The sequence below is a fragment of the Phalacrocorax carbo genome, chromosome 22, assembly GCF_963921805.1.
Source record: "Phalacrocorax carbo chromosome 22, bPhaCar2.1, whole genome shotgun sequence".
Classification (NCBI taxonomy): Eukaryota; Metazoa; Chordata; class Aves; order Suliformes; family Phalacrocoracidae; genus Phalacrocorax; species Phalacrocorax carbo.
Genome location: NC_087534.1, coordinates 7,229,933 through 7,302,021, shown reverse-complemented (window position 1 = coordinate 7,302,021; position 72,089 = coordinate 7,229,933).

The window sequence follows — 72,089 nt, the reverse complement described above, 5'->3', positions numbered from 1 at the left end:
AAGTGCCCCTTTGTGAAAGGGAGCAGCAAGGATTACTTGGAACATTTGCATCCTCCTGCATTAGGTTTACCCTGCGGACCCCAGGATAAGCTGAATTGTGCTCTTTCAAAGCCTATTTCTGCTCACTGACTTGAAGGGTAGCCTTGCTCCATGGCCAGTGCTTCCTCTGCCCTTGGCTTTTCAGCCCTGGTTCTCTCGTCGATGGGTGCCTCCCACAGAGGCCACAGGGCCCTGAGGACCAGGCCCCATGTCCACCCCAGCCAGGTGGTGAGGAAGTCCACTGAGAAGGAGGACAAGCAACGGACAGTCCCCAAGGCAGGCCTGTGCCTGTAGGAACCTGCCACTTGTATCACCTGGAAGCCTGAAAGCCAGCTAGATAGTAATTCACCTGTATGCTTACTTCTGGTAGGACATAAATATCTCAAAACTGGATAGAGTCTGACAAAATTTACATAAAACACTCCAAGTTAGGAATATGTGGAGCCCTCAGGAACAATTTAGGGTTCACCTTGCCTTGACCATAGCGGACAACATGCAGACACTCCCAGCAACTTGAAGAATTTCGCCCAATCTCTAATTTTCAACCCTTCATCCTCCTGTCCCCTTCTCCCTACAGCTCTCTCCACTCACTGCGTTTGACTGATTCACTAGCTCCCAGCAGGGATTTTGCAGCTTCACTGTAAAGCATCATACAAAGTTGTGGTGCTATGTATAGATCAGCTGAAACAAGACCAGTTGGAGTCCTCATTTAGGTTTTAATTAAGGCAAAAGTACCATTAGCTTTAGTAGAAGCTACTTGATCAAATACTGCATACAAATGAAGAGGAGCTGAATGAGGATTTGGCCAGTAATTAAGAAAACCTACTGTAAGTACCGTGCCAGGGGGCTTTGGATGATATTTCTTTATTGGGAAATATCCTAAATGTAATTTCCCATAGCTATCGGTGACAAGGACAGCTCTGCAAAGGTCCCCGTGGCGTATGATGGGCTTTTTGCCAGTTGTTACACACCTTGCAGAGGTGTCGTCTTCCTAAAGCAAGGAAACCTGCATCAAGGATGGATGGTTTTCCAGTCCCCAGACAGGCCTGATAAGGAACCAGGGCTCCCCAACTCTCAGTGCACGCGCAGAAAAATGTCTCCCAGTATCTGCAAACACAGATGATAGAAGTGTCCGCCTTGGGTATTTTTCAGCTTTGGATGGAGCTGAAAAAACACTTCAGACCATGGTGAACATGAACATTCCCAGCCTGAGGATGTGTGCAGAGGTTCTGGCTCTCTGGGAAGAAGTAAAACCTTCCCAAAGGAGGACAAAAGCACAAAATAGTATGGCTAGGCCAGCAGTCCAACCCATGCAGAAAGCAAACACAAGAGCAGTCTAAGTCCATCGCCCAGGGAAACCCAAGACTCGTCTGTCAGGATGGGAGGTGTCTCGCTGAACATCTCGTTTCCAGATGATGAGCCTGACCAGTAGCACCTTCCAACTTTCTCCAAGGAAACCCCCAAGGAAACATAGGAGATGTGTTGTTTCTCCTGTATAGTTATTTTCGCAGGTTTCCATTTGTGTTCCTGGTGTGTGTCAAGGCATTGCAAGCATTACTTCTGCACCTCAGTCTTAGCAGGGAAACCAGTGGCCAAATAGCTCTGTGCTGTCAAAGCTGCCTCTGCTCTGTCCTTCTAGAGCAGACTGGAGGTGCAGCAACAAAGCATCATTTTTTTAATCTCTCCATTTCCTGGAAAGCAAAAGGTCAAGTATAAAACATCTCACACGCCTCACCCTGCAGAAAGCTTGGGAGCCACGTAGAAGTTGCGTATCTGGTGTGTCTGCAGAGCTTGGCCTTCTGGAGGGCACAGCTCTTCCACTGCTCCTCGCTGCCCTTATCTGGGCACAGTGGGGAACCAGCTTGGGTGGAGCTGAACATCTGCAACATCCCTGCGCTGCACTGCAGCTGCGACGGCATTTCAGATAGGTGCTGCGCATAATCGTTTATGGAGTAAATTGCAAAAATGTTACAGTAAGGAAATTGCTGCTGAGCTAGAGAAAAGGCTCAAGCAAATGCCCACTGTGCAGAAATTTGTTCTAGGTTAGGAAGAACTGGTGCCCAGCCAGGCTGAGATGCTGCCTGACAACCCTTGCTGGCAGGGACCCCAGGGACCATAGCAAGATACAGGACAAGAGCAAGACGTCTGGGCGATGGTACAGAAGAGCTGCAAACATGTTCTGCCAAGGGCCTTGAAGTCCCAGCTTAGATCTCTCACTTTTATTGTTATTAACAGAATGATGTTGTGCCCAGGCCATTTACACCCTTAATGTAAAATAACACCGTGCCTCCTGCTTGCTTTCTGTGTCTCTTCCAGAGGGACCTGAAAGAACCAGAGTGGGTTCCACGTCGGGGAGCACCATCAGCCCTTCCCTCCAAGCCGATGGGACTCCCAAATATTTTTGGATTTGCAGGTCCCAAATGTCAATAAATTAGTATCACAAGTCTCTTGGGCACATTCTGCAAGGCAAGGGCTGTTATGATCACCATATCAGGATAACACTTGCTTAGTGGAATAAATATAGGGCTAGTTAGGCACGGCCCGAAAGGACCATACGAAGCATCTGCAGAAACAAGGGGAGGCTGCAGGGCTCTCTCTTGCCTTCCAAGGCTGTCTACAGAGAAAAAAGTCCTTGTGTCCCTGAAGGTTGCTCTCATGTTGCTGCCTTAAATCAAGTTGCTACTGTGCTTGTTGACACTTTGAGAAATCTCTAGAATAACCCTCCCACGTATTTACTAAATTTGTACTCTGGTGCGCTGGGGAAAGACAGGAAAGGTGAAGGGCAAAAGAGAGGGGGAGAGTGAAAGGGTTGGGGATGTCACATGCCTTTTGCTGAGCAAATGTACTTCCCTCTACCCAAATACAGTGAATCCACTGTACCAGTTTGGAGCTTAACAGGATGAGCAAGGGGTATTGCCAGGAAAACCTCACGCCCCCATAACAGAGCTGGCTGAAGTGCCTGGCTGAAATATTTTCAAAATAACAAATAAAAAAAGCCCTCTGTTTCAGATATTTTTATTTCTTTTCATACTTCTGCGATAGAGATAAGAGACAATAACCGGAAAATATCCAATTCAGGGCACTGAATGAAGAAATTCCATGACAAATTTCCAACCAAACACAAAAATCATTCATTCAAAATAAGCGGTGGAAAATTCCTCGTTCTGGCCAGCTCTGCTTTGGGAATCATTTCTCCCCTGCACTGAGGTAACATACAATTGAGAAATCCCAGAGCTTGCTCAGCTCATCTTTTCCCTCCGTGAAAACCTTCCTGGGTGGTGGGTGGGAGGTCAGCTACCGAAAATGGGAGGAAAATGGGCTGGAGCCGCGTGTTGCCAGGGCCTGTCCCTTACTGCAGCCCTCTTTTCTGAAAAGGCATTCTAAATTTTCATCAAAGGCACCTAATATCCTGTGGGATTTTTTAGTCGGTGAACTGACGAACACAAGAAAACATCAGGTAGTAAAAGATTGTTCCACATTGTCTCTGGTCACACCTGCAGCTGCGTTTTGGAGGGACAGACTTAGAAATGCTTGCTTTAAACATTTTTTAATAGAGTTTGGACGGCTCTTTTTTTTCAAAATCAGATATTTCACATCCAAAAATCATAATCTTGATTTTTCTGGCTTTTCAACTAAATGAACAACTGAGTTAATCAAACAGTTACAATGCTTGGTTTTTTCTTTTTCCATTCACACTTTTTGCTAAGTAGTTTGCTTGTTTTATTATTACTTATTTTTAGCTTGATCTTCTGTTGCAGAAGTTGATTAACATTGGTTAGCCAAGCGGTGGGATTCTAAGAGAGAAAAATTCCTACTGAGAATGAGGACAATGTAAAACAACCTAAAAAATCTGAAGAGAAAAAGAAGAAGATGGATCAATGACCCCCAGAGAAATACTTGGCGTATAAACTTACTCAAATGTCACTGAAAAAAATCTATACAATGAAAGATCATTCTATAATGATACTGAGTTTTGACTGCCATGTGAGCACTGAAGAGAAGTTTGGCACTGCATCATTTGCAGCCTTGGTAGCTTAGAAGACAGTGGAAACAAAGCACGGTGACTACTAATGACAGCTAGAAGTTTTGAGGATTTTATTTAGAATATAAGGGGGTTTATTCTTCTTTTTTTTTTTTTAATAAATCAGAAAACCCCAAGCAAGGGGAAGAAACACAGACAAGCACACAATGCACAGAGTAAAGCCAGGACTGAAAACCTGGAGATCTTGCTTCTGCCAATGACTTTCATCAATCCCTTTCTGGCTCCTACACTCTATTATTTCTGTTGTGGCCAAGTCTGGAGTTCCCAGCCCAGACCACAGCCTTGTTGTGCTGGACACAGTGTTCAGTCCTGGTGGGAGGCACTACCTCCCTTCTCCCTCCTAAAGATACAGAAGCTAAACAGAGGTGGAGGCTTACCTCATGTCCCTGACCACTCTCCTGTCTCCCGAGTGCCTAGCTGATGCTCGCCTGCCATGGGCTAGGTGGTTCGTAAACTCCTTGGAGCACATCTCTTCTCACAACAAGTCTGGGAGGCATCTCGCTGGCATATTGATTCAATAAGGAACTCTGTGCCTGATACATTGCCCCATGAGAAATATCCTGCTGTCTCCTGCAGCTCCAGCTCCTCCTTTATGACTAAGGGAACCACCACAGGTTGTCACAACACATGGCTTTTTCTACAGAAGAGGTGGTGTCATATCACCTGGCTCGGTGAGAGCTGAGCTAACACAATTTTCTTCTGAAGGTCATCTCTAAAAAGGCATCATGAGCAATTGTGTGCCACTCTGTGTGGTTCCAGATCAGAGTATGACTTAGGAAAATATTCCCATCAAGTCCTTTGTCAAAGTCATAATGACTAAAGCATGTACATACATGCTTTCCTGAACCAGCACCTAGATAAGGTGCTGCTGGTATTTATTTGTAGTAAAGTATATTTTATAGTTTCCCTTGCGTAAAAAAGAAAAGTCCTTAAGTCTTCCTAGTTCAGGCCGCTAAATTTAGATAATGTGTTTCTATCTATTAAATTGTATTTAATATTGTCAGAGTACAGATGGGCTCTAGCATGAACAAGGACCTCCATGTACTAGGTGTTGTTCAGATACAGACCACCAGGCTGGTCCTTGCCTCAAATTATTTAAAACCGACATATGAAGGAAAGACATCAGATGAATCTGGGCCGGCAAAGAGCACAGGGAAGCCAGAAGACAGTTCAGTTCATTCCAGTGTTTCTTGATTTCTTAGTACACTAACAACAAATCTGTGCCGGATCATTTATCAGCATTGCAGGTAAGGAAGTTTTGGGAGGGCAATGGTTTGGTGGCACTTACAAGGGTCTCTCTCTTGGAGACTCTAACAAACAGGCAGGAAGAAGATGAACCAAAGGTGCTAAGTGAGGTGAAGTATGAAGTCATGATTGGTTTTTAGAGCTTATAAAATATGGAAGAAGGATTCCAGCTGAAGGACTTATAAAAATGACTCTGCAGGAGCTGTGATATTTTCCATAAATTCAGCTGTGTGCATGGAGGTGGAGGCAGGTAACTCCCCGTTAATGAGGGGTAGGCAATGTTGAGGTGATTCCCTCAATGGCTCCCTTCAACAGGCCTCTTAAAGAAATTTTGGGTTCTCAAAGATACAGCTGATAGGAGTGCACTCAGGCAGCTTCAGAGGGCAGACTGGAAATGGTTTGGATTTGGCCTGAAGTCAAGGAAGATGATACGTATATTATTTTTCTTAAATACACTAAGCATTAACTCTGCATTCCTCTTAGTCACACTTCAGGTATCCTTTTATTTTCCAGAGCATATCCAGCTAGTGACCTGCTCTTTAATTACATAGCAGATGTCATGCAAATACTGCCCATGCAGTAACTAGGGCAGGTTGTTGCAGGTTACCTGGTAATTATCTTTCAAGTTACTGAGTAATTCAAATACGAATTACTGTGCAATTTGCCACTGTAGATAGCACGACCAGCACTCAAGGTGGAAGACACGGTCTATTCTTCTCTCACAGATGGACCCAGGCACCTCTCAGCAAATGCACACATCTGAAGGAAAACAGAGCCGGCAAACTCAGCCTTACCCCAAGAACAAGAGGCACACTCCAGACTGGGAGCTTCCAGCTCATGACTTCCTTGAGGATTCCTGAGAGTGATTATAATAGTATAATAATAATAATGTGGTAGCAACGACTCATGCCCTGCAGGAGCCTTACTAAGGGCCCACTTATGCTAAAGAAATCCTCTGACTCTTTCCAAACCTCCTGTCAGCCATTTGTCTCAATGGGAGTGGGATTTAGCTGGATCCCAGACATGTGGGATGGAAATGTTATTTCTTTCATAGAAAAGAAGTGCTTTGATTTACTTGGAGTCACACGTTCATTAGGACTTTCAAGCTAGGTCATAAACAACCATGGCTCCTTGGCTGCTCCATCCCCCAAACAGCCCAAGAGGAATCACAGCTAATCACAGGCACGCACTAGCTCTGACTCTTCTCACTTAATTACATGGTAGGAGGCATCTCGTAATCTCTACCTTCTGGCCTCTCTCTTGGGTAGTCGCTTTAACTGTAACATTTAACATGCCTCATGTAAATACAAGAGGGATTTCATTTTATTGCACGAGAGGGAGGGAAATATTAAGTTCATCCTAATGACAGCATCATCATGCATTGAACAGATGGGAAGAGGTTGGCTTGGTCCAGAGTGACATCACCCACCTGAGATGAGATCAGTGCAGTGGCAGGGGCAAAGCATCTCTCCTGTGCTGCTCCAGGCTGCTTGTGTTGTTCATGCCAGGCTGGGTGTCTGCTCCCACCTGAAGGTGCTAGAGATATGACGACCTGGGATCCCAGCTGATGCTCACCTTGGCATTGATTAGGCAGAAAGACGGGATCGTGCTGCACTTGACAGGAACTTGAAATCCAGCGTACATCTTCCTACCGTGGCCCTGGGTGAGGGATCCTTTCTTCTGCTACGTCAGGACAGACCAAAGCTGTTCATGCTGTCTGGACGGATGAAATATAATTCAGCAGCCTGCCTTGAGCAGCATCCAGGGCTCTGGGGAAAAGGGCAAAACCACAGACAAATGTGACTGATTAGCAATCATCTTCCAGTCTCACTCCTCAGGACTGATCAAACATTCCACATCCCCACGTAGCTCCAGAGACAGTTCACAACCAGACAGAAGCTGAACATTCAGCCTGGAGCAGAGGGGGCCGAGGGCAGCCTCATGGGCTCTGCAGCCCCCTCCCAAGGGGAGGAGGAGGGGCAGGGCTGGTCTCTGCTCTCTGGTGCCCAACGCCAGGCCCCGAGGGGATGGCAGGGGGATGTGCCAGGGGAGGGTGAGGCTGGGCATTAGGGAAAGGCTCTTCCCCCAGAGGGTGGTGGAGCCCTGGCACAGGCTCCCCAGGGAGGCATCACGGCACCAGCCTGGCGATGTTCCAGAAGCACTTGGCCAAGGCCCTCAGAGACACGGTGTGAATTTGGGGTGTCCTGTGCAGGGACGGGAGCTGGGCTCGATGGTCCTTGTGGGTCCCTCCCAGCTCAGGGCATTCTGTGATTCTGTGATCTTTAGCAAAATGTTAGCTGCCTGTTGCACGCCACACTTCAAACTTTCAGATGTGCTGTTCAACTAAATCTCCACAAAAAACGTTGTCCTTTTATACCATTTGCACAGTTTGCTTTCTGTCAGAACTGTTGTCCTGCTGCTTTTGTTCTGCCAGGCAAGTAGGGAGCAGCCAGTTGTTTATTTCTGTAGCATTTGCTATTTCATGGATAACTACCAATACACTTGGGTTATATTCTCCCCGTTCAGTGGTCCCAGGCTTTGAAGGCATTCCTCGCACAGCTGTTGTTCCTCCAGCTGCAGTGCCTCTGCCAATCTCACCCCTCGCTGGACATTTTCTACATCTGCTTCATTGGTTTAGAGCTGAGATGATCAGTGCTGAATGGAAGAACGAGGACACACCAGATAACAGCAGCACAGTATTTTCTGGCTCATGGTCCAGCAGTTTTTAATTCACTGTCACCCTTGACAACTTTTCCTCACTGCTTTATGCTAAGCTGTCGAACTACCTTCACCAATACTCCCGTCTGTCTCCATGTATTCTACTAAAGCATCACCAGAGTTTTTCTCGGTGATTTATTTTGACTCTAGCTGAGTGAAGCTGAGTTACTGGGCTTGATTGCCTTGGTTACTTACTTTGGCTTCCTCTCGGAGAAGAGCCAAACCAGATACTCATATAGGCCTATTTTTTTTAAAAAAAAGATACTATGGCATGGTTATGGGAAGTGGATCTGACCTGCTGAAGCAGTTCTTGTCCAAGTAATTGTCTGGATTTACTACCAGATCGGCCATGCAAATGGTAAAGAAAATTTGCAGACAGAAAAGTTGTTTCTGATGAGGCTCTTCTCTCCCTTGGGGGATCGCATTCTGGAGCAAAGGAATTCTGGGGTAGAGATGTCCATGCAAACCATGAACTTCTAACAACCTTGCAATAAGTAGGGAAAGAGAATTCAGAGCTGTGAGCTGGAGCTGGATCAGGTCATGCCTGGAAAGCGTGGTCTACCTTTGGGTGTACCTTCTTGGGGTGAGCTGCCATTCTGCTCTGTGGGTCTGCTCTGTCCCAAGTGGACCAGACAAAATTATGTGCTTACTCAAGCTGTGTTTCATGACAGATCTCTCTCCTATATTTCTGGCAGACAGCCAGAGTGTGGGTGCACACTATGCAGTATTAATACAAGTAAAGAAAGCCAGATCCCAAATTTTAGCCATACAACACATATTGCAGTCATGGCAGAGGGCTTATGATAGTATATAAAGCTTGTGGACTGCTTTGCCTTTTCAAATGAATGCACAGAAAATTGCTAACTGTTCTCAAAAAAAAAAAAAAAAAAATCACCAAGAGAAATATATCGCATCGCTACCAGCTTCCGCGGAAGCCAGAGCAGCCTGTTGCACGTTACTGTATAAACACGCAGGAAGAGGAGGCATTTTGTTCCAAAAGGTTTCCAGTCCAGGGCTCAGCTTCGCGAAGGTTAACAATAACGTTTGACTTGGGTTGTTGATCAAATCCTACAGGCCAAAAGAAGTAGGGAGCACTACTGGAACTGGCCAAAGAGTGGTGCATGCCATAGCAGAAAGCACTTCTTTACCTGGTGGGGATCAAACTGCTGGCGCTTGTTGTCACTTGAGGCTGTGCAGGCAGACAACATCAGCAGGTTCAGAAAAGAATTAGACATATTCATGGGCAGCAAGTCCATAAACACATATTTAAAGGGACAAGGCAGGGATGCCCTGTCAGGTATTTCTAATCCAGCAGTTACAGATACTGGGTGAATACAAGGGGAACAGACAGCAGAAAGCAGCCACGCTCATGTACTCTCCTTAAATAGCAACGCTACTGCTGCTGCCAGGGCCCTGGGCAAGACGGACCGTCAGCCTAACCCGCTTCTTATCTTCTCATGATTTCATGCATATAAATAATTCTACTGAAGTAAAACATAGAGATATTTGCAAAATCAAGACTCAAGTGAAGGTCATTAAACTTCTTATTCTCCAAGACCTCCTTTGGCCCTGCTTCTATGAATTCTGGGAAGGAAGGGAGCAGACATGACCAGATATACAAGGACTTCAACCAGAACCAGAACTCAAAATAGAAGCAGAAGTCAACACAGCAATGAGTCTTTTCTAAGACAGTTTGAGTGTCTGACAGAGCCAACTACTGAACTCCGAGGTCCCTCAGGACCTTTGGGGCACGTAATGGAAGCAGGGGTTTTTTTCCTCCCCTTTGCCTCATAACAATTTACATCCATGGCGGGGCTTCCTCCTTCAACCTGTGCCTATCCAGCACTTCTGACCACCTCGCCAGGCACCTACTGAAGACCTTTAGGAAATCTAAATATATTGCACTCCCTCCACCTCTCTAAGCCATGCTGCAGTTTGTTAGTGCTGTACGAATGCAGACAGGTTAAATAAGTAACATTTGCCTAGAGATGCGTTCGATTTTCCCTGCCATAGGGCTCAGGTCTGTCATTGCCTCAGCTGTTTTTAGAGATCCCAAACTAAGGTTAGCACATCTCTAATTCCTGGGATTGTTCTCAACACCTTCCAAAGGAGCTATTCATTGCTGACTATGGTTTAGCCCTGGGGGCAACACAATGTTGTTTATAATGCTACTGTCTATACAACAGAAGCTTTAGAAATCAGGAGTCAGTTCAGGGGAAGTATTTCTTTATCAGACTGTGGTAAAGGCACACACAAAAATGTTTAGCATCTTTGAAATGCATTTTTTAAGACTAGACTCCCTTGTCTGGCAGCAGGAACTGAGGCTACTTATTGGACGTGTATAGATTTATACATGTTCCTTTTCTAGGTTAAGTATAGGTGGCCTGTCCACCTTGGTAAAGACCGGTGATAATTGTCTTTTTGGCAGGAATGGTGAGAGGTCCTGATAGTGAGCCCCAGTTAGTCCCTACTTACTATTGCCCTCATTATCTAAGCTTTTGTTGGCCTCAGCTTCTCCAGGGGGATCCAGTTCCCACCTTAGATAGATTGAGAGGAAAGGTCAGTTTATTTACAAATCATCAAATTACATATTTACAATACATCAAAACATTAGGATCTTACAGTAGTTCTTACTTTGCTAAAAAACATTTGCATAATGTCCACTGAAGAAAATAATGCTCAATTCGATAACTGGCAAGTTAACATTTTCTGCCGGGAACTGGAGAGTCCGAGTTCTTTTGACAAGTGCTACCTATAGTAGGGTCTCAGTAAGATCTTGAGGTCATATCCGGCCCTTTGGTATCAACAGTCCCCTTGACTGTGCACTGCAAATGCCATCTCCACTTTTCTGACCACCCCAATGATCTCTTGTGTCTGCATCGCTGCTGAGCAGTTTGTTTTAATCAGCCACAGCCCCTGGGTTCATTAACCTCACTCCATGGGTGAAAGTCTTGAAAGAAGTGGTTTTAAATTTCCCAAAGTTTCCATGACTTATCAGAGTCTCCTTCCTCATCCCCTTCTCCCTGCCAATTTCTCACCTCAATCCCCACAGCCTTTTCTATTTGGCTTTGGAGTTTTCCTTTCTTCCTCTGCTAGGAGATCCTCTTCCTTTCTTCCTTCCTTTCCTCCTTTCTGGCCATTTATCTTCAGACTGACTCTAGAGCTCCCTGAGGACTGGGAGGAGGCAGTCCATGCACTTTTAAAAAGCAGGGCATAGGCAAAGGGGCTAAAATCATCCTCTTCTGCCTGTCAAACTGCTGGATGCCCAATGTTACCACCATTGCTATTCATGGTGTGCCTGCTCTGTGCTTCTTGGGACAGACCCCACGGAGCTCCCACACAAGCATAGAAAAGGCCACAGGAGTCCTGTCCAGTTATCTTTACCCAGGACAGCAGAGCAGACATGGACCCGCAGGCCCTTCTGGAACCAGCAGAGCCTAGGATGAGAGCTAGAACTGCAGTGGCAGCCCAGGGAGTAACTGCTGACTAGCGTGCAGAGAGTGGGAGCAATGAAGCTGCCAGGAAGCAAGCTGGCATCATATAATTTAAAGCTCTGAAAGGATGAAATTGGAACAATTCAGTTCTGGTTGTCATTTTTTTTGTGGAGGGAAAAGCATCTCCCTTCCCCAAATGAAACCTGTGCCTACTGCCCACTTTTCAAGGGACAGAATAACTGTTCTGCATCGATGCAAATTTCACCTGGTTTGCCTTCTGCACCCTGTGATTTCTGGGAGCGTAAATCCCATGCCGACCTCTCCATAACTCCTGTCATGTTGAAATTCTTCCCTGTGGCATGTAAAAAACAGAGCTCTGGTGAAGCTCTGTCATCCTCTGCTATGTATGAAGTTGCCAAATAGGGACCTCCCTTTCTGCTGTGTGCTTTTCTCTGTCTTATGTAAGTTTTGTCTTGAATATGAAACAGCATTATATCGAAGGACAGATAAGGATGTATCGCTGTCCAGAAGCAGATGATTGGTCAGGTATAGAGTCCTCGTTGGTTTGTGTCACCCATTTAAGCGGGATTATATTATTAAAAGAGTTAAATTACTTTCTGCTGGAATGTGCAAATATTTTCAATCATTCATGGATTGCCAAGAGCTAAGTGGAGAGAGATTTTCTACTGAAGATCTGTGCATCACAGGAAGTCCCTCATACACCTGTAAAACAAAGACCCTGAAGGGTTTCAGAACCCCCCAGGCTCTGGAGCAGAACCTGAGGCAGAGCCCTTTGCTCCAACCTAGTTCTCTGTCTGGCTGCAATGGAGAATAAAGATGTCATCAGCAGTCAATGTGCAGAAATGGAGCATTTCTCTGTCCCAGCTGAGGAGGAACACTCCTGTGACAGTGAAATAAATCAGCACTTTCCAGTGGAATAATCTGCTGCCCACTGCCCCACTGGGTTTTCAAGAAGAAACCTCCCCTGCTTCCATGGAGTGCTCCACTGTTAGTGGACCTCAGAAAACATTATTGGAGGAGTCTTTTTTTTTTCCTTTTTTTGGGTGAAGTTAAAAAACTAATGTTGAAATGCCAACCCAAAGATATTTTTACAGGAAAGAGAAACGGATCCTGTTCATTTTCCCTTAGACTTTTTTTTTTCTTTCAGGTTTGTGCATTTTTTATTTGCTTCTCTACAAGAAAACTGTAGCAGAACAAACCCCTTGGTGTTACATGACCGGCCTCCACATCACATACTGTACCTTTGACAGTATGAGTAATAGGTTACTCCCTAGTGCAATGCTGCTCTTGCATAGCAAGCTCCTGTTACTTCTCTCTATTTATTTTGTCTTATCTTTCTCACATTTCATCACTTTCTTGTTACGTTTGCTCAGTTAAGTCATTAAAACCACTTCATTTTTTCTCTTTCTATGTTTAGCCCTAGGAAATCAGCTAAGCCTATGTAATCGATTTAGCATTTAATTTCCCTAAAACACCCTCTTTCCTACTATGTCTGTGGCCCTGAGACATTTCCATTTCTGTGTGGATTGACTGGTGTGAGAAGGAAATCTCTGAGCCAGCTCACAGCTTTGAAAGACAATGGGAGTGTCTTCTCCACCTATAGTGCGGGTACCGTGCCACTTGCAGATGCGCTGATGTGTTAAACGCCTGTTTCAGTCCTGCATTGGGCAAAACGGGCAGCAAAAGAGATAAATATCTTGTAAACAACTTCTGGTCTTCTGCATTTCAGTTGTCACCTACTGTAGTGCTAAGAGCTGAGTTGTTTCCGTGTTATAAAGCCACTTGATAGGGGATTGAAAAAAAAATAGAAAAGAGAAAGATGATCCGAGTCATTTGGCTCACAACCCCGATCTCCACAGAGATATTAGCACAGCTTCAACGTGAAGGCAGAAATCAGCACGCCAACATGAGATCTCCAGGCTCCAAACACCTTCCCAACTCCTCTTGGGTCCTTTCCCTCCAGGATGTCATACTGCAGGATCCTTTTCAGGAACCACTCCAGCTCTGGCTTTAGAATGAGGTGGGTCCCGCAGCTCCTGCCCCACCTCCCCCCTGCCCCAAGTCCTAGAAACCTCCTTGTACTTTCGTGACACATTTGCACTCATCTCCTTGCATCACCGTGGTTCTTAAATTTAAATGCCTTGCAAACCTTCCTGCTCTTTTACGCTCTGGTGTATTTACAGAATATTTTAGTCTTTGTTCTGCTGGATGAGGGGAGACAAGCTTTTGGACTCCTCTTCTGGAGACAGCTGTGAGGGCGCAGCTTTGAGAGCTGCCTTGCCAAATCCAAGTCCAGTTTTCAGGCTGACAGAGCTTCATTTGTCTCACCCAGACAAAGCAGACTAAACCAAAAGCAAGTACCCCTTCCCGTGACACATCCCCTCTGCAGAGCACCTCCACGCTGCCATTACATGAATCGGGCATGGTCTCAAACCAAACCTGCCCCTGCCTGGAGATCCTTCTCACCTTTGTGAGCTCTGAGACTTCCCATGGCTTCAGCAGGTGAACAGATCCGTTTCCTTTTCCCCAGCATCTTCTATGTCTCCTCTGACAGAACGTCTTTGTTGAAAATGGATTTAAATGGATTATGAAGAGGATGATATTTAAAAAAAGCCCCAGACAAACAAAAGAAATCCCAGCTGAGCCATTACATGTTATTGAGTTAAATAAGAGGGATTTTACACAGCCTGTAATTGGGTTTTAAATCATGGTTCTAAACAGCTGCTGATCTCTAGAAAGCTTCAGAAAGAGTGTGCTTAGGCACAGTCCTGCTAGCATGCCGCAAGCAGAGCTCCCACATGCCATGAACGGGCACATTTACAATCCAGATTTTATATCTGAAGAAAGAATTTGCTGACTGCTAATCTCTGTTGATTAATAATGTTTTCACAAAGCCACCGCAGAAGGTTTGCTAGTCTTGTCTAGAGAGTACCAGACTTTGGCCAAGCAAAGTCCTTTATCCAAAAATGTATTTGTCTAGAAAGTGCAATTAATGCCAGGTATAGATGCCCATATTTCTTGCTCTTGTTAAGTGCAAGTTGTTCTACAGATAACAAGGCTAAAGGGTACAAGATAAGCAAGGTTTGTCAGGACAGATAATATCTTCAATTAGACCAAAACCAGCATTAGAAAATTCAGACAAACTCTCAGACACGGAAGCAGACACAAAGGAAGCCCATGTGTCCAACAGCTGACAAGGGTTTTTCTGTCCATTTATCACAGGAAAGATATCACACCTCCCTAAAAACATAACTTTGTTTAATTTAATTCCTATTAAAAGTGGATTAAGCTAGAGAGAAACAAGGCAGGCTTGTTTTACAATGAATATGTCCACAGTGGGAATTGCTTGCTGTTTTCCAAGTCAGCTAGCACTCCTTAACAGCTACCTTTGCTTTTATCAATACCAAAGCCAAATCACCTGTGCTAAAACTATTTCAACTTTCATCTTTGTGTTTGGCTGTACCAGAGCGGTATTACTGAATGATCCAGTTACAGGGATAAGGGTCCCTCTGAACATGTGGGTAAGATCTGCCTTTAATATATTGGAGTGAAATGGGATTTCTGGCAGTTTTAAGTCCAAATCCTAACAGGGAAGGTAACATTTCTGGCAGTGTTGAAAACTGGCACCTTTCTCCACAGAACATAATTTCACTCCCAATAATCATCAAGTTATTATGAGTAACAAATTATTTCCTAGAAATCAGGCTTGAATAGTGAATGTCAGTCAATATTCCAATAGGCTGAATTATTTGGCTACAGAGCTCATCAGAAACAATCAGGCCAGATCCAGTTTCTAATAATTACAAAGGATGATCAAACCTCTCCATTACAGCAGATGCAGATGGAACAGATTGTTCCTTCAAACTTCTGCTCTGCCAGCAGAACCGGCATTTCACTCAGCTCTGCAAGACTTGTACTCTCATGCAATCGTATACTTCATTTTTAGAGTACCACAGGCAGGTGGGATTTTCTGAAGAGTGCTGAGTGGTGGCAGGTAGCAAGAAAAATACCGTGGTGAGCAAAATAAAAGAACAAAATGTCTGTATGAGTGGGTGCTGCTCTGTGCTGCATTTATAAGTATGTAAGCGGTTCATTACAATAAGGCCGGCTGCCAGGGCTGACATCAGACGTGTTAATTTACACAGTGGAGTTGTCCTCCACATCTTATACCCTTCATCATTTACCACAACAGGGCCACAGCAGAGCTCATGACTGGGATTTTCAAAACCAGAAACCTACCAGTGGAGCTGGTAAGAAGCCGCTTAGTCACTAGGAAATGCAGAAGACTGGCTGCGTTCGATTAAATCTATCAATTCAACATGTGCCATATTCAACTTTTCAGCATCCCACCATCCAGCTGAGTCAGGTGCCCTGTCAGTGGGTGACAGGTGGACACTCACCTTAGAGTGAGGTTCACAAACACCGCCGCACTGAGCTTGCCCAAGCCTGATGGTAGGAATTTGTGAGAATAATATCACAGTCCCAAAGGGATTTCAGTGCCTGTCACCACACAAAGTCTGCACCATCCTACCTGGACAACTCGGTGGGGTTGGTTCCAGTGAGGAGTTGAACCCTAGTCAAGGGTTCATCTTGACTAACAGTGGATTCAGCCCTGTCCTCTGCTGAATGGGGCATGGACCATGTGTCTCACCTCCCAGCTGGGGCCTGAACTCAGGAGAGTGTCTTTCAATCTGTCCTGCAGAGGCAGCTCCTCAGCAAAATACTCAGATGCTCATTGATGCACAGGTTGATACCCAGTTCCCTCTCTAGCTATGCAAGTGTCCACGCTCCGAGCTATAAAGTCACATCCCCAAACTCAGTAAGCATCAGTATTTCCACACCAGTGGACCACAGCTAACCTGAAGGTCTCTGACACTGTCTCTCTGGCGTACAAGCGAGCAGCATTCACTTAGCAGATGACTGATAGCTTTCCCACACCTCCGCTGCACCCACAGTGCTGGTGAAGTGCAGCACAGGGAAGACGTGTGAAATCATGCTTCCAACACATTGCAGGGTGGCCACCTCAAGCCACAGCAGCACAGATTCCCATCGCACGTGGGACAGGCAGCGATGGAACAGGGAGCGGAGAAGGGCTGCCAAGTTGGACACCATACAAAATGAGCATCAGGGATGTGGCACGGCCTTTCCCACTTGAAAAGCAAACAAGGAAGATCTCATGTTTTCGTATCTGTGTCAGCATGACGGGACTGCTCCCGGCTGAACAAGTTGCCAGCCCCTGACAATTATAGTCCTGGTAATCCGCATCCTCCAAGGAAGATGAAGTACTCGGGTAAAAATAGCAAGCAGGTCAGGAGGTTATAGAAATACCAGAGGTTTATTCATATTCCTTCAGGTAGCTATAAGAAACAGGTTAAACACAAGAATGACAGATTAAAGGTGTCATTGAGCAAGAGAAATTACTGCTCTGAGATCTAAGCCACATTCAGTCGTCTCTCTTTGGATGTAGAATCCAGTCTTTTTCAAAGGGAGCTGGCCATAAAGAGGTAGCAAAAAATAGCACACATGGTCCTTTTGTGCCATCGATGCTCTGAGATCAAAGTGGGGACACAAACAAGAGGTTCAAGTTGCCTCATCCCAGGGAAGCTTCTCCTGGATGCTGCAGCTTGCCCTTTCTTTGCACACATGGGTCTGAGCAGGGACACTGCTGGGGCGATGGGGAGGAGCAGGCTCGAGTCCTGGAGAGTTTTAAAAATTGTGTCCTGTCTTCAGAACAGAACAAAGTTTGTTGGGGGAGGGTGTGAAAGCGCACTTAAGAAATTATATTTCATGCATCCACTGTCCTAAGTGAAGATAACAGGTAGCCACAGAAAACACAGACCACATATTTAGAAATGCCTGCCAAAACTTTCTACTTGTGTGTTTTGGCCTTGGTTTCTCAGTTACTTTAATTTCATCTGTCACAGAAAGATCCATCTGTAAACCTTATTAGATTAAAACTAAAGTAAGGCAGATGAGGCCAGAAAACTGTTTTTCTCCCTCCTCATGATATATATAAAAAAAGAGCAATGTGGGTTTTTTAAAAAGCAAATTTGCCTAATTGACAACAAAAGAGCACAGAGCAGAAGCTGACAGAACTGCTATGGGCTGGGAGAGGATGCAGTGGCCTCCAGTCCTGGCTGAGCTGCACTGGGGACCTCCCCGAGAGCCGAGGCTGAGCCCCCAGCTCTGCCAGCATCCCCGAAGGGGACCTTACCAGGTGGGGTCCCACATGCCCTGGCAGGGCCGTGGCTGTGGCTGAGCTGGAGACCAGCACTCCTACAGCTCAGGCCAGAACTGAAGGTCCATGGCTGAGCTGAAATGGTCAGGGGTGTGGGTGGGGGCTCCAGGTTGGTCAAGGCCATTTAGGCCAGTTAGTGCCCTCAGGGCCCTGACAAGCCAGCTGCCCAGCAAGACCCTGACCACTTTTTGGTTGCTGGAAATCACGATGGGGCCATTTTATATGTGCAATACAATATTCAGACTTCCTTTAAATTCCCCCTGCATCCACCTTTTGCAGAGAGTCTTCCTCACTTCCTTGTCATCATCCAGTGTTTGACACATCCAGCTGTGAGTCACGGCAGCGTAGGGGAGAGAGGCTTTTAGGGTTTGCTGGTTTGCTGCGAGTGGTCACCGCTGACTCTTCTTGTTGGACAGTGATGAGCTGATGAGCTCCCTGGAGACTTCAGAGGCCTGCTGGGGCCAGCACCATCTCCCAGGAGGTACTGAAAAGCAAGGGGTGCTGACAGGCTAGACCAGCTCTCATTTGAATGTCAGCTAGGGGAGTATTTGGGGCATTTTGGGACTAATAACTTCTAATGCTTTTGTGTATGTGCAGCAGAAGGCAATGTATTACCTCTGTGAACGCTGGGCAACACAGGCATGAAGGAGTAATGCTCCTACGCATAGAACAAGGTCAGCTTGCCAAGAAAAAAGAATCTGGAGAGAAAAGAGACACTCCATCTTGGAACACCTGCCCTTTGTAGTAAAGAGATGACCTGGTAGGCCCTTGGTTTCCCTAAAACAGTTGAAATATTGCCAGAACTGTAAGAATTAACCTGGCAGAGCGCTGTCCCCTAAACAGCAGCAGATTTCCCTGGCTGAGCACAGAGTGATTGACCCTGAGACAGAGAAAGGCAATGGGAACACTGGAAGGGATGCAAAACCTGCCTTAGGAGAAGTAGAAAAGGTCCTTACTTCAGTCTGAAGGCAACATGGGCCATCACCCTGACCCAGCAGGACTTCCTTTATATCAGGTGAAATGAATTATCTTTTCTTCTCAGTCCAGGAAGATGTGAAATAAAATCCAAACATGATTCTACAAAATTCAGGTCCCCTGGGACTCTCATCTCCTGAGTGGGAAAATGGCCCAGTGAATCCACAACCCCCCCCCGCTCCCGGAATCTGCGATGCACTAAATCTATACTTGAATTTAGATTTAGGATTGCAAATATTTCCGGTGGAGACAAAGGTACTTCAGAGGAAATAACCCCATATTTGTTAGAATATTTTGCCCATTTTTTGTCAGTGACATATTTTGATGTTTCATTTTAGAATGGCTTCCCCCCCGTCCCCCCCTCCCCCCCGAACTGACCTCCATTTCTCTCTAAAGGGATGAGAAAAGAGTTGAGCAGCCTGAAGATAAAGTCTAGCATGCTGAGCTGTACCCAAGCAATTCTCAGACCTGCCTATTATTTACACACCTCTGTCTCTGAGCAGCACAAGGGGCTGGAGCAGAGTCTAGCCCCCAGAGAGCTTGCTCCGGCACAACCAGCAAGGACTAACAAAGTCTCCGTGGCATGTGGTTACTTCTTTGCCTAGACCAGCACTTCTGACGGAATCTTGGGTTTAGATCTAAAAGCCATTTCATCTCTGTGTCTTCCCATTCGCAAAGACTTTACTCACGTGGCAGACGCCAGCGTAGGGCAGAGATGGGTTAGCCGAAAGTGAGCTAACTACAGCACTGGGAATATTTTGGCTATGGTCTCCCAGTTGACAGCGTGGGCCAATTCATCTAACCGCAGTGCAAAATAATGTGACCTTGAGCTCCAAATGCTTGCAAAATGTTGCTCCTACTACCTCAATTTGCTCATTTTAAGTTAGTGCAGCTGTCTGAACTGTCTCAGATGTTAAACATGGGATCATTTTGGCATTTCCTATTCTTGGTTTATAGGAATGCAAAGAAAATTGAGTGGTACCATGCAAGCCCTTTGAAATCTATAGCAATAGAAAAGATATTAAATCACTTCCTTAATTTTTCTCATATTTATCAGGTTTCAAGAGAGATTACTTATCTGAGAACCTAGTTGAAACACAGTAGACACACTACAGCTCAGCACCCAGCAAGTCACGGTCAGTAGGGAATAGGTCTATTCGTATCACCTCTAGCCGTGCCTTGGGACGGGCACAGAGAGAGGGCAGTATACAAGATGTAGTTCAATGGCACTACATAATGACAACTTCCCTTAAGATAGTGGACTACTGCCAACTTACTGACATTTCATAGAATCATAGAAAGATTTATACGATCTGAAGAGAAACCAGAATGTATTTGCAGCACTGTCATGGCGGGATTAATTTACAGGAGTAGTTTCAAACTTCGGAGGTGAGCCACTAGCTCCTAAACCAAGTTCAGAAGTGACAGAGACTTCAGAGGCTCCAAAACAGTGACCTACGAGGCATTTTTCAATGTCCCTGGCACAAAGCCCCAAAGGGCTTTTGTTCTTCACTTTGCTGCTGAGATTTTAAAAAGGTACATTGTCCCTCAGTGGCTAAAATATTTCTCTTCAGAAAGGATAGGTCAGCATCACTTTGGACCTGCAGAGAACAGTGCACGGGGACTGTGTGCAGGTGGACTCTGAGACCCAGCTTGGTAGAGCGATCTCTAAAATATTGAAATACTTTGCCCAGTATTTGTCAGTGAAATACTTCAGTGTTTCATTTTAGAACGGTGTTTTTTTGCCACAGAACTGACCTCCATTTCTCTCTGAGGGTATGAGGAAGGGGTTGAGTAACCTGAAGCGCCTGGGACTGAGAGCCCATCAGGGGACACTCAGATGGAGCTCTGCTCTTCAGATCTGATCCCGAACATCGACAGTGCTTCGGGGAAGGTGCTATGGAGCTGAGGAGGGCAGAAGCTCTGGTCACCCTCCTTGGACTAGAAAGGAAGAACAATGACTTTTGCTTTTCCAGTGAAAATGTAGGGAAGGAGAGAGACAAAGGGCACAGGCTCGTTATCAGGGAGTAAGCAGGGGTGTGAACAGAGGGCATACCAGCCACTCTGGCAGCTGCTAATGAGCACAATCTTATCTAGTGTGAAATGTGAGCTCAGTCCCTCATACTGAAGCGAAAGCTGCTCCTGTGGGGTGTTCCCCACATTCCCTCTCCGTTTCCGCTGTGTGGGTGTGTTGCACGCAGTTACCCCAGGGCAGGGTCTGTGCCCTGACTACCCCACGGGATGTTCAGCTCACAGGACATCCCCAAAGGCAAGCTCTGGGCATCTTCGTTACAGATATCAAGTCGTTTAGACTGTTCAACACTCCTCTCAGGCACCTGAACCCTCTGTGCAATCCATGGGAAACGAGGCCTCCGCGATGGCCTCGCATGAGGGCTGCAGTCCCACACTTCCCATCGCTGGCAGTCGTTCCAGAAGTCCCTGCACAAGGAGGTGCCAGACTCCGCAGATCTCGCTGTGGCGGTGCACGTCTCAGTGTCACCGTGGGCCAGGCTCTGGTGACAATGCCAGCCGGCGCATGGAGCACCGTGCACCTACCTGCCACCGTGCACTGCACCTACCGTCGCTCATGATGTTGCATTTATGAAAGCAAGACAACCTGGCGTCAAGAAAGCTCCTGCTCCAGTAGATAACGCAGATGACAAAGATGTACTTATACACAAGTGCCTGTGTATGTGTAGGTAATCTCCTCTGGCGCATCAGCGCCTGCTCAGATGCGCGGTGAGTCCCTGTTAACGTGTGTGTGCCCGTGCCTACGTTGGTGAGCTATGTGGGGTAGCATATGTGTCCGCTTGTGTGGAAGGTACATGTCCATATGTGTTCAACTGTGCAGCCAGGTGGTGGATGGTTATTCCGTGAGGTCCTTAAACATTTTGTATCTGTTTCCTTCAGCAAAATATACATATTTTTAAATTAAACAGGAAGCTAAATGTAATTCTCACATTGAAAACAACATTCAGCATGTCTGTGCTTCAGGACAAGCCTTGGAAAACATGGAGTTTCATCTATAGTCAGGACTTTCTTTGGAAAGACATTTTGAAGTATTTTTTGCTTTCCCTGTGCTTTGTGGGAGTTCAGGAAGCAGACTCCGGCCCCTTCTCCCCTGATGGCAAATGTGGATCTTTCAGCAACGTTGGCTTCAGATTTTAAAATACCAGTTGGATATGCCATCTGAAATGATCTCACATTTGAATATATTGGTATTTTTAGTCACTCGTTCACATGTGTGGCATCCAAAATTGTGCTGGGACCTGCTCAGAGCATTATCTGAGGAGCACACAGTGCAGAGTCCAGCCCTGGCAAGGTATTGCATCACACAAGCTGCTAAGTCAGACACCTCGTCCTGTGTCTGCTGCTGCAGTCAGCAGAGAGACCAGCACGGGCAGAGGCAGCGGAGAAGGGGCGACCTGCTCAGGTCTTGCACAACCCTCCAGAAGAGCCCCACTTTCTCCCACAGAGTGCAAAGGGAGCAAGCGCCGAGCTGGCCAGCTGGGGTGGGAGAGGGTGGGCAGGGGCAAAGCTCCCAGTGAGACGTAAGTGGAGGAGGACATGGTGGGGGGCAATTTAGTCTGGACATCCCTGCGTTGGTCCTAAGTGTGCACACACAGCCTTCCTGTGAGTTGGCAAGAGGGGAGCTCTGAGGATGTAGGGGAGAGTGCAGACAATATTGTAATTTATTATCTCCTTACCATCTCTCAGTACAATTGTTCTTGCTCTCTGCACCCAGAAAAGGCTGTAGCTCTGGGACAGCGTACCTTTAGAGTTCACCCTTTATTGCTTTGGCTTTGATCTTCCACATCCTTTCTTCGAGTGTCCTATAAACAAGAGTTTATAACAGCATGTGAAGTATGTTACTGTCCAGGCATAGTCCTGGAAGACACGGCTCTTGGGTACTCGTCTCGGCCAAAGGTTTTCTTTATAACCTCACCTTTGAGCTCACCTGCAAAATTACCTGATTTGAGCCATTCAGCTGCTACCGAACACAAGGCTGGATCCTGCCTAACACTCTGCTGGGATTTATTTCTGCAGAGACCCAGTGTTAGTCCGGCACTCCTGAAAGGTTAGGCAGGGCTCGCGGATTTTTGTCACACTGAGATACAAGGGCTGGTGCGAGATTAACCACATTGACGCTGACACAGCCAGGTTGGATAGGAAGGGGGAAGGTATGGCTCTTGTGTTTGGGCCAGGCAGAGGTGTTTTTAAAGCATTTATAAGAACCAGTAATAACTACCCGAAGATATTCCCTTCCAGCCACCTGCTGTACCCAGAGACCCCTTCTCATGCCGTCCTCCCACAGCTCTGGCCCCCTGTACCCTGGTTTACCACCCCCATGGTTTCTACACCAAACCCCCAATAACATGGAGGATATGTGCTTCCCATGCAACCCCATCTCCCATGGAAACCTGGCAATTAAATTCTTTCAGACCCTGAGAGAATCTCAGGTGAAAGACAAATACAGAAAGTAGCCCAGAGGCTTGGGACAGCATGCACAGAAATAATTTTGTTTTGAACTCGGTTTCACTCATGTTTGTAGTTTTTAGTGGTGCTCCAGGAGCTGGGCGCAGAGGCAGAATTCCAAGCAACAAACAGTGTTTGAAACAAATCTTTGAGGGCTGCCTTTAAAGATGAGCCCTCCAGGTCTCTATTCCCCTCAGAGTGGGAGAGGTGACTTGAATTACGTCTCCTGGCACTAGTCATGTACATACCTGTATGTTTATAATCATAGACTTAGAGCAAAACAGACTTACATCATTCACTGTGTACTCACATTGCAGAGCTGTCATTATTACTCTGTCTTGACTGCATGCACTGGGCAAATGGACAACAAAATTTTGGGATAGAGTTATTTATGGCTTTTAAGCTTCTTTTTCTTTCTTTCTCCCTGAATGTCAAGAGAAGTGCTCATAGCCCAGACAGTGCCTGATATAGGCGCTCACTTCCTAGATGCCAAACTCATACGCCGGAACCTCTTCACTATCAGGGACTTGAGACCTCCCTGTAATTACAAAGCACATGGCTGCGCTGCCCAGGACTTCAGGACCAGAACTGGTGAATGGCATTAGCTTGATCTCACGCACCAGCCAAGCAGAGTCAGCATAGCCTGGAGTATTGTCCTCTCCTTGGGTCACACTGCTGGACTGGTGAGCTGTCACCATGCCACCCGTTGAGCTGTGCTGTGAAATGAGTGTAGAAATGCTTCCAGAAGGTCTGTGTGGAGCCAGGAAGTATTTCAGTCAGCTGAGAACAAACAGTTCTGCTTCGCTTGGACAGAGCAGTGGCAACCTGTGCTCTGGTGCTGTGGCCTTCGTGTTTTCCACGCTCCTCCTGGCACTGCTGAGGTTTCACTGATTTCAGTGCACTTCTCTTGTATTGGTGCATGAGAGGGTACCCAGGAGTTTCACCATCTTATGGGGAGAGAAACTCATACAAGGTGCTGAAGGACCCATCCTCTATTCTGTTGTGCCGTGAGGACGGAAAGAAAGTACATTTTAGAAAACCTTCTCAGCGGCATTGAAACTGGAGCATGCACTGATAGGGGCTTTTGTGAATCAATCCCTGACAAAGTCACTGCTTCCTGGCTATTTGATATGCTCCAGCCAGCAGTCTCGTGTGCCAGGCAGTACATAACCTGGACAAGACATCAAGCCAGCCAGCCTCGCATGCTCTCAACTTTTACGAGGGCAAACCAATTCAGGCATCTGTAGAGCTGGTGATATTTTATTAAAAACGTGCTGGAGAACAGGGCACAAGAGAGGATTTCTCTGAAGGAGAGACATTTGTGGACCAGGAGAGCTGATGTGAAGAGAAATGTCCATGAGTGGCAGAAGTTGGTGTGGGGAGGACGTGCTCTTGGGTGGGCTCCTCCAACACCACCTGCTTGACAGCTCAGCAAAAGTCTGAATATGGGTGACGGTGACTTCCGTGGGAACCAAAGCAGGACGGCATCTGTGAGGTCTGGAAGATGTTCAGCTGTCTTGTTACGAGACACTCTGAAATAAGGAAAGGGAACCACCTCATCATGCTAGGAGTTTTAATAATTCTCTGGAAACAAAGACTAGGGTGAAAGGGAAAAGGCTCGTGCCTAAATTAACTATTTTCTTCAACTGCAAGCACAGGACTTGTGGCCGCTGCATGAAATGCGACAGGAATGTAATGGATCTGCCTGTCTTGATTCAGCACCGGTGAGGACAGGCAGAGGCCCCATGACCTCATAGGTGTTTTCCATCTCTCATTTCTCTGACTCCGTGATAGAATGAGACAGGAGGCATTAAAGAGACATCTGAAGGGAAGAAGCTTTCCCATTACATCAATAAAAAATACTAGCCCCAGCGGGAGGAGGCTGTCAAAGACGCCCAGCATTAAAGCCTTAATAAAACCTGTCTTCCAAGCAGCTGATATTCCTCTCCCTACAACACGTAAAGCTGCAAAAGCTGACAGCCAAGGCAGCAGTCAGAGACTTTGGCTTTGAAAGCAGAGGCCACTTTGTTGTCGGCTGCAGGAGTTTCTAGGGAACTTGAGCTTCTTGAACATTTCCCATTCAAATGAAAACCACCAACATGCCCTGGGTGGAAGGAGTCTTTCCCCCCCACCCCCTTTTCTCTGTCAGGTCCCCTCTGTGTTGCCTTAGCAAAAGGAAACAGCCTGTCCAAGACCAAACTGTTCATTGGCTGGAACCAGCAAAGCAAAGCGCTTTTACTTACTGTCCCTCCTGCAGCACCTGCCCTCTCTGAGCATCACAGACACCACTCGGCCCCAGTCTGTATTTCCACGTTACAGCAGAGCCTCCCACTTTCTCAAACATCAGGCAGGTGAACCACTACCCATAGAAAATAGTTACAATACCAGCAGTGTGAGGCCAGCACAGTGACAATCTGCACCCCACGTTTGCAGTCCAGGGACAGTCAACACAGGGTAATTCAGGTGGGAAGGGACCTTAGGACATCTCTAAACCAACCCCCAGCTCAGTCATTACATGCCATCACCTACACCATCGTCTCTGGCCACGAGTTCTGTGGTCAGAGCTCTCCAGATGCCTGGCACAGAAGAATTTTTCTTGGAACAGGGGAGCCATCATGTTTGCAGCTCCCAGCAACTTGCAGCCTGGCAAAAGAAGAGCAACCCTGCTAGCCTTTGCCTCTTTTTTCCAGGATATGGCCTTTCTTCCTCAAAAGTTTCCATCTTTCAAATGTTTCTCCTCTTGTATCAGCCCTAGACATGTATCAGTTGTATCTCCCGTCCTTGTGACCCTGGTCATCTGGTCTCCCTTGTTCTGAGAACAAAAAATAGGTGAAGGAACTGTAGCAGAGACATGAGCCTCCTGCTTTAGGAATCACCTTTCTTGATGGAACCCCCTTTATTTCTAAAACAACCTCCCCACATCCCACCATAGGCTGTATCCCCACCATCCCTACTCCCATTTCACAGGGAAATTGGGGAGAGATAAATCTCTGCTGTTCCATGAGAGGGCAGTGTCGTCTGGAAGCAAAACCTCCACCGAAAGCTGTAGGGACATCAGGGCAGGGGGAGGCTGGGACTGATGGGGGAAATGTCCCAGAGCATTTAATAGCGATGAAGTCAGTGATGTGCCTGGGGACTTATGAAGACTCTGCAGACCCCCAGAATTTACTAGATATGAGATCTTCTCTACGGTTTTTTTTTTTAAAGTCTGGAATGGAGTTAGAAATCCCTTTGAAACTCTGGCGAAGAAAGAAAATTAAAGAAGGTTATTATCTATTAAATTCTGTGGGATTCTTTTGTACAGAGCAGGTTCTGAAGGACTCTGCCGGGTTCTCTTTAGAAATCCTGCCTCTTGCTGAACTGCCTTAGCTTTGTACTACCGCAGTTTAATCAGAGGGGACACTCTGCTCATTATGTTTTTCACAAAAGCTCACTGAGGTTCCTGGCACATCATCACATCTTCAGAAGAGACCTCGATACACTGCCTGCTGGGAGCTGAAGGTGCAAAGGAAAATCTAGGCCAAGCATCCTGGGAATATTTCATCCCTTAGTACCATGGAGACAGAAACAGCATCCTAACTGGCTAACTTCTCTTTGTGTGGAGCTCCAAGGAGGTTCATCTGGCTTCCTGGCTTCCTAGCAGTTCACCTACAGAGGTCCTATCACATATCCTCGCTCCTACAAATGTTTTCTATTACATAAATAAGCCACAAGTCAATAAGTTGCTCCTGAGAGAGGTTAAACCTCAAGTAACAGCTGTCCTCCAGCACAGCTGGGCCTCATCCTGAGTTAGTTTCTCTGCTCTCTCTCCTCCACCAAGAAGCCATGGGACATGTGTGGCATGGCTAAAGGGGCCAGACACTGATGCTTTGGTACCTTCCTTCAGAAATGGTCCCAGATGGAGGAGAGGAAGGGAGGCTGTCTCCACTGGCTTCATCTTTGCTCGAAGACAAGCAATAAAAGAGGATTCGCCTCTATTCTGCAAGCAGTCTCTCTGAAAAGGGGAGCTATCCTCTTCTGTGGAAAGAAAGGGACTTCCTCCTCCCTCCCCCATTGTAAGAGAGCAAAGGGCAAACCATGAACACCCTCTCCTTAACCATGCAGAGCCACAAGAAAGACATAAAGAGATCTCTGCTCCTTCAAGCTGCAATCTGGTGTGGCCCCAAGCAGCTGCAGCTCACATTATCGGAGACCCTTTCATAGCCTGCTGGTGTCTGCCTCACCAGGGGACTTCAGCCAAGTTGCTGCCTCAGGTTCACCGTCTTACAAAAGGAACGTTGCAACCACCTCACACCTTAAAAAGAGCATTGAGCCCCAGAGGGAAGTGGCACGGAAGGGGTAGATATGATCACTGTGCCCGCAAAGTAAGCGCTTCCCGTTTAACCAGCTAGCAGGCACGCCATGGGGATGCCTTTGGGGATGCCCCTGGAGGCTGCTGACCGCGTCCCACCCGGTGTGCAGCACGCGCGGTTGTGTGACTTATTTGCCTCTCTTTTTTTAAGAGGCCCTGAAGGCACCAGTGCTAATGGAAAACAGAACAAGCAGGAGGGCAGGGAGGGGCAGCGAGATGGTCATCTCTCCAGCAGCGAGGCTTTTATTTCTCAAACTGCTATGAGATCATTCTAGGAAAAATAATATCAACAAAACAGGGAACAACCTCAAGTTTCTTCCATGCAGACTGCTTGCCTTTTTCTTTTTTTCCTTTTTTCTTCTGTAAAGCTATTTCTTTCAGCTACTCTACACACTCTGCTCTACAAATTCACTTGACCTCCAGGTCTTTGGAGTGTCTTTCATACAGGACCACTCCTCCACGCTGTGATTCTGCTGCCTGTACGGCCCCTGAGCTCTGTTAGGGATTGCATTTGCCAAGGGTGCATTGTGGCCAGGGGTTTGATTCTCATGCCAAGGTACTTACACATAAGCATACGCGAGCTTTTATAAAATTATTCTGAATCAGTTGCCCAACAATGCTGGAGGGATCCCAAGTCTATTAAGATCTTGTGTCATGGGTCTTTGAAACTGCAACCAACATCAGTTGTTTCAAATCAAAACTGCTGGGGTACATTTTCAAAAGACTTTGCAAAGTTTAATTTTTTAAGTAACTATGAGGCCCTTTCCAGTGACATCTTCCATGTGAGGAGGTTCAGCTGCCAGCAAACTCTTAAGATGTCGATTGGTGTGGCTGGTGACGCATTAGAGCAGATGACTATGCAGTTCAAATTTCCAGTGGCTCTAAGCTAAAAATCGAAGCTAGGAAATATTGGAAATGAGTGAACAGTAAGGTTGATCAGCCGTTGTCAGAAAACCCTAGCTTTTATGCAAAAATAAAAAGGACCACAGACTGTCAGAGGTGATCCCATGTCTTCTGGCTGAGTGAGAATATTTTATAGAAACACCTCCTAATCTTGGTTTGAAGTTAAGTAATAGGTTCCCAGCGTGTTACCCACAAGATCCTCTGCTGTTACTCATAACCACAGGATTATGAGCGCACCAAATTTGCCACTGCTTAAAACCCAGATTGGCAGCAAAAGCCCAATACAGCCAGGACCTTGGCATGTTAGCTGACCAGTACTTTAACCTATGAGCCGGAGAAGGATAAGAGTCTTGTGTTAAATGGTGGTAGCTGACCACACCTCTGGCTGAGGCACCTCACTGGTTAATCATTATGGCCATAACCACGAAAAGAATTGAGGCAGTACTGCAGCATCATACAGCTTGTGTCTGCAGTGAAATGTCTCTTCAGGATGTGAGGAAAGGACAGCTTGCAGCTTTAAGCCATTGGCGAGCCACCCTGGCCCGTTATTGAAAGGACTGCAAAACCCTTTTTGTTTTCCATGTGGTTGCTAAAGGAGAGAGCCGGTAGTGTGTCTGGAGTTAAAGTTAGCGTCATTGCTGAGCTCAGGCATTTTCTTAAAGCCATTGATCTCTTGTAGCTGTGTGTTCTCTTGACATGCGAGCTTCAGTTCACCTTTCTCTCAAGTAATACGCTGCCAGAGATCTGGGCTCCAGAGGCTGTGACTTGCTGTCTCTCATTTGGTTCAAAAGAGTTGTATCTGCAGTCGTGACTCACTCCTCACGGCTGTGTTCATTTCTCATAAAGCTGGGTGACTTAATCATACCTTCTCACTGAACTAATGCTACTGCGCCTTACCTCCTGGCTACACCAGCCAGCGTACCTGGGTAATAGTGCTGCTTCCAGCAACCTCCTGACTCGTGGGCACAATTACCCGACTGCAGCAAGACGCTGAGCGGGGCCGCTTGGTGCTACTGTAGTAACACGTATACCCGGAGCTCCACATGCCTCTGCTCCCGGGAGGTGCCTCTGCTTGCATCTGGGGGAGTTGTCCCTACCTAACAGATGGGCAGCAGGCCTGGAGATCCCAAACCCTGCTCCCTAAGGAGCTACTCTTGCAGACTAGACTCCCTCCTGGACTCAGATCCCTATATCTCACCGAGGTTTTACTTGGCAGCTCAGCAAAACGTGCCTCAAGAAGCCGGATCCAGTCTGGCGGCAGTCCAACCTGCCCCAGACAGCAGCCCCCGAGTGCCTCTTCACCTGGTAGGATGTGCCAGGGTTCGCCCTGCTCCAGCCTCTCCTTCCCAGCTCCTCCACCCTCCACAGCTACGGCAGGAGGGGAGGCTGGGACCAGGCTCTGTCAGCTCTGTGCTTGCTCAGAAGAGAAGAAGAATTCTCCAGCATGGGAGTGTGGTCTCCGAACAGGATCAAGAATGCTGGGCTAGAAGGTCTGGAGCTTTTAGTAACTGAAAAAAGCCTATGCTCAGGAAACCAAGAATGAGAACAGTATCTTGTTCGAGTGAGACAGCCTCCTTTGAATGCGCTGGGATGCTTTAGAGGGGAGGGAGGTAGTGGATATGAGACACTGCCATGCCTGCCTCCACTGGCTCTACCAGTTTCAACCCCATTCTTCATCCATCACTGCTGCGCTCATACACATCTCCTTTTATCCCACAGTCTATTGATACTTCTGATGTACATAATGTTACAACAAAAACGACAGAGAAAGTATACACATTCTTAAGCTATAAATATTGCTGGAAAATAATGATATTGTGCAGACAAAAGGAATTGTTCTGATAATAAATTATTGTTTTTCCTTTATTATGCAGCGAAATTCTGTGGTGACTCAGTGACAAGTGCATTGTTTGCCTAGAGAGCAATTACTGAACGAGAGGAGGTTTTTGCTTAAGTTCCCCTCCAGCTCTCCTACCGAACTGCTGGGCAATCAAGAACGTGGGAGCCAGGAAATCAGAAAGCCACTAACAGGCACCTTGTCAGGGCAGGACCACAGGGACTGAAGAGCAGATTGTCTTGCTCCTCAGTTTCTCCCTGATGTTTTACTGGATACGGAGAGACTAGGGATAAAATGATGCAGCTGATTAAAAATGTTCCCATGACTCAACTAGAGCCATGTACAGCTGGGGTTTCCAAAAGTCCAGAGTTAGGTGCCTGCTTCGGACAGTGCCAGCCTTAAAAATAGAGTAATTCTGGCTCTTTCTTCAGATTGGTGCCGAGTGACAATGTGAACATGAACACTATGCAAGAGGTCTAAATGGCACCTCTCTTACAAGTTTTCCCTATAAATATTCCTGTAAAGCCAGAGAGAAACACTATTCTGTATTGAAAATAAATCTGTTTATTTCCCCACCCACCTCACCAAACAGGACGCTTTTAAGACTGAGAACTTTTCTTCCCGCTTCGCTCACTCACAAGCACTCACACCCACACCCATGCCTCTTAGTACTCGGCTCTCCAAGACAAAAGTATTTAAACACAAGAGTAAGTAGATAAAGAGTATAACTTCCCCTAACTGGGCAGAGAAACCTGTTGATAAATGGTAAGTGAAGTGGGACGCCATCAGAGCCCTAAATGAAACAAAGCTGATTCAGACCTACATGATACACCTTGCCCTGCCCAGCCTGGTGAAGAAGGAAGGTCACCCACCTCCCTGTACCCTCAGCTTTTGGTGATGCTGTGTGTGATCATACCACACGCATAACGTTGCGATGTGTCTCCAGGAATGAGGCTCCCAGTTGCCAAAAATAATTTGCTTTTCTCAACCCTCTCTGCCCCCCACCCCACACACATTCTTTGCTCTTTGGGTGGTGTGCCTTTGTAACCATATTGCATTTATTTGCACTTACTGTGGCTTTACATTGACTTTACTGGAATCGCCTTCTACTGGAATCATCTAAACCGCATGTGCACAGCAATTCATTAAAATTTCTGCCTCCTCCTCATTTGAATTTCTCTTATTTCAACTTTCAGGCATGATTCGTTTTATAAAAGTGGTTTCCCCACAGTACTTCTTGTTAGTGAGGGTATCCATCCTTTGTGATCAAATCAATCTTAATTTACGGGAAGATAAAAGAATTAGTTTTCTCACGCCTCTCCCTGGACAAATGCATTTACTCTGATGCTTAAGTCTTTTTTTCTAGCTTTCATCTGTGTGCCGTCCATTTTCCAGCATCCTTTGGAGCCATGGACACCAGCACTAGAGGCAGTATGGCAGTAGTAGTGGCAGCATCTCTTTTAAACTCCCATCCACCAAGGTGTCTCTGGAGGCACTGGGGGTCTTTGCTCCCAGTCCACAGTGTGCGTATCCCCCACACAGGGCTGATTTATCCAGGCTGTGTGGCGCGGGGAGCAATTCACTGGAGAAGGTAGGAGTCAGCTTCAGAAAGGGATGAGTTACTCTCTGGACTCCACCAACAGCGTTGACCAGCTCTCCATTGGCTCGAAGGGGAGCTTAGCACATGAGACACCTACTCTGCAGACAGCTCTCATCACGAAAGGGGAATCCCACCCCATTTTTCCATACCGGTCCCACCTGTGCTGTGCGTGGAGTTAAAATCTCCCCACCACATTTTCTGGGCCATCACTGCAGGAACAACTTATTGCCTGTATTCTCTCATCCATAGACAGCAGCCCCTTTCTCCTGGAGCACTCCTGGCTGCGATAGAAGTGGGTTGAATATATTCCTACTATGCAGGGGGAGGAATTTAAGAGCTTTAGCATTTTTTCTTTTCTTCACAAAAGACAAAGGGATGGCCTAATGACCCAGTGGGTCAGGAATTCCTGGCTTTTTCTGTGACTTTTTCTGGGTCTTATGCGTCCTAGGTAGATACCGCTCCTGGAGCATCTCCTGGGTTCTTAGGTCGAGAAGTGCACCTGAAAACTTGTACATATTTTCTGGATAAAAAAAAAATAAATTGTCATTTCAATTGGTTTGCTTCTGAAAAACTGTTTGATGTAACATCTTTTCAGTTCTTTGATTCTGAAGATGTTTTCAAAACCCGAACATACGTCTGTCCTCTGTCCCAAGCACTGCTTCTTCTCCTACTATCTTTAGCTTCCTTTGGATTATTTTTCTTTAGTAGATCACACCATGGATATCCATCACTATTTCTCCCTTATTCATCAGTAGTATAGTCCGTTATCTCTAGTTACAGTCTTCCCCATGTCAGTGAGAAAAGGAATGCTCTGCAAAAAGCGACCTCCTTCTTCACTGAGCATTTGTGGCTTTTAGGGGATTTACTAAACTCTTGCAGAATGTCCTAATTTCATTCTCAGCTTCCCGTATCTACTTATCCTTTCAAATCAGTTGCTCCCAGTTTGGGGGGAGCATTTGCCAGGACACTGACTAGTCCTTCAGGGTACCCCCAAGCCTCTGTAAAGGGCCCACCCATATTATAGCACGCAGAGTTCAAAAGGGGCAAAAAACCTGCCAGTGCCTTCACTGTGAGTTTATAGACTGTTATGGACCCTAGTCAACGGCCAGCTGGGGATTAATTCTTCTTTATTCATCTGACGGCCATCCAGGGCTGTGTTACATATTCCTGACAATCTCTTTTGTATTAGTACATTATCATATATTAAAATAATGTATGTTTAAAATAAAAAAAAATGTTTTAAAGTAAAGACAATGATATTTTGCAACCAGTGTCATGAGACCACCAGCATAAGTCGTTGCTTTGGAGTCTAATCTGCTCCGTGTAGCAAGTTCCTGTAACATACTACATTTGTGCAGAAAAGCATGTCTCATCCAAAAAGATTGCTAGTACTAACACTTTAAAATATTCATGCCTGTATTGAATCCTTTGGTACTGCTGAGAGCTGCCATCAGGGCTGATGTGCTGAATATAAGTGTTTAACTCTGGCATGGGGAAATGCATTCCCATATCTATAATGTGATGCAGTGTGATGCATTGCCCATAATTCTTCAATGTTAATCATGGAATGATCGGGACTTGGGTTAATGGCTTTATCTTTCAAGTGCAGATTGCAAAATACTCACAAATATGACAGCAAGAGGCCTGAGCCTTTAGTTCAGGAAATAACATATAAAGATCAGGTTGGCTGTTAAAAATAAAATGAGGACAGATAATGCCTGAAGCTAAGGTTACATTATATAATACATCAATACATCGAGTACTAGTGTATCTGAAGGGCAGTAAAGTGGAGAAGAGAATAAACGATGCATAAAAATCCGCACCATGAGTGAGGAGCAGCAGCACTGAGAAGAGAGCTCAGGTTTGTTTTGCACACAGAGACCTGGCCCAGTCATTTTTGGAAGAAAATGCAGTTTTAAGCGTTGCATGGATCTGATGAAAACACCCTTGAGCGTGCATGAGTGAACATGCCTGTGCACCCCTGAGGTTGCCAGGACTCCACGCTGGAGCACAGGGCTGGGTGTTCATTCGCAAGCAAGCTCAAACTTCAGGGTGTGCAGGAGCGGCAGGGAGGCTGCACATTAGGAAACGACCTCTGTAGGAGGTTTGGCCCCAGGTATTTCGCAGTGTTTCCTTTTCATGCATGTGAAACAGGCTGAAGCTGCAGATGGATCTCTCCCTCCTTCCCCACGCAGGGAAAGCTTTCTCTGTTTTAACAGGCTCTGCCTTGCTTCATGCATACTCTGGTCCTCACTGCATTCCTGGTTGCTGTGATATTTCCAGGCATGATGGGAAGCAGGAGCAACGGTAATCGCATTAAAAAGCTAGTCTGCATAATTTCTGTGACATGAAAGAAATCAGGTAATTCAAATAACGTGTGAAGAGTGCTGTGCGTGCGCAGCTGGCTCTGTTGGGCTAGCGCAGTGCTCCATCCTGGATCACTAGCCTAGGGAAGAAAGGACCGGCCAGGTTACAGGGCTGTGTGACGCAGTGACACGGTGTAGGAAGCTCATGCCCTGTAGGGTTGCGCTGTGCGATGTAGGTATGCCACTGAGGGGCGGGGGAAGGCAGGACTTGCCTTAGCCCGATTCAAGTGAATCCCAAAGTTCCTTTCTGATATGTTTTTCTCTAGTGGAACAGGGTTAGTAATATTCCTCTCTTCAGTAAGTCATTCTTTCAGCAGATCTGCCTTTGCTCCCAGGCTTTGACCCCAGGACTTTCTTCACTGTTAACCTCTTGAATAAATCGATCCCTACTGTGATCCCAGCGACTGGTGCCCCGACCCTCACGTATATGGTGCGTCTGGATCCAGCACTAAAACCTCCTAATGTTCAGGGTGTTTAGACGTTCGGGACAGCCCAGTTCCCTTTGCCTGCAGGATGCAAGTCAAGATGTAGAGAGCATATAGAGACTGTCAGCCCCCTCAGGGGAACAAAATGGGTGACAAATCCCATGCAACACTCAGGGGGATGGTGAAGTCCTTACTCATACTCTGGGCCAACCCCTGGTGTTTGACGAGGGTCTTTGTTTGAACAGGTCTCTAGTCCTCACAGCCCTGGAAAGGCAGGGTCATATGTCATTCTCATCTGCAGTCCCACTGTATCAAACGCCTTATCTGCAGATATGGAGCAGTGGTATTTAAAGTCAGCAGTCCTGTTCTCTCTTCCACCTATTTGATGGGAACAAGAACCAAGGGTTAAAAGGTACTTCCTTACAGTAAATTTTGTCAAGCAAATGGCCAGCCTCTGAGGATTAATGAAGGAAATTCTCTATCTTGGATCCACCATGTGCATGTTGGCAGGCACTATTCACAGACTACTGTTATAAGTGCCTCTTGATGCAAAACACAAAAGCCCCACACTGAATAAAGTAATTCAGGCCTATTTCCTTTTAGCACAGATACCTTTCTTGATGGAAAAAAAAAAAAGATCCTGACTTACGGGCTCCTAAGTGTAAAGATAAAATGAAATTCCTCAACAGAGAGGAGAAAATCACTCTCGATACTGAACCTTTTTTTTTTTCTTCTTTTTTTCTCTACACTTATTACTCAATGCCAAAAGGCTCTCTTTGAATTGTCCAATGTGTTTCGAGGAGCTCCTCTTGCTCCCATCCGGGGAAATGACTTATTCATCATGTTGGGCCTCAGAATAAATTGGATTCTTCCTTCCAGTTAACTGAGTAGATTGACACAACGTGCAGAGCTATTCCAGCCTTGTGAGCGTTTTCAGCAGCAATGCCTCAGCCTCTTATTTCCTCCAATTTCTAATCTGTCAGTTTATTAACATCAGTTGAGTGATTCCTTTTACAGTCCCAGAGAATGTTGTTCTCACTAAAGAAACTTCACTATGAGTGAATACCAAGTACATCTGCTGCACTGTATTTGTCAGTAGTTAAAAGGCATGTGGGGATTTATATTCTGTACAAGGATGGAAGATGTTTTGCGTTGGAAGTACATTGTCTCAAAGGAATTTGCAAAAACTTCCTCTGTGATATGAGCCGAGCTATTTTGGAGACCCTGCATATGCACCACCCCATCAGCTGGTAGCATCTTGGGAAATGCTGGGTAGCAACACCCAGGGTTTAGCTAAGACTTACATGCATGACTAGAAGGTCCATTTTTGGTTGCCTAACCTACGATTTTGCAGAAGAAACAGGTTTCCCACAGGCCAATGAACTGCATTTCCCAGAAATAAGGCATCTCAAGCCCCTCATGTCTGAAAAACTTGGCTGTAGACGTGGGTGGCTGGAGCAGAGCATTTTCAGCAGGGGCAGCAGCTGTGGAGTTCACTTCCTCCATCAGACGGTGGAGCAGACATAGAATTCAGACAAGGAATGTGCTGGCTTTAAGGGCACATTACAAGCCTATCTGTTCACTCAGGTTTTTGCTGGAGGTGTGGTTTGGGTGCAGTGACTGAGTTAATGACACATCGTTGTTCACTGGGCAGGAGAACTCCAATTTAAAGGTTTCAGGGGACTGATGGTGAAATTCCTGGACTGTCTATAAAGATCATCAGTGCTATCCCAGAGACATCACAATTTTAAATGGTTGGATCTATCAGGAGGTCCCTTCTGGCCAGCGAGACTGGTTCAAAGGGGGAAGCCACGTCAGTGGTGAGCAACTGCAAATTGTCAGCAAATAAGTGACCCCTAAAAGAAGAAGATGGCTGCAAAAAGTAGAGACAGAGGCAGCTATTGCTGGCTTCTCTCAGTAGTCTGAGGTGGTCCAACTTGTCCTGGAAATTTGCAGACCTTGGGCTCTTTACCCAGCTGAGAGTTCAGCCACCACAGCTGGTGTCCTGCCCCCATGACCAGAGCTCTGCCTGGGCCGTGTTGTGGTTCCTTGGCTGCAGGCTGAGGTCACCCAGCTCCCATGTTGGGTACTTGATGTCATACAGGCAATGGTGCACTTGCCAAACCCCCTTGTTTTGCCACTGCTCACCTACAGACATAGCCGTCTGCACTGAGGCAACAGTTCCTGTTAAATGAAGGGCAGTATCAATATCACAGCTACCTAAGTGTCTGAGAAGCAAGGTCTGGTCAGTATGGCTGATGAATGAGTGAATCCCAGACATGGGAACCATCGTGTGTAGCATGGGCAAAAAGTGGACTGTAATTATGATACAAAATGCTATCATCAAAGATGGGAAAAGAAGGCAAGTGCAGGAGGACCAGAAACCCTCTTGAATGTTCTCCTCCAGGTGAGTCATATTTTGCACATGGAACTGGGAATTTGCTCCGTAAGGAACTGAATATCAGCATCAATTCCACTTTCCAGGAACAGCATCTTATTGCCAGTTCAGCTCCTGCACTCCTTCACTGTCAGAAGAATTGGATAGGTCTTTGGTACTTAAGCCAGAGAGCACCCAGGCCAGGCTTGTGCCTAGCGAGAGCGCCTCATCTGGCCTGCACATCACATACCTATTTTATCTCTGGCACTGGGACACTGCTCAGCTGAAGGATGACCATTGTGCCTGGAGCTGTATGTACATGCAGCAAAGAAACATCCATACAAGACAGGGACAGAAAACAAGAGTTTTATTTAGGGAAAAAACAAAGCCCTGAAACAATCAAGGGTTGGTTTTTAAGATGTATTTAGTATAACTGAGATCTCTGGAAATGTTTTCTGGACAAACACAAGTCCTTTCCAGAACAGTCCTGTGGTTAGGATGTTCATCAGGCATGTCGGATCCGATTCCAGTTCCTGCTTTAAATGAAACTCAGCTGTGACTTGAACCTGATGTGCCTCAGCCTTTGTAAATGCCCTAACCTCTGGGTTATTTTGGGGTGACTAATCGCCTCCACACCCTACCAGAGACACCATCCTGCACCCAGAAATCTTTTTTGACAAGCAAACACTTTTCAACAGCAACAGTTTCCCCTCTGAAGAATCCCAGTTGCTTCTAGTCCACACCCAAATGACTAGACAAAGGAAATGCCATCTCATTTGACACAGGACAAATAGACATGGACAGAGCGGAGGTTGCAGTCCTGGCCTCCAGATGCTTGACCAGTTTCTCAACCACAGGGCAACCATTCATGCAGAATATGGGTAGACTTCCAAGAGCAACTGCTGATGCCGAACATTCATGAGATGCTTAAACACCCTCCTTCCTGATGGTATGCAATGGGTACTTAGGCTCTGGGAGAATCCTTATATTTTTCTGCCTTTGTTGACTCCATAAGTCACAGAAGAGCATTGCCTGTAACCCAGCCGGTCTGCCATGGCTGCGGGCTGCTGGGCTTAGTTATCTGTGAGCCCCGGGGCTGATAAGATAACTGTAATAAAAAGATGCAGGTCGGAAACATGCACTGCTCTGGCCTGCGCCTTTCTTGCTCCGAAGGTGCTTTTTTTGCCGTGCCTCTGTGCAGGGAGGTGAGGTGGGGAGGACACCATGTTTCCTCTCCTTGGAGCAGGGGACACCCCGGAGGGCTGTCGAGACTCCTACTGCCAGGTTACGGGGTGGGATCCGAACACAGTGGTCCCTGGCACAGTCTTGGCCTTGCACTTGATGTGTCTCCTCTTTTCATTGTGCAGCATTTCCCCCGGGCTTTCTCTGCCCTTGTCAGGCCATCAGACACTGCCGGAAAGCACCATCCCCGTGGCGGCCGACCAATTCTTCCAGACATTTATCTGATAGTAAGAGACGGATAATGAATGCATTTGGCATCAACAAATCACCCAAACAGAGTCCTCTTTGTCTGAAGTCCCACTGATCCTGGCAGGGTGCATGGAGGTGACTCCTCCAAGGCAGCCACGAGTGGCTCTGATTAATTCTTTTGGGCAGGTGCCACAGGCAAGTGAGAGCCGCGCTGCTCCTGGTCAGTGTGTCACCCTCCCCAGCCAGCCTGTCTGGCAGGAGAGAGGAGCCAGGGATGTGCAGACCGGAGGAAGGGATCTCCAGCCAGCGATCGGCTGCTCGCCCCCCTTCCGGGCACTGGCACTCCTGTGCCGCTCATGGGATGCTGCTCCAAGAAGTTCATGCTGTTGGCTGAAGTTGCTGCAGGGGGAAAAAACCTCTGTCATTTCAAGTCTGCGTGCCTGGAGGCATGTTGGTTTAAAACAAAGATGAAAAGACCACAGAGGTGGAAAGTGTAGATCAAGAGGCTGGCCCACCGCAGAGAGTGCAAACACCTTCCAGGCCGTGCCATGGCCCCGTTTGGGTGCCAGCAGCCCCAGGGACAGATGAAGAGGAATAAAGTCACCTTCGTTTCCTAATTTGACTCTGCTGAGGACAACTAGAAGTCACAGCATGGTCACTTGGTCACTCACTGGGCAGCTCCTAGCACACCCCAAGCTGGTGTCTGGGACATGCTCTCAAATAGCCTGAGAAAAAATGCGAAAACCATAAAGCAGGCAATATAAGTCCTTTCCTTTTATAAAGTAATGGCTTCTTCATTCATTAAACCAGCAAGTCCCAAACTGTAGCCTCCACACTCCACTTCCCTGCAGGAGCTGATCATTCACCTCATCTCCAGACCTTGCCCTGGCAGCGGCTCATGCTTGTGGGCTGGAATTGAATGGGGTGCTTTATTTTATCCCAGGCAGGAGGTTGACCTCAGATTTGCTTTTCACCCCTGAGGAGTTCAGGTCTCACCTTTATCACAGGCGCAGCAGAGGGCCAAATCCCACAGTGGTGTGAGTAGCACCATGAGCCGTGGGAATGCATGCTGGTGCTAGCGAGAACTGTTTTTTCTTGTAGCTGCGATGCGTCTGTCTATCCAGGAGTGCTCCAAGGCATGGGCAGAGCACTCTGTACGTGGAGACAAGAGGTGCTTGAGCAACCAGCTCTCCTCATAGCTGAAGATTTGTGTTTGCATATGATACAGTCTTTCACACAGATGGACTACAGCTGCCCAGGTAATGGCAGGCAACTGGACCAAATGACATGAATATGCCAAATCCTGTTTTCTCCCCTATGGTTAAAACCCAAAGAATTCGTGCCCAGAACTTTCATCATTGGCAAAGTGAGATTTGCAGATAAGGACGTCAAGCCCAGCCTCACTACAGGAATGACTGTGCAACAAACCCAAATCAGCCTGGACAACCTCTACTCCAGATTGTTACAAGAACTAAAGAACAAACTTTGCAAACATCTGCTAATCACTGCACGGTAGTTATGGAAAATTCGGTCGGTGCCCAATATTGTCAGGGGTTGCAGGAATTCCAGCAGGAGATGAAGGGCTCCAGCACACCAGAGAACCAAGTCAAGTCACTGTGGAGTCCCACATCGACAGCCTTCAAAAACAGGAAATAAAATATGCCATTAAAAATGAGGAGATGGTGGACTCCCAAGGGGTGTGTGGCAGAAGAGAAGGAACAAATGCCACATCAACACCAGTTTGAGATCCAGCCTGTTGAAATACGAGTCAAGCGCTGTTACAGATGCAGTCACGGAGCCCCCAAGCCGCAAGGGAATGGCTGTTATCCTACCAGCACAAGAAGGCCATGAGTTCACTTCAGTTTTCCATTCACAACACATTTTAAAAGAAAAATCTTCCAGTTAGAGAAAAATACTTACTGTAAAATGCCAGGTTTGACTCTTTTACCTTAACATGGGAAGTTTAATATATTTTTTCCCCAAATGTGTATTTTTTTAAAAAAAAAGTCTTAGACATCATTATTAACAGATTTTTTAGACTAAAATAGACTTCCAGAATCCAGATTTTTGACACATTCCATATGTTTTCCAGATTCCATTTTCAATTATACATAAAGAACAAAATAATTGAAACTTCCCCAAAAATATTTCTCACCATTCACCTAAAAGGAGTTGCTGTCTTGTAAGCCATATTGCAAAGAACATCAAGCTGTGTCCCAGAGCTTAAAGACCAAGATGCACACCAAAAGGAACAGAAAAGAACAAAATCACTAACTATAAAAGATTACAAATGTTAAATGACATTCAGAGGATGAAACTATAATTTTAGTTCCCATGGGAAGGAAAAGAAACTGGTGCAGGCTAGAGAAAGGACCACTCCAGACATCCTCCTGGAATGAGATCTCCCTCCCCTGGGAACAGAGATGATCTGTGGTTTCTCTGGGTTTAGCTCATTTTTCTGTGTCTGTGTGAGAAATTGTCTACTGTTTCCTTTGAACCCAGAAGAATTCCAGGGCCTGACCTTGGAGGCAGAGACTCGCAGCAGTTTTCTAAGACACCATCCCACCTCCATCACTCCAGAGGCAAAGGCAGCCTTTCCAGGGCCACCTTCCCTCAGGGAAGGCTGCACCCACATTTGCTGTGACCAAGTCATCTTGCCTGACCCACTGTGGATGCAGACCTTGGAGACACAGCATTTCTCATTAGTTCCTAATATCTGTAGTTCAGAGGGGAGAAATGAGCCCATCCACAGCAAGCAGGCTGGATGCATTCCCTCAGGCTGGAATTGCTGCTGCCATGGACCCCACTGGCATTCACAGCGTACCTTGGGTTAAGTTGACACCGAACAGGCGAGCCCAGAGCTTACTGCTACGACCAGTCCAGGCTGGTTTCTGGACCAAACTGTGCAACTCCAGGTTGGTTCTATTAAGGATTCTGCAGGCTGGAGCAGAACTTTGAGATCACAGGCTCTGCTGGCTTCAAGCAGAAACACAAGGCTTGGCATGAGTTTCTTTAATTGCCAACTCTTGCTGAAGTATTTCAGTCCCAATGTTAGCACCTGTAAGAGACTACATCACACGTCCTTCCATCCCCTGCTGCGCTGGCTATCCACAAAATAGTGTTATTGATGCTCTTTGCACCAGCTTCAGTGACAAGACACTGGCTTTTTGTAGGGTTTGAATACTGCAGAGGTCTGGATTTATTGTTTGTGCTTTAACATCCAGGGTGATAGCCTGAGCAGGAGTAGAAGATCTTATGGAAGAAATAAGGAGGGCTGATGAATGTCAAATGCCCTTCAGTGCACCAGGCTCCCATGGCAAACAGAGCCTGGCTCCTGAGTCCTGCTGGCCCTGGTCTGACCCCTGAGAGCAGAGTTTCATGTGTGAGCTGGTGGGCACCAAGCCCATACAGTGGTAATGAAGCCACAAATGGGCAAATGAGTCAGGCTTGACCCACACAGGTAAATCACTGGGAAAAACAATAGCAAAGAGTCACTGGACCAGCTCTAGCAAGTAATTTCCACCTAGCCATGGGAGAGGAATGAAGTGTTTTATTAAAGGACCCATCATCCTGCATGGGAAATGGATGCAGGAGGGATAACTGCCCTTTGGGAGGAGAGGGTTGATTCACCCAGCACCCTCTCAAGACAACAGAAACAATGACTGCTGAGTAGGATATTTGGCGGTGAGGTATTGACTAAAATGGTTTGAAATCTTTCAACAAAATCCTTTTTTCTCTCACAAATGAGGATTATTTTGCAGAAATTATGAGTAACTACTTCTTGTGCTTTTTCCAAAATTCACAATGGTCTTATTTTATTTCCTGGAAATTTAGAAAAAAAACCATCATTCTGTGGAAACAGGACTCATGTTTCCCAACTGTGTAGTCTTGGCCTTTGCTTTCATCATGGCAATGAACTGCTTAGCTGTCTGAGCCTCTCAGACTGTTATCTGCCCTGCCCTACGCCTCTTTCAAAACCTTTCCCGGCCTGTCAACATCTACCTGCATCCTTGCCTCTGAGTATCTGTTAAGGGAATGGATCCCCATTGGATTTGATTTCTTCCTTTTTGGACCTTTTACTACACTGCAGAGGTCTTCCCTTCTGCCTAACGTTCTGGAGGAAGAGACTTGGGACATGCTACAGCCTTGACCATGGACCTACCCTCAGCACAAGGTTAATTCATGGGCATTGACACTGCTCAGTATATTGCTCAGAAGACTTCTTACTCAGCAACTCAACCTCTTTTGTTACAGTTTTCTGAGTCTCTCCACTTGCAGTTTGAAACGTGTTGTCATAGTTGTGGTCTCACTTAATTACACTTTTATTTTTCTTACCTTCTCTAAGTCTATTTAAGCTGTTGGCTCATTTGTATTCCATACACTTCATGTTTACAGCAAAGGCCAGCTCTTGCCAAGCCTGCACTTAGTTCCTGTGTTCAGTAACCCCGACTTAACAAGGCTGCCTCGTGCTATATAGTTAATACTTGCAACTAAGATAAATCTCTCTTAAAAACTGAAGCATAGGAGCTAGGTTTTGGGCCAGAAATCAGTGAAGCAATACTAATTCACAGAGGGTGAATTTCTGGCCGGTCCACATTGCCACAGATGTAAAACTGCGAGGAGATTTAGAAATCTCTTGAAATAATTCCCCTCTCTGCTATGCTCCGGCATCAGTGCTGGGCCCTAGCACCCAGCTAGGGTCACGCTGGGCACTCTCTGCGTGAGTTTAGGAAGGAAAGCCATAGTTCAATTGCACAGTTCTTCTCTAACTGCTTTTATTTATGAGGCTTATAACATCTAATGTTGCCCCTTATGAACAACTGCTACTTACACAGGTAGAAGATACACAGAAATGGGAATCCCTCCCCCCCAACACTGTGGTCTTTGCAGAACTGGGAAAACTGTATCTCAAACCAGCTCTCTGCCAAAGTCCCCATTTTTATGTTTTAAATTTTTTTATTATATGCAAATAGATGAAGCCAGGAGTTTGAAAGCTTCAGCTCCAGGGCAGCCTGGCAGCTGCTCTTACAGGCTCTGTCTTCATTGTGGGGCATGCTGTCTCTCTCTTGCCATGAGACACATTAGGCAGAGAGATTTAGCAGAAATTAAGTATTTTGCAGGCCACAATGCCCTCTCTGGACAAACAGCTAGGTATCCTAGGCTTGGTAAACAGCAAAGCAAACCCAGTAGAAGATAGTTACCAATGACTCCTGCAGATTCAGACAGTGTTTTAATTTCATTTTTATTGATTAAGGGACAATCCCAGCCATTAAATGCACAGAGGCAAACGTGAAAATGCCACTGTTCGTCAGCATGAATCTAGCCCATGGAAGTTTGTCACTAGGCTGGTTGCAAAACCCTTCTGTGAGAAGACAAAGGAACTAGACTCTGCTTTCAATATCTGGACGTCATGGTGATGCTTGAAGTTATAAATCTCAGTTAGTACATAACATTAAACAAGTTGTTTTCCCTCTCTGTTAACATCTTTCCCTTGTGCATTCAGCTTATAAACTAATTAGGTGCAAAGGTTTACATTCTCCATGTGCATATATAGCATCCAGTGGTTGGATCCTGATGCCAGCTAGGACCTCAGAGTACTTACTGGTCCATCACTCACCATCTCCATTGCTCAACAGAAGAGACAACAGAGGTGTCAAACCACCACAAATATCCCAGAAGGAAGTGACATTCTGCTCTTGGATGCAGCTACAAAAGAAATTGATTGTCCCCTGTGTTTGCCATATGTCTATAGCCAAAGAAGCCATGCCACATGGAAGATCTCAGGAAGCCAAGCAACTAATTCAGAGAAATTTGTGGCCTCTGTGGCAACAGTGGCATTTCTTCTCCATCATTTCTTTTCAGGAATGCTAACCTACTAAAACAATAAATAACAGCAGTGCCTGGACGCTAGTAGGTAGACCCTTCATCTGACTACACCAAAACACTAACAGATCCAAAAATACTGTGCCCACCAGTGGAACGCAACCTCTTCTGGGGTGATAGCATTCCAGAAAACATGAAACGACTATGAGTAATACTTCCATTTTAAATGTATATGGGGAATTTAGGCATGCAGTATGTGCTTACAAAGGGGACTAACTAGCTAAGAAGTGACTCGATTACAGTCTATAATTAGCCAGAGGAAAAGTAGATCACTGATGATAGTAGGCAGACTAAGCCAACAGCTGCTGGAAGCTGAGGGAAGGTTAATGAATCATTGACCCAACTTCAGAGTGTGGTAGATTCTCCATCACTTGGACGTTTTGAGTACAAGACCAGGCAGCTTTCTGTAGCATCACTGGGGTTATGAACTCAAATCACTTGGTGACATTCCAGGTGCTTTATGTCTCAGGAGGAGCAATAACATAATTTAGTCTCTTCTGACCTCAAAACCAATGAGTCACTGGAGTTTGGGTTATGGCTAGAAATTTGTCTTGCACCTCAAAAATTCACCAGAACATACCATCATTTCTCTAAGCCTGAATTCCTACCTGGCCCAGCAGCCTGTGCTGGAGGGACCCCTGTTCCTGGGATGCAATGGATGTGAAGACACAGATGGCTGCACTACCCACTGCTGCCACCGCAGCTCTGCGGACTGGGTGCTTCATAAACACCTAGACTGGTGCAAAGTCTGTGTCATTGCCACCCCACAGAACATGAAGCACGAGGGTGGGGATTCCTGTGCTCAGACTTGGCATCGCAGAGTTGGATGCTGCTCTGCACTGGTCCCTTCTGGTTCACTTGGAGGGAAATAACCTCCTCCAGAAGGCGTACCCATCCAAACGTGGGCTCTAGAGCACTGTGCTGACTGTCCCAGAGGTGCCTGACTCTCTGTAGAGGAATCTGGGGGTGATTCATTCTGATCAAATCATCTTACTCCCAGATGTCTCAAAGCAGGTGACATAAATACCTCTCTGAATGTCTCCACAGCTAATGTCCCATGCCCATATTTAGGCAATTGCAATTAATTCTGGTTTTTGCATTGACCAAATACCAATTCCCATTGGCATCAAGGGGTAATATCAGGTTCCTCTGAGACGAGAGCCACTTGTATTCCAGTACTTGATGTGAAAGCATCCGGGTCTAAAACCTGTGGCCTGTTAATCCCCATGTATTTTTTAAATGTAGGAACTCAGCCTTGCAGGCCACACTGTGTGAATTAGGGTGTGCAACTGAACTCTGCCTGCATGTGCTCCCTGCTCCATTTCCCTTGCAGAACAGTACTCTTCCTGCAAAGAAGGGCATCTGTAAAAAGTAGGAGCGAGGACCAAATCGATTTCCCATGCAGTTACCAACAATCGTGCATGCCACTGTGTCAAATCCTGAAAATGAGCCATTACCAAAGAGTGAGAAAGGAATGAACAGAGCCAGGTGCTTTATCTGACTTCTACCCTTGACTCTGTCCTCCTTGGTCCCTCCAGGTCATTGTCCAGCAGAAGAGCTCTTAAGCTTAGCAGACAGTTTTCGCCCAGAGCACAGTAAAGGAGGAATGCAGATTTCATTTAGACACTGAGCCCAGACCTCACCCTGCACCCTGGCAATGACTCGGCTTTTCGTTCGGTGTCCGGTGGGGGGCAGCGAGGCTGGCCCTCAGCAGCTAGCCTTCAGCAGCACAGGCTGCACCCGCTGATTAAGGGCACCCGCTGGAACTGCATGGCCTGTCAAAGGCATTTCAGGTGCCAAGCCCTTGAAAAACCTGCTGCTAAAGTATTTGAAATGATGACCTGTAGTGGCTGAGACATCCCAGCTGGCCCAGCACCCTGCAATGTGCTCTTGGTGCAGAGCTGCCTCTCCCCAGCTTAGTTTCCCAAGCTGTGGCACTTCCTTCCCTTCCCCTCAGTCTTATAATGGTCACAGATCCAGGTTCCTGCTAGACATTTCTCCTTGTTTCTGCTTCCCTGGAAGCAGCCTTTCTCCTCTCAAACCTTAGAAGTCTTGTGGTGCTGGCAGACACCTTCAGGCTACTGCCATCACTATCCTGTTCCTGCCCCAGAGGAGAGATTTAAAACCCTGCTGCTCTTGGAACATATAAAAACAGGAGAGCAAAGAAACAGTTCTGCCAAGGACCAATTTTCTCCCAGCTTGTTTGTCTGCCCCTGCCCTGCGTGTTGGGCTTGGAGTCGCCACATCTGACACTGGTACAGGAGGTTGGAGGATTAGGTGGAGGCTGGAGCAGTATCTCCAACCCGTGCAACCAGCTGCATCTTGGCAAGGAAAACTTGAGCTTTCTAACACCAGAAACAGCCTCCCTCACTAAGCAACAATTCTCTTTCAAAAGCTGCAGAGAACTGTCCTTGAGTGGCCACGACCTGGGCAACATTTGCCTTTCACACAGGTGCGAACATGCAGCAGCTGCACTGGTGCCTGCAGAGCCAGACCGGAGTGCGCGAGCATCCCAGGGCTGCAGTTCAATATATAGCTGGAGGCGAGTCATGCCTCATCGCAGGGAGCTTGGCCTGATCAGATCAGCAGCCCAGGAAGAAAGCCTGCTTGAGAAACAGCATGTACAGCCTATACGCTAAAGTGTATCGTATCCAGCCTGGACAACACTGCTGAGAAGGACCCCAGACCAACGCCTCCACAAAGACACTACGTATTCTCTCTGCTCCATGTTTGCTCAACTTGGGATCTTCACATCCCCAGCCAGTCTTCTGGAGAAGGCTTTGTAGGAACCCCAATCAATCATTAGGGACCTCTTGGCTGAGTGCCCAGGAGCTTCTATGAAACAGAGAAGCTGACCAGTGGACTGAACAGCTCAGTCGGTTAAACGCAAGCCCAAGGCAGGACAAAGCAAGGAGACCAGTGCCAGGCAGAGGCCTGAAGCAACGTGAAGAGCAACAGGAGCCTGATGTCCCTATAGTCCCTCTCCTATACCGGCAGGTCAGTTATCCCAGAGGGATGGCAACTTCTGGGACCACAGATGCAGACACAGCCTCAGAGAATGTCACACGTGATTGCTGAGCTCCTCAGGTGGTTTTAACCCTATGAGATACATATCCAGGTCTTAAGAATAATGGTGTATCAATGCTGTGGCATACGTGCTGCCCTCACCTGTGTGCTCACATGTCCTTTCAAAGGTAGCAGAACACGGGAAGAGTAATGACGTGTGTAGACTCATACCAAGCAAGACTGGACTTACTCTTGGCCCCAGCTCTGGAATAGTCACGACTCCACTGGCGGCTGTAGTACCCTTTAGAAAGAGTCCATCCCTTAGCAAACCACACATTCACCGTTACTGACCATAAGACCTTCATTGCACAATCCACACCAAAATATTTCCACTTAAATACTCTGTATTTACCCTCATGCAAATTCACCCGGTATCAGAAGCGCATTTTAAAACCTGAGTTATATTTAACAGTAGAAAGATTAGATTTCACTCACTGGGATGCTTCCACTCGGCCCAACAGTGGCGCGGGGGAGTGTATCTGACCCCCTCACCCTCTTCATTGCGCAAGGCTATTTTCTGTTACACGGACAGAGGCACCCAACAGGACCATACCTGTACTGTGATAAAGCCTGAGGCATAAACTCCCCAATTGTTCACACCACCTATAAATAGGCTTGCTGTAGGTAATTACTATGACCTTTACACTTTAAGCCTTAAAGTAGGGTAGGTTAAATGTAAATTAAATATATAGGACAGATGCTCATAAACGTAGAAGTGTTATATCTGCCAAAAGTGTAGGCTGCATCTTGACTTAAATTAGGCTAAGTAACATGAACAGGAAACAGAATAGCACGAAAAATGTCAGACATGTCAGAAGAGAAAAATAAGTTGGGACTTTCCAAAAGTGCAGACAGCAAATTAACTCTAAGTGCAGATAACAAATTAGGTATATCTGCTTGTCTTGCGTGAGACAGTTTTACACCAGTGATGTAACAAGGAAAGAGGAGCTCCTCTCAGCGACAGAGCTCCTCCTGCCCTTAACTACAACTGCAACATGCTCCCAGTCCTCATTAAAAACTTGGTGCTGCAACACAGGTGAGTTTTAGCCTTGGGAATTCCGGGCTCTTCTTGGTGATAGCAATAATAGAGCTTTTGAGTCTAAGCTGTTATTTTGTATCTCATAAGTTATATGATTTGCACACACTAATTAATCTAATTTTATCTAGTCCCTGGTCTTGCTTGTTCACTTGCGGTACTACATAACCAGGATTTTAACATAAATGTTCAATGTGTTACTGTAGATGCCTTGCTCCAAGTCATGACAAGAACGCAGACAAGGAGACAAGGGACAATTGCACGGTGCATTTTGGATACTTACATTTAACCTAAAAAATGTCCTGACCTGGTACAGCACCTGGGGCATTATATGACCCTGAAGTCCCTGATAAAATTGCCTTCATGGGTATCCAATGCAAACTGACGCTGCTGCCAGTGTTGAGCTTAGGTTCCTGCAGCTCACCCATGAAAAGGACCAGCTGGGTTGCAGGCTACCGGCAGCCTCACCCACTCTGCCACCCTGCCACAGGCTACGTGCCAGGTCATTCGCAGGGGCTGGGCAGCTCAGCAGCCATCAGCTCATCAAACCTTTGCAAGGTAATGGCTAAAGGTCATGGCCTCAGCTGAAACCTCCAGCCAGCAAAAGTGATTTCCATTCCCACATGCTGAGGACCAAACCCTTTGCTTTCAGGACATGGGTATGATTTTCCCATGGTACTAAATGGGTGACAGTAAACAGCTGGGAGATCTCCAAAGAAGTATTGACTCTAGGGATTTATTCTCATATGCTACCCTGAGCAGATCAGATTCTTGATCTACACTGTGAATGAAACACATTCCTGTGGTCTATCTTTCATTTTTTTCCCCTCAGATGAACTTCCTACTGCACCTTTCTGAAGAAGTCAGGTCCAAATCCTACTGAAATGATGGAACATCAAATCTGCAGAATGGTTTTCTCACATTCTTACATATTTTAATTGCTACTTTTAACTGCAGCTAGTCCTGAGCTGGAGGAGAGGTGGCACCATCTCGGTGAGTGGGGGAACATCCAGTTATTTCCAGACCCACGGAGCACCTTCTGTGTGCAGCCACATACAGTTTTGAGATAATACGGCCAACTAGTAATGGATGGCGGGCGGAGAGGAAGTAATCTCCAAGTGGAGACCTTCCACTCTCAGGTGATGAAGCTGTGACTTTGACTGCATCTTTTTGTGTCCCCACACAGACCAGGAGATAAATGCCAGAAGCTGCTGCAGGAAGCCCAGGGTCCAAGCCTGCTCTCATGGCCCCCTGAGAAGCAGCTTTCCTGGCTTGCAGTGGTACCAGTCACTCCCTCCATCAGATCCCCTCCAGCGTGACCCAAGAAACACGGGGCAGGATCTCTGTTGCTCTTCAGCTTTCCATGAGAAAAGTGCTGAGAGCCTGGTAAATACGCAAGACCTCTAGTATGAGGTTTCAGAGCCACCACACCCTCGGAAGAGGTGTGTTCTTGCTTACCAGAAAGTGAGGCTGTGTCAGCTTTATCACTAGCAGAGATTTAAAGGCTGAAGAATGTGTTTACCTGAAAGCATCGATTTGCAATAATGGAACAAAGTTACAGAAATATAAAACAATAAAACATATTATTACATTTGCATATAAAATTAAGGAATTTCCTTAATAATTCTTGTATCTCAGCTAGTCTATAAGAGTGTCTGAAGTCTCTGTCACACATTTCTGGGCTGGCAAGCCCTGGAGAGCTCTTACAGATGGATATTTCCTGCACTTATTGAACAGCTGGTGACAACTATCAGAGCAGACACGCTGGGCAGCCTGTCTCTACCTCCAGAGGCAATACCTGCTTCTTAATGTCTTCCTTCTGAATTTCCCCCCAGTCCTTGCACCAAAGCACTGGATACCCTGCAGTACCGTGGGCTCAGGCAGACCTTCCAGAGGTGTATTTCATCAGCATATTCAGCTGCAGACTTCTTTTCCTATGCCCTGTCTCCTTAGAGTAACTTTAGAAATGATTCATTCAGTAATATGCCTTTATTTGTGTTTCACATGAATGCCTGGAGAAATCAGCAGCTGAACCTACAAACAGGCTCCGAAACGAGCTTGGCCTCATGACGTGTTCAAGACAGGGAGACAGTCAGACACTTCAGCACCTGTCAAGAGAAAAATCTCACTGGCGCTTGGCATTTTTGCAGAAGGAGATGTCAGGTGTTTAGCACTCAGAAACCTGGCTCTCTGCGTAGCAGCATCTCCCTTCAGGAGTATTTGGCACAGCGTGTCGCACGCAGGCTTTGCATTGGGCTCCGTGAAGTGGTGATCGCTCCGATGGCCGTCTCAGGAAGAAAATTTATGAACTCACACCTGAAGTTCCTCCCGCAGTTGTCAGTCTCTGCCTGCACCAAGTCCAGGTCTGATGGTAAATGACACGTGCAAGTCAGGGTTGGTCCTGGGCTCTGCCTGGAAAGTTCAGATTCACTAGGGCAAAGTCTGCCGGCAGCAGCACCATCACTCCCACCCCCGATACTCTGCAAATTTTCGCCCTTCACAGTATTTGCTCTCCATCCCTGCTCAGCCCTTTTAAGGCGCTGTTATCTCAAGGTGAGGCCCTCCAGCAGCACCCTTGTTAATGCCTATGCAAAACTACGGTGATCTGATAGACAGATAAGGACGAAGTGAAACACATTCCCATGCCAGTAGGCACCAGTGTGCCAAGCCTCCACAGACTGTAGGTCAGGCCAGGCAAAGTAGGGCACTCTGATGCAAGAGCAAGCCCAGCCACACATTATCTGCTGATACTAAGGTATGTATTTAGTGATAGTTAAAGCAATGGACCTGATAGTCCAGAACATGTTAGTACCCTACAAATTCCCACTTTTCAGCTTTTCCAGTGCACCTCAATCCCCTGAGTCCTCCATCTGCAGACTGGCAGGCCAGGCTGAGAATTTCTTCCCTCTCCCAGTTTTAGTCCCACTCGAGCAGAGGCTGGTCAGGTTGCTTTTGGGGGAGGTGGTGCTGCAGCCCACACATTTTCTGTGACTGCACAATGGGCAAACCACCTTGCATGAGAAGCTCTGAGGTTCTCTGATGTTCCTCTCTTGCAGACTTGGTTACAAACAACAAGGTAGAGCTTTGGGTTTCAGGAAGGAGATCAATAAATTATTCATGTGCTGCTGGGATGAAGCCACAGAGTAGGGTTTGCCATTTTGCATTGGTATCAAAATTCCCACAAGATTTCATTACTATGCCATAATTTGTAACAGAAGAGTTTAGCTGTTCTGAACAGAGCATAAATGAAAATACCTGACAAATTACAAAGCACCGGAAGAAACATTGGAGCAAGGGTTAGAATAATGGCATTTATTGATAAACAAGGTCATGATGAACAGCAATCAGACTGATAAGCACTCAGGAATGTGTCATTTGCATAAAGACCACAGCACTTCTGAGTCACCAGGTGAAGGATGGAAGGAAGGTATCAGGTCAATAACTGGCGGATGGCAACAGGGTGTAACATATTATGTGTGAGTGCCTCTGCCTGTTAACCCAACTGAAGGCACTCATTAGCCATGAGCATACCTGAAACAAGGAAATGCAAAGGACAGCAAGCTGGCCTAAGGTTTAAGGAGGGTAAAGTACACAAGGTTTGGAGACAAAGATTATATAATCTTAATAGTAAGAGCTGTTGGCTCCTAAAAGGTATAAAAGACATGACCAACAGCCAGTTTGGCTGGTAGAGGCTGGCCAATAACCCTCATCCTTTATGCTACGTGCAGGTGACCCTAACCAGACCCCTTGGACAGGTGTCTTGGCGCTGGTGAGTGGGATTGAGAGTAGAAGCAAGTGAAACCATTTTTTAAATAAAATAAATATCACCTTCCTTTTCACTAAGGTCTTGCATTGAGTTTAGTTACATGAATTTCCTTCAAGGAGAAAGAAGGCTCACTGGGGCAAATGGACATTAGCCAATAAGTGAACTTGCCTGAGATACTTTGGGGTGGGAAACACCTTGTTGCTGCCTGCTGAGACTTGCTTCCGTATGCCCTGTCATCTGGGACATCACCTCTGCCTGTAGCCTGAATAGGAAAGGGTGCTGAGCTTTTAGCTCCTTGCAACACCCAAATAATTGATATATAACTGGAAAGAAGTGGGAGCTATGCTTCTCGGGAGCAACTCCTGTAGTTATAGGGGTGCAATAGGAAGTAGCTACTTTCATTGCCTTTCCTTTGGTTTTGTTGGTGGCAATTCACCCTTGGCAAGTATCTTTTAGAGATCAGTTATCCTGATACCCTGTAAAGTGAGCACTTAGCCTTGAGTTAGTTAGCTCCTTGTGGGCTGTGACAGGGCAGAAGAAGTGTCAGGGAAGTGAAGACTGGTACCAGACTTTAGATGCAGAGCAGGGATTTATAAAAAAAAAGCATTGTACAGAAGAGAGCCTTTGAGGTGGAGAAATGGGTTGGGATCCCACAGAGTGCTTAAGACTGATTTTGCGAACAACCAAGACTAAGAGTCTATCCTAAAAAGCAGCCAGGCTAAATACACTGCTTTGCAGCTGTGGAGGGCCCCAGGACTGTGATTTCCACCCCTTGATACCTTTTCCTTCCATCTCCTGCTGGAACACGGTGTAAAGAGGAAACATCTGATTCCTAAAATGGACATCCTGGAAGGCTCCATTTTGCCCCAACCCTAACAGGACAACCCCAATCCCATCATTAGACACCTCTGAGGCGGACCAGCAGAAATATTGGGACCAAGTCTTGCCTGTGTCAGCAACCCAGAAAAAGGTGCAGATCATGGATAAGGGACCTGTTCCACTAGCCACATTCTCAGGAGAGAAAGATTTACAAAATCTGCAGATGTTTTTCTTGACTTTTGTAGAACCAAATAGCAGAAATTGTGCCTTGAGACGGCTAAGCCAGCTTCAGCAAGGCCTCCCATAACCCTTATGCAATAAGGAGCTCAGTGCTGATGATTTCCTTTACTTGTGTCACATCTGATGCTTAAAGAATGGGACTGCAATAGGCATCCTAAATGTGAAGAGGGTTGGATGTGCAGATGTGCCACCAACTGCTGGAAGCAGTTGTAGGACAGTATCTGGATGAAAGATGAAATCTTTTGACTTTAGATACTTCTCCTAGAGCTTGCTGACAGCCCAAAGCTCAATCCACTTCATGACGTTTCTTCTTTAGAGCAGAACAATGCCATCTTGAGCTTCCCCTCTGAGGCCTATGAAAGCTAGATGTCCACTGGGTGCACTTGGCAGGAGACACTCTCCCCCACCAAGTCCATTGTTCAAACAAGGACACTTCAGAGCAGGGAGAAGGATAGGGGAGAAGAAGCACTGAGTAGCCTCATGGGAAACCAAAAGTGTTAACCAGCAATATCTGTATGTACCCATTAACTCGCTCCAGTGTCCTTCCCCCATCTCCATCAAGATGACAAGGCCTCCTGGAGAAGAAGAATTAGTAGCATATTTAGCCCAGATCAATTAAAAAAAAAACACAGGAATTTGCTTCATAAAAATAGAACAACAGACTTTTGTTGTGAGCCCTACTAAGGCTCCACTCCCATGCTGGTTTTGGCTGGGATAGAGTTAATTTTCCCACAGTAGCTGGTACGGGGCTGTGTTTGGGATTTGTGCTGGAAACAGCGCTGATAACCCAGGGATGTTTCCGTTCCTGCCGAGCAGGGCTTGCACAGAGCCAAGGCCTTTTCTGCTCCTCACCCCACCCCAGCAGCGAGGGGCTGGGGGGCACAAGGGCTCGGGGGGGACACGGCCGGGACAGTGACCCCAGCCACCCCAGGGCTGTCCCACAGCACACGGCCTCATGCCCAGCACACGGAGCCGGGGAGGAGGAGGAAGGGGGGACGCTGGCAGGGATGGCGTTTCCCTGCCCCAGGCACCGTTAGGCGGGATGGAGCCCTGCTGCCCTGGGGATGGCTGAGCCCCGCCTGCCCGTGGGGAGGGGTGAAGGGACGCCTGGGCTTGCTCTGCCCGTGTGTGCGCGGCTTTTGCTTTCCCGGTTACGCTGTCTTGATCTCGACCCATGGGTTTCCTCACTTTTCCTCTTCTGATTGTCTCCCCCGTCCCACCAAGGCAGGCAGGGAGTGAGCAGCTGGGGGGCTGAGTTGCTGGCTGGGGTTAAACGATGACAGCTCCCCAAATATATTCCTCCAGCTACATAGGGTCTCTCTGTGTCCATTCACATTTTCTTTATGTTTGTGTGGCCTTTCCACTCAAGAATAGCTGTGTCTCATATCCCCTGAAATTAATCCTTAACTAAATTAGATGGAACACTCCTGACTGGCAAAACAGTGAGACCTAATTTGTTTAGCCATTTTCTCGAAAGATGCCAATCAAAAGATGTCCTCTCCTGGAGCCATAGTCCAGTATGAGTCCTGGTGAACCTGTATACCTATACAGGTATATATGCACAGATATATACAGGTATGACAGTCCTGGTCAACCTATGTATCAGTATAGATCAACCTATAACCGGCACATGAGAAGGTCTCCACAGCAAACTGTAGAGACAGGAGGACAGCAGGACATGGCAATAGCTGTGTTAAGCTAAAATTCAGGACCAGGATTTCCAAAAGCAGAAGGTCAATACCATCAGGACAAGGTGTAAAACACTAGTGAAATGAAGTTGAGGGCAGTCAGGAAAGCTGACAACACTCCCTCATGGTTCAAGCCCTGCCAGTGATATCTCAGTGCAGCTTTAGTTATTCCATCCTGCTGTACTGGTTGCAGTGATAATGTGAAATTTACAGCTGCAGAACTTAGCTTGAATAACAGCATCTTACACACTGGTTGAGCATCCATGAGGTGAGTCACAGTGTGTTAATTCAACTTAGATTTGACCTGAAGAACATTTTAACCAACACCACCCTTGGGAAAAGAAATGTAGTAAAATTTTCTGAAAGAGCTGCCTTACATTGGCTGTGCTTCCTTCTCTACCACATCTTTCCAGGAACAGCCAGATCCCTGAACATCTGTTAAGTCACACCACGTTTCCAGACACACAGATCCTTTCTGGGCACCTGTGGGACCTCACCTGCAACCTGTTGGGCATTTGAATAAAATTTGACCCCAAAACAGCCTGTCCAGGGAGTAGGGGGAACATACCTCAGGACACTTCTCATGCTGAACATCCTTGCCACTGTCCCCTGACTGAAGAAGGTCTGAGGGTTTGGGAGACATGGTCTTTCCAAATTCCTGTTGGATGTCTTGTAATGTCTTGAACACTTCAGCGCTTCAGAAGAAAGCTGAAGTATCACACAAGGCTCAAAAAATCCCTCTCCCAAACCCTCTATGTTTAACCCTTTATTATTTATTATCAAGAAAATCTCTGACTTGTGAGTCCTTCAGCTTGGCTGTGCTGGGATAGGGCTATGACGGGGGTGGGTTTCTGCCTCTTTGCATGGAGGTAGCCAGGTCTTGCTCCAGTAAGGGCAAGTAAAGTATGAATAGGAAGCTCAGAATTTGGCCTAGGGCTGAGACCATCTTATTCCAGCAGTGGGAGAGCAACTGGCTCCTGGTGCCTTCAGGGATGCAATGAGAGGGCTGCCTGCCTGACTCCTGCATTACACAAGGCATCAGAGCAGCAGTGACAAGGTCCCTGCTCTGCAGAAACAGCTGAAACAGGAGCTGCCATCTACAGCGCTGCCAGCGGCACTCTTGTGGGCTCATAGTGGAAAATTCAGTGATTGGAAGAGTGCATCCCTTGGACTAAGACTGCTGCTGTCCTCAACCACTTTCTTCCTCCAGACTCAGCACACCTCGTCTTCAGCAGGAATCCTAATATAATCTGTTTCTGTACAGATGCAGACAGGCTTTACTCTTCCACATTCACCTCTCTCCGGGACTCCATTTGTTACTTTCCAAAGCCAGGGTTCACTATACAAAACACATTTCACTCCTTTTCCTTCCTTATCGAGCATGAGATGAAGTGATTTATCTATGGCTAATATACAGGACCATACAGCCCACAGCAGGCAGACAGCTTCTGCACCGCATGAAAAGAGTGATTTTATGGTGCCTGGGGAGTGCGCAAGTGTGATCAAGTTACCATGGTTTAACAAGACGCAGTGCATGCACTGAGCTGTGAAAAGTGTTCATGTATGTCTTAGCCCACAGCAAATCTGAGGCAATGTGACTTAGCTTAACCCACCGTGAAAGAAGGTGCATTCCTTGCATTAGACATGGACTAGGAGCATATCCACAGACAGCTACTATCATCCCCTAGCATGCTGTAATTTGTTCAGAGACCGGAATGTGATAAGTCCTACTGGTTCTGGTAGTCCTCGGTTCCCAAGTACTGATGTCACTTCTGAAGGTAAAGCTTAGGTATGTAGGTGACTGCAGGAAGGTAAATTTTAATCCCAAAGTCACTAGGAAATGTGGAAAGCTCAGAAAGGTTAGAGTTAGCAGAGCCAGGGAGTTGCAGTTGTGGAAATGAGGGGGAACTAGATCTAGATTTGACACCCTCCTGTGGGCCAGCTGAAGTGCCTGGCCAAAGCTTCAAGCCCATGTGTCCACCCTCAGCAATGATCTGGGGATCTTTGGTGGTGTCTCTAGTTTGCCTACGCGGTGCCTGAAGAGAATCAGTCCTTGTGGTGGCTCACAACAAGTACGGGCAAAAGCAGGTCTCCATGCCATAGTGTCCTTGCAGGGAAGCAGCTTTCAGAGGAACCACCTGGACTTTGCAGAGCTGCAGGTATTCAGGCAGAGCTGAAGTAGAGCAGAAGTTTGATTCCATTTCAGACAAATGGTGAGTTTCAGATAAAAGCAAATAGTGCAACTGGCCAGAAGGTCCAGTTATTGAAAAAATCAGTTGATGGAGACTGGGTGTGATGGAGTTGAACAGCTGAAAGCCTTTTTCAGGGGCAGAGTTCAAGAGCTATGGAGCAGCACTAGCTCTTAAAGAAGTAGGGGTTAATTAGACAATTTGACAGAAGCATCCACTGAATGCAAAGAAAGGAAGCTATGAGAACAGCTGCCTTTGCAACATGCAGTTGTGCTCCCCAAGGGTAATGAGCTTAAGAGATATAATCAGATACATCGGCTCATTCTTACCTAGGGGGTGTTCTTGTCAGGCAGCCCCTACTCTGCATTCCTCCACTATATCAGGAAGCAGTGAAATGAGACCTGGATAATCTTCTCAAGGATGGCTGGGACAAGTGACCTGTATCATCTGAGTTTTTCCAAATGGAATTGCAGAATAACATCATGGAAACTTGGGAATATGTGTGTTATAGCATGAGATTCAGTTGAGCTATGTCTCAAGTCCTTACACTGTCAATGGAGAGAAACATGAACACTGAGGGAATGACAGCAGCAGAGGCCTAAAATAGGTCAGGTGGATCAAGGCTTGAAAGAGCCAGTTTCTATTTTCTGAGTGCAATGACTGATGCAGACACTGATGTCTACAGGGCAGACATCTAAATTCAGGAGAGACAAGCTCCAGCTTTGCAGAGCTGCTCCTTCTCCATTCAGCTTACACCTAAATAACTGGCCAGGAGCAAAATAGTATGCTTCTCCCTGCTTGGCATCTAGCTACCATTAAAGTGGCACGTGAGAATCAGGGACTCTCTTAGTACAAATGGCTGACAGAGCCACAGAGCAGCTAAAATAACAAATGTACCCAGTAAATGTTCACACTCATCATCTCAAGCAAACAACTTCTTCGCCTTGCCTCTTCATCCCAAGAAGAATATCAGGATGAGGCTCACTCGTCACATGCTGTGTATGAGGAACAGTAGGAAAGGTGACTGTGACCAACATTTGTCGTGCATCCAAGCCAAGAAACACCAAGTGCTTCTCGGGGGTCCCCAACCTTTAAAATGCATTATCACAGGCCAAGTTGGTTCATAACCCTCTTGATATCCACAGTGTTACCTGTGAAGCCTGCTACAGGTTTGCAGATGGGCTAAATAAATGTGCATTCATGCACTGTGGGCATCACAGGATCTACTTATACACAACCCGATATCTACAGACATCCTGATTTTACTTGCTTCTATGAACTATTGAAAAAAACCATAAGGTTGGAGAGATGCCTGCCTTCATAAGGGTTGAGGGTTTGAACTGCAGACAGCATGTAAAGGCTAACATTGTCTTCCCAAAGTGCATTTTAATCTGTGTGCCTTCCGGCACAGTGTGCATTACAGCTCTGCAACACTGAAGGGTGCAGCAGCTTGTAGGCTCCTGCACACTCTACAGAAAACGCATGCAACATTTTGCCATGAATTTTCTGCTGTTTTACCAAAAGCCACACTGCTAGAGCAGATTGATGGGAAAAAAAATGAAAAAGCATTTTGGCCAGTGTAGGAAGAGCTCTAGATCTTGCTATGCTGAAATTCACAGATCCATTCAAACGCTCCAGTCAAGTGCACCATTACAGTGGTTTCTCCAAGAGCAAGTGCAAGTAGGATTCAAGCAGAGTTCCTCCATGGGAATAGCAGGTCACTCAGCTTCCCCTGTATCCTGTGGATCAGCTGAATTTGGCCATGAAGTAGCAACAGATTCATTTGAATAATCGGTCAAGGCAAGAAGTTGTTTTGCCTTGGGTCTTTGCTAAAGAACTTTCTATTCCCTGCACTACATCTTCAAGTTCTCTTCCTGAAATGTAGGAGTGCTGCCTCACCGTCCACTTCAACGAGCTACTATCCCTGTTTCAAGGGTATTCCTGCCTCCCACTGCAGCATCACACTAATCCTGCCGCTGGGAAATTGTGCTGAGGACCAAAGGAAGGTCCAGGGTATGTAGCATCAAATGCCAAAAAGTGAACGCGAGCAATTCCCAGCACCTGCCCTGCAAGCTGCCCTCCTCTGAGCGCTGGGAGGGTGCGGCGGGGATTGCGAAGTACAGCTGACAGAGCGGGGAGTGGCAGCAGGCTTGTCAGACCTGTCTATATTTAGGTCCCCACAGGTTGGAACAAGAAAGAAGGAGGTCTCCTTCTTGTTCTCCCCTTCCACATCAGTTTGCCTGGCAGCAGTGTCTATCAAGCCTGACCTCATTTTACAGCCCCATTTAAACTTCTTCAGCCTTGCAAACTGACAGTGCATCCTCACGAGGTAGATTTCTAATGTTTGCTCATTAAAGCACCGTCTGTGTGTGCCTGCCTCAGAGGCAAGCTGCCCCTTTTGCTTTGGGTGCCATACTTCAGACTGCATCTTTAACTAGAGAATGCTCATTAGTCTGTCTGGTCCAGCACCTTATTTCTGGCTCTGGCCAAGGCCACAGCAATATGCCGCAGACTTAATGGGCAGTGGTCAGTGGTGCCACGGGAAGGCACTTAATCCTAATCCTGCACTGATGAGCTCTTCCTCAGAGCAGAAGGTGACATTCCCTTGGGCAGTCACCTTCACCATTATCCCAGTTCTTCCATGTACAGATATTTCACAGGCTGCAGCTCTACAGTTGTCCAGCCCTTTAAAATGGGCCACAGTCGGTGATTCAGTAAATTGCTGCTGAAGGAATGGATATCACTAGTATGTCACCTTTCTCTAAACTTCTCATATCCATTTCCTCCATCTTTTTTTCCTGTTGGACTGATTTCATTAGGCGTCTGACCACAATCTCACTGCTCCTCCTCACTGTCGCCTCTGAGCACTCTCCACACTATTGACGGTGACTCCAGTGCCTCTGCCAGTGTACGGTCCACAAAAACCAGTACAGAACTGTGCCTCAGTGCGTGGTCTGCTGTACTGGTACCCATCTCCTTAGAGGTTGTAGGATCTTAATGGCAGAGGTCATCACACTAATCCCTCTCCAATGCAACGGAAGATTTACAGAATTAAAATATTTAATTTCTTGTCACACTTCATAACAAAACTTTATTTTCTCATTAATCCCCTAAGCAACCTCTAGTTACTTCCACTCTCGTACTGTCAAAACCATTAACCTTTCTACAGTCCTATTTTGTCCATTTCTGTCTTCCTCCTCTGTTTATTTCTCGTTGCATCCTGTTCTTACGGAACTGTGATAAACGAATGTGAATACTCTTGTCTGGGCCATAACACATTTTCAAAATGATATCTTGAGTGTGATGTTGTTGCCCTAACTTCAATCTTTAATCACATTTCTTCATTTTCCCACCCTTGACTTCCAAAACAGGGACTGCCTCATTCACTTAAGGGGCTTGTGATAAAACCTGGAAAGCTCTGAACGCAGAGTAAAGTTTGGCAGTAAATGGTCTCCACTGAAAGGAGTTTCTAAGTGACAACCTCTCCGTTGTCTGTCCTATGCAAAGGTCTGAAGTTCAGTTCACAAGAATTATTTTGCTTTCACCCTTGAAATGCATAGAAATGAAATCTCCCAACTCCTGTTGTCCCTTGTGCTGTTTCTGATGAAGCTGCACTGGAATGGACGCTCTAAACCATAATTGTCTATCATGGGAACCAAAGAGAAATAAAGGACAATTTCTTTGCGGCTCCTCACAACCCCTCTACCTTCACTCAGCAGGCGTCTGTGACTCCTAAACTGTTGCTCATAGCCCTGCCCAACCACACTATTTCTTCTACTCTCATCCTTTGCCCGGAGCAGACCAGAGACCACAGCCTTGCAGTGCTGGAGGGAGAGCTAACCTGCTCCTGGGGCAGGGCTCCCAGGTTGCTAAGGCAAATTAGAAGAACATCAAGGCTGCAAACTCAAAACATTCAAGAAAGTCTGTAGGTTCCTGCACAAGCAGAGCTGAGTCCCTGGACAGTGGTATCATGGTCACATCTTTCCTGTGTCATCACACACAGTTTTTTTCCCATCAGATACTGGGCTCAATTCTCTTAACACAATTTTCTGTGAGGCTTTTCTTACATTTGGCTAAGTTATTTTCTTTTAGGGTTTTCCAGGTAATAGTCATTTTCTTTGCAGCTGCCTTTCCAGCATACATAGATACGGCTGGATCTGGCTGGGGTAAGGTTTCAAATAAGTTTCCCACGCACCAAAACCGTAGAATAAGCGATAGGAGAGCAAGTCGCAGTGAAGGCAAATGCTGCTCCTTGGTGGTTTGGAGGACAGCCCGTTGGAGGGTTTGTTAAGGCACCATGACCTCACATCTACTGCAACACTGAGAAACCAGCAGTTATGCTCTCACCTGCAGGCCAGGTCCAGCATGTCGTGTGCTGGCTGGCACACAGCTGAGCTCTTGCTCTATCTGGGGCTTCTTCTACCTGCCTGGGAAGAAACATAACCTTTTCCAAAAGGATGCTTTGCCTTTTTTTCCCATGCTGGGAGCTGAAGAGGAACCCAATGTCTCCTTCCTCATCTGCCTGATTTCCAGACATGAATGTATCTGCCTTTCTCGATTTTTCCCTTATCTTATATAAAGTCTCTTTACTCTCTTGTATGCACTGAACTCAAGTCCTAGACTGACCCTCCAATTCTCCCACCCTTAAAAGTCAACTGTTAATCTAATTACTTTTCAGAATATACCCAGAACTGAGTCCTGCCTCTGCCAAGGGCGCTCTAATTAAGCCATTTCTCTGCTGAGTGCAGTTCACTCCCCTTTGGCACGCAATGCAGTCAATTTGCTGATTTCCCAAACTGCCATAAGAAACTGAGCTTCCAGGAAAAAAAAGGGCCCAGACTATACTCCCAGTGCCCTGAACAAGACAAATTATGAGAAAAGTCGATATCACAAGGGGGATCCTTCAGTTTCTTCCAGTAACTGATCTCTTCTGCAGTATCTTTATCAATGTCTTCAGCCCCCTTAGACCTCAAGTCCTTGCTGAGCCAAGGTATTACTCGGACTGCCTCCTCCAGTTGGCTGACATTGAAAGGTGTGAGTGAGACCTGGTGGCACCATGGCTACAGGAGGTCACACAGGTGTATAGCAAGGCTGCGTACAGCTGAGGCGGGAGCAGCCCTGGCTGCAAACCTTACCCAAGCTACACAGGTGCCTCTCAGCTAACTCAGAAGGTGAAGTTTCAACATTGGTGACAAGACAGTCCCCTGAACGATTGCAACAAACAACATGACACCCAGCAAAGACGATGAGAGAGCCCAAATCATTCCAACAATTAGCCAATAATGACAACAAAATGTTTCTAGAATAATTTTCAAGGCTTAGGATGCATAAGTCACTGATTTATCTCATTCTGGATTGAGGTGGCTTCTGGGCCAGAATGCAGCTGCTACCGAAGAGGGCACAGATAATCTACACAGTTCAGGAAAAGACACATGAGTTTGGAGCCAGATCCCCCACTGATGTCAAAAGGCAGAACATCTTTTCCTGCTCCACTACTTCATGTTGTCATTTCAAAAGTGTAGCCTGGCCCTGGCTCCCAGTGGAGCCTTGGGGCAGAATTGTCAGACAGTTGTAGTAACCCCTGCTGGAATTCAGAATAACATTAGTTCAGTACCCTTATATAAAAAAATATAGCCAGGGGTCTTCAGAGACCTGTCACAGTCTTTCCAGATCCAAAATACATTGACTTAGTTCTGACTCAGAGACCAACGTGCCAGAACGCAGCATCTCGCCCTGCAGCATCACAGCTTCCCTTGGTGGTCTCCCACGTAGTCCTGGCTGGCTTGTGGGAGCTGACACACAGCTAGTTACCGCAGCAAAACCTCTCCCATTCATGGCTGGGGGCTGCTCTGTGCCGCTCTCCCTTATGACCACGGAGCCGCCCTCGTATAGCTGCAGCTTGCATGAACCTAGCGAGACTTCACCTGAGCCAGACCTCTCGTGCCCACAGTGATCCTGGCCTGAAGCACCGTCTCTAATGGCCTTATGTGATTTCCCTCCTTTGAACTGCTGTTTTGGGGTAAAAAGAGAGAAGCGAGCCAAAGCTCCCCCTCAGCCATCATCTGACCCCTGTGTAGCTCTCTGCAGGCGCCATCTCCACTGGTGCCTTGGGAACATCTGGACACCAGCCTCTCCCAGCGGAGCATGCAGGCAGGCAGGGCATTCCACCCACCTCTTTTTCCAACCACTCTCATCTTTTCTGGTTGTCATCTTGAAACATTCCAGCTTTGAACATTAATATGTAACAACAGGGCATGTTGCGAGGCATGAAGCAGGCTATTGCCGTTGGCTTTAAATATCCTTCGGCTCTTCAAGGTTGGGATCGTTCTTGCACAAATGCAATTACCACAGCAAGGTGTAGTAACTCCTACAGGGTGATTCACTGAGCCGTCACAGCTGTCAGGGGTGCCCTCATTGAGGATCCCCTACCTTCTGTAAGAAAGAAACATGGCTCAAAAGCACAAAAGAGAGGATGCACACTGGCCACATGGCGTGCTGGGTAATTGCACAGCTCCTGGACTCTGCAGAGTAAAACATTCAGCCTTGCTGTGTCGATCACTGGATTATAATGCACACCTGCCTACCTGGGATATTGGTCTGAATGTTCTAAAGAAATTCTGTAGAAAGATAGGGAAATACAGAGAGTCAGAGCTGTTTTGCAAAACTGGCCACTTTCTGGAGTTGTTAAAGCTGTGGGAAGGTGTAAATCCTATCAAAAGACACAGAAGGACGGGGTGCAGGGGAGGCAAAGGTGGCAATACATCTATTTATTATGTAATTCTATGTTATACATAATTGCATAAAAATGCATTTATTTCCTTTTTTTTTCTGCACTTCATCCCGCAAGCCTTCTCCAGGGCAAACTTCTAAAGTCCCAGGGCAACTTAACTCAGTCAATGCTTTTTATAAATAATAATGTTCCTCTTCTTCCTGAAGACATTGTTGCTCAGGGTGAGTGACACTTGTCAGATAGACGATGACTTTTCAGAGGTAAGAACAGGAACCTGAAGAGGGAGATACGGCACTTCAACCAACAGACTGTACTTCCCTTGTGAATACTATATGTACATAAGGATTTAATATGGTCTTGTCACCTCTTGCATCTCAGCAACAACCCTACTTTTCGGTGAATGCACCACAATGCACCTCTTTGTTAACCTGGATTTTGCTGCTCATACCCAAAGGCTCCCATCTCCCAGTCATTAGGCACCTAATCCTAAATAAAAATCCTGAGTCTTAGATCAAAATCACCCTGCAGAGATCAAAATCAAGTTACCTGAAGTCACAAAGGTGGAAGAAGAATGAAAACACTTGACTCTACAACCATGGGAACCTCTCTGATCTCTGGGACCTTTTCTTATTAGAGAAGGATTATTCCACCCCAAAATTATTTGAAACACCTCAAAGATGGGGTGGTCTGTCATGGGGACTGGTGTCACCACCACTGGCTGGTACTGCCTGGACAGCCACTGGGGCATGCCTGCCCTCTTCATGACGCTTGGCGCACCAGCAGAGCAGGGATGGGAGAGAAGAGCTGTGTCTGACAAGTCAGGTTTCCTACTTGAGCCCAGCTTTAGGACAGAATCACTGCATGGCACAGGTAAGGCTGTGTGGCTGGGAGGGATGCCGGGAAGGAATCCTGAGAGGCTGTGGAGGAAGCTGCAGCACCTGGGGTGTTTTCTCCCCCATCCCACGTTGAGGTACATAGCAACACCATCAGGACAGCAGGGGCAGGCGCAGTGACTCCATACCAGAGAAGGCAGCCCAGCATTGTGAAAATGAAAATCTCCTCTCAGTTCTGGTTGAATGGTCCACATTACACCAGTGAAACTAATTTGTTCCTTCTGGTCTTCACCACATGCAAAGCCCACCCTGCTGCAGCCAGAAATGTCAGAGCAAAGAGGGTGAGCTTGGGAGCACGGCAGAATCTCTTCCCCAAACCATCAAACCTCTCTGTGCAGCCTCACACCGAAGCCAGGGCAGAAGCTTTGTAGGTGCCAGGTTGTATGTGCTGTCTGAGAGCCAGCGCGAGGGAGAGCAGCCATAGCAGCGAGGCTTCATCCTGCATTGGTCCTCCAAGAATCAGCAGGTTGGGGCCAAGCAAGAGCCCTGAAAGGATGCTCAGAGAAAATAACCAGGCCTTGTTCTGCAGGGAGATTGGCTCAGGCTTCAAATGCTGATGATGTCCCTGCAAGACAATACTGGGTCTGAGCCACAGTGTGGTACCAGAGGCCTCATGCTGGCAGGAGAGCTGTTTCTCTGGCAAAAAATGGACAACCAGGTTCTCATGATGGACTCCAGTTCCTGTTGACAGCAGTTAGTCTTGGTATGCCTGGAGAAGTGGGACAAAGTGCAGATTTCTTCCCTGAATCCTCCAGCTTATTGAGAGGGTACAGCATCCCTGATGTTGCTCTCCTAGTCCTAGCGAGACGTGCTCCATTTTCTGTGATGGGCAAAAAGATTCCTCAATACGCAAAAGCTGATATTTAAACCTGAGAAGCTCGATTAGACATCCAGGTCTCATCGGATTAGTTGGAGCTACATATCTGAGTACCCTAGGCAGTTCCACTGATTTCAGCCCAGACAGCCGAGAGCTTTGAAGTACAAGTTTAATGGAAACATCAGGGTTGTAGAATACCCATAACATGCTCCTACATGGCCTCGGGACTGCTCAGCAGGACATACAGATTAATGAGCAGCATCCTGGGCTGAAGGAATGGCAGAGTGAAATGTTCACAAATCACCATCCAGCACGTTTTTAACAGGATTCTTTTTTCTTGCAACCCAATCCCTTTCTAGTTCGTGCATGAAAACATGACCTACTGTGAAACCACAGAAGGTAGTTATGCATCTGACTCCTGCTCCTCATTCACAGACAGATTGACAATTTTCATGGCAGCTTGGGAAGCTAAATCCACTCAAAACCTGGCCCTTTGGCCCTCCTGTTGGACAGGTCATGCCCTCTCCACTGCAGAAAATGCCTGTTCTCCAGTTTGAATTGCCTCCAGTCTGCACTAGTGTTGCTCTGTATCTCCATCTTCTTTGATATTCATTCCTTGCTTTCCTTCCCAACACCTCTGAGGTAACAGATGTGGTTGACTCATCCTAAAATCTAAGCCTGTTCCTCTTCAGACCGAGGAAACTACACTTCATGTGAGCATGCGTGGGCCTCTGAGCCACAGTTGCGCCTTTGCTACAAACACTGGAGCTGTCAGTACCATGAGACCCAACAGATGACGTGTATTTCCAGGAGACACAGTACAAAGCTGTTCTTCTCCAGATCAGCTGTGAAACCAACACGGCACCATAATTCACATATGTTCCCTAAAGATGCCGCATTTCCCAACAGCAGGGGCAGCAGACTCTACTCCAGACAGCTCATTTCCTAGCTACAAGAATCCTACTTAAAGTTAATCCCATAACGATGATATTTCCCTTTCCCAGCCTGTTTCACAGTCACGCTGCATGCTGTTACCCACCTGTTGCCCTCCTCCGAGAGAGCTTGCTTTTGGTATTCAAAAAATGAGTCCTGTGGTATCCTTAACAAGGGTGGTTTGATACTTAATTTGAAAACAACTTTGCAGTGGTTGGGTACAGTGACTGCCTGTAAAGAACATAAAGGTTTTTCTAAGATGCTGTCTTCACAATAGGAAGACCACAGAACAGGCTTCTGAACAGCACTAGTGACTTAGGAAGTTAAGCCCAATTACAAAATTCGCCAAAGACTTGTTGACCTTCAGCAAGATGGAGCTTCTTGACGTAGGTACTTCAGAGTAGCTGGGCCCCTAACTCCACAGGAGCTAGACAACTACAGTCTTCTGAGAATCTGGACCATAGATCCTGAATCATTGTAGAAAAATGAGATTCTAGTGCCTTTATCACTCATTCACCTTTGAAAATGTTACTTTTCCATTTCTAATATTCTTTAAAGTATTCTGCATTATTACAGGCAGTGTTTGCTCACACAGTCTCAGCTTTTCTCCTCCACTTGATGTTGAGTAGACACATGGCAAACACTCAACTTTGGTGGAAGTACTTCTCATTTTTACATTGAAGTGGACCTTTTTGTAATGGAGAGGTTAAAAACTTTCTTATATAAACAGATCATTCTTCAAGGAAACCTATTCTAGTTTCAAAAATAAATCCAGAGTAGAATAGTGAAAAATCTAATCTGCATCCCTGGAGCTCTGCTCAGCCACCTGACTCTACACACTGTCCTTTTCAGTGCTCCAGGCAGCATGCAACACCACAGATGCCTGCAACGTGCTCTCAGCCATCTAAGCTCTGTCTTAGGAGCTGATGTCATGCCCATCACCTCTGGTCTACTTATGTGCTCCTTATAGCTAGATGGCAGAGAAGGGTTAAATAGATTTAAGGGTTTAAATGGGACAAATTATGGAGATTTAGCAGTGGCAGAAAATAGTTTCAGGCATTATGGTGTCAAACAGCTTTTATTATTCATATGAGGGGAAATGAGAACAATGCAAAGTGCATTCGTGTGCTCCGAATAGGGCACTGATACTTGGCCTTGGCAGCTCTTGTGCCTCGCATGCAGCTTCCATCTACCAACATGGAAAAGCAGCTAATGAAGCAGCAAGGGGTTCAAGGCAGCATGCAGTGCCCTGGTGCTGAATCAAAGCCCTTCTGCTCATTTCCCTTTCCCCTCTTCACGGGTGGAATTCGGAACCGTTGGTGATTAACCCTGGGTTAAGCCAAAAACAGGACCAAGAAAAACAAGGGCAGCCCAGGAGAAGAGCTGGTGCTCTTTCCCCTGCCGTGTTTATTTGGTGGTGTTAGATTTCCTGCTCTCTCTGAAGTGCATCTCTAGGTCAGGATGCCAGAGGAGCAGAGGGAACTGAAGTTTGCTGAAGAAAGGACCAGGTAACTGCAATGAATCACAGCAATTAGACCTGGCATCTGTTCTTGTTGAGCTCAGCATTTGACCACAAGCATTATTTTCTTAGGCTTACGAATTCCTAATTTTTCCTGAAATACAAAAGAGACTCCGAATTCAAGAGCGCTGCGGAAGAGGAGGTACTCGCACATGCGTACACAGACAGGCAGGTCCCGCTGACGCTCTCCATGTGTCTCACCGGCTCTCTTTGAAGCGTGCAATCCTCGAGGTTACCCCACAAAGTTCCCAGCTGGGGTCTAAACTGGCCCCAGTTCCAGGCCCTATAGAAACATCCAAACATCGGCCGAACCAACTTTGCCCGCTCTGCTGACTGCGTGGGCTTTCCCTCGGAGCCCAGGAGCTGCCGGCTTTCAGGCACGTCCTCCACAATGTGTGAGTGAAGGGAGAGGGAGAAGGAGGGCCAGGGAATGTCGCGGGGAGCTTCCTTAAAGAAAGTTTCTGTGAGGAGGCTGTTTCTTGCTGTGACATTGCCGTGAGGTTACACCCGATCCGAAGCTTTATGGAAACAGTATTTCCTGTGGATTTTCTCCATTGCTGAGTACAGGAGAAACCCAAACCACGTGCTGTGGAGACGCAACATGTTAGAGAGTTTCAGGTGAGATTGTCTATCACGTGGTTATAAGGTGTTGCGTCTTGTCTTTAGTGAGGTTTTTACACTGTTTTCCAGCACATCCTTATAAACAAGCCAGGGAAATATGATCTAGATTTGCCTTAGCGGAGCATTTTGCTGTCATTGCACACTAAAGGCTGATTACCAAAATGACGGGATTTATTAAGCAGTGGTTGCCAGGGCTCAGTTCAGCATTTTTGTAAGCACACTCAGTAAAGGGAGAGAAAATGCAAACCTGAAGATGACATTAGGTTGGGAGGGGATTGAAAATGTGTTGGAAGATTAAATGAAAATTCAAAATGCTCAAGAAGTGCTTTGGGGGAAAAAAAAAAACAACAACCAACCAGCCAACAACAACAAACCCACCCTGAATGCTGTTCTACAGAGGAAAGTGCCTCCAGAGGGAGATTTGCCTTTAGACGCCTCTCCTGGATGAGGTTACCTGTCATCTTGAGATGGCTTTTCCTCCCAGGTAGCTGGAGGGACCCAAACAATGGCTGACTCAGAGTTACATCTCCTAGGTGGGAATGATATTCATAGTCTGGACTAAACAGCTTCAGTAATATTGAAAAGGCTCTGGAGGCTGCAGTAGGTCACAAACTTAGTGTGAGGTACCCGTGTCTGCCAGCCATAGTAAAGGCAAATGTCGTATTTGTACTGTCATACAAGGAAATAGAGCTAAAGGGACTTGCAGAGCCCGGCAGGGCCCTGGGAAGGGCTCAGGAGGGGTCCTGTGCCCACGAGGCCATGACACCTCAGGAGAGCAGTGGACCAGTTGGACGTCATCCACAAGGAGCAACAGAAGTAGGAGGAAGTCTAGAAGACACTTACTGTGTAGAAAGACTATATAATTTGGGCTGGTAATAAAGATAAAACTAAGGGGAAATTTCCATGGGTGGAAAAGTGGCATATTGGAATATTTTGCCTGGGAGTGTGGTGAAAACTTCTTTGTTGGGGTATATAAAAGGGACAGGGACACAAATATATTTGATCTGCCTTGGGCAGGAAGTGCCAGCTGCACTCCTTTGTAAATCAATGGTTTTACAGTTTCTTTTTCTGAAAAAGGATATTCTTTATACAAAGAAGGTGAAGGAAGGAGGTAGCCCACATGCACAGGCAAAGCATCCATGTCCTCGGAGAAATCTTTCTCTAGGAAGCCACGACACAGAAAGGAAGGTTGAGAAATTTTTACAAAAGGCAAGACAGATACAGGGGAAATAAAGGATTTTGCCCAAAGTCAGCTGCACAGACAGACAGAGAGGAGGTAACTGAAAGCAGACCATGTGAAGGGAACGAAGGGCTGCCTTTAAATTAATTGAAGACTGGAGATCACTGAATATTCTGAGGCTCTTCTAATTTACTGCCGCTGTTTATTAACATTTTGCAAGTAGTGCCTGCTCAATAAAAAGTGTTAAAATGAGCAAAGCAAGCTGCTGAAGAGAACTGAACTGTCAATGTCAGATGAGGCAGACAAGAGGAGTGTCCATAAAAGCTTGCAACTCCTCAGGACCCTCATAGCTGCTTCAGGAATAGCTGAAAAGCCCAAAAATTTTCCAGAGAAAAGAAATCCAGAAAGCCAAGCGCCCTTTGTGACAAAGGTGGACTTTTGTGACCTGTTTCCTGGTTTTAATCCTGAAGAGGGAAATGGTTATATCATCTGCTTCAAACCTTCTTGCGGTAACTGCCCTGCGGCACCTTAGCGAGGTAATTAATTTCAGAAGGAATTACCCAACCCTTAATTTTTCTAAGCAATTATCAGCTCAGGTACCAGCCAGGAATCGGAGTGTTCTTTGCTCCGATGATGGCTGGGTACAAGTAGCTGCAGACTCCTCTGGGATGCTGCAATTTACCAGGAAGTCTCCTGTGGTATCTGTCTTGAGATGCCTTCACCTGATGAGCCTGCCCAGATAGCAATCGCAACCTCTCCCATGTATTTAAACGGGCAGTTTTGATGAATGCTGCGAGTTTTGCTCTCTCTCATCTTGCCATTTGGGGAAGTAGTGCAAAGGGCTTGGGCTGCAGAATGAATTCAGCCTTCCTCTTCACCAGGCACAGCCAGCAGAAGCAAAGTTGCAAGTGGCAAGAGGATTTTTGGGATCTGCACTGCAGTTTGTTTCTCTGTTCAGGTACTGCTGGCAGTGGTTGCTGGCTTTCTGTGCCTCAGTTTCTCCACCTGTATATACATAAACTTATTGTTCTTTGCAATGCTCTTTTCTTAACCCACAAGGGCGTTCCTACCCCTCAATGTCAGAGAATTAAATTGCTAGGTGCTTTGTCAGTTGGGTACTTGAAGATGGGAGGTGAAATCTCTGGCCTTCCCAAGTACCGAGTGCTTTGGTACTACCAGTCGGTGAGCAGTAAAATCCCCCGCTATCGCCACAGCACAGACAAGCTCCTCAGCTCTGGTCCACACAGGAAAGAGGCAGGGCACTCAGCGTTCAGCGCTGCTGGCAACCTCTCTCCCTGCTGAGCTCCAGCTCCTTCTGCATGAGCCTCCGTGACCCCAACTCACACCAGTCCCCCTGCACCCCAGTCCTTTCCACTCCACTCCAGACAGAGGAGGCTCTTTGGATGCTGCTGGCAAAGGGACCTGGAGCCTTCTGGCCCTCCTCGCCTTGAGTGATGGTTGATGCATGAGGGACTTTTACCCCGCACAGCCAAGCACCAGCACACCCTTCTCCAGTGTCCCCTGCCAGTGTTGGCCGGGGCCTACCTGGAAGTCCCTGAGGTGTGTTTGCTGTTAGCACGTCTCAGCAACAACTCACCAGCTGGTTTGATGTTAATGCACTAACTAATAAAGTGGGTGACTACACTGTTGGTTCTTCAGGGCAAGGTCTTGTTTCTAGTTGGGTTTTAAGACACTGTGTTCAGTTTCAGTGGTCTATAAAGGATTTGCTGTGATAAGAGACAGGGTCTGTGAGAAAGCATTTCATGATCCCTGAAAGACGATCCCTGAAAGGTTGGACTAGATGATTGCTGAGGTCCCTTCCAACATGTGATTTTGTGATTTCCTTGTAACAGCAGATGCCAAGAAAAATCCCAGGTTATTACAGGTTTTGTTAAATATTGGCATCCAGTTTACAATGGATGGGTGGAAGCAGCTGGGTGATGGAGGAGAGAGGAGAATGCTGACTACTGAGCCAAGCAGGTACAAGAGGGCAGGCAGTATGTGGGTGCAGTGACCAGGAAGAACATCTCTGAACTTAGTGACCCAGTGTTTGGGAAGCAATTTTTCCTAGATGCAGCTGGATATTGACTCAGCCAAACTGCAATAAAGTGCAGTGAACTCAGAACAGCATCAAACAGCTTGGTCACTCCAGGAATACCCCTGGACACAGCCAGGAGGCTGCAGCATTGGTCTGAGACCTTAATTTTGCTCACTGACTAGCAAAGCTAATG